The sequence below is a fragment of the Lissotriton helveticus genome, chromosome 9 (assembly GCF_964261635.1).
Source record: "Lissotriton helveticus chromosome 9, aLisHel1.1, whole genome shotgun sequence".
In the NCBI taxonomy this organism is placed as follows: domain Eukaryota; kingdom Metazoa; phylum Chordata; class Amphibia; order Caudata; family Salamandridae; genus Lissotriton; species Lissotriton helveticus.
In genome coordinates, this window is record NC_136070.1 from 856,178,777 (window position 1) to 856,250,865 (window position 72,089).

Here is a 72,089-nt window from a genome sequence, read left to right on the forward strand (position 1 = left end):
ACCCATTCACACACATTCCACACCACATTTCCACACACATTCCACACACATTCCACACACATTCCACACACACATTCCACACATTCCACACACCACATTCCACACACCAAATTCCCACACACATTCCTCACACATTCCAAACACACACCACATTCCACACACCATTCCACACACACCACACACCACATTCCACACACCACATTCCACACACCACATTCCACACACACCACATTCCACCACATTCCACACACAATCCACACACATTCCACACACCACCTTCCACACACCACATTCCACACACATTCCACACACACCTCCACACACCACCATTCCACACACATTCCACACACCATATTCCACACACCACATTCCACACACCACCATTCCACACACATTCCACACGCCACACACATTCCAAATTCCACACACATTCCACACACATTCCACACACCACATTCCTCACACCACATTCCTCACACATTCCACACACACCACAAGTCCACACACATTCCACACACATTCCACACACATTCCACACACCACATTCCTCACACATTCCACACACATTCCACACATCACACACCACACACACCACATTACACAAACCACACACACCACATTCCCACACACACACCACACATACCACATTCCACACACCACACACACCACATTCACACACACACCACACACACCACATTCCACACACACCACATTCCACACACACCACATTCCACACACCACATTCCGCACACCACATTCCACCCACATTCCCACACACCACATTCCACACACCACACACCACACACCACACACCACATCCACATTCCACACACATTCCACACACCACATTCCACACACATTCCACACACAACATTCCACACACATTCCACACACATTCCATACACCACATTCCACACACCACATTCCACACACCACATTCCACACACATTCACACACCACATTCCACACACATTCACACACCACACACCACATTCCACATACCACACACCACATTCCACACACATCCACACACATTCCACACACCACATTCCACACACCAAATTCCACACACATTCCACACACACACCACATTCCACACACATTCCACACACACCACACACCACATTCCACACACCACATTCCACACACCCACATTCCCACCACATTCCACACATATTCCACACACCACATTCCACACACCACATTCCACACACCACATTCCAAACACATTCCACACACACCACATTCCACACACATTCCACACACCATATTCCACACACCACATTCCACACACCACATTCACACACATTCCACACGCCAAACACATTCCAAATTCCACACACATTCCACACACATTCCACACACATTCCACACACCACATTCCTCACACCACATTCCTCACACATTCCACACACACCACATTCCACACACATTCTACACACCACATTCCTCACACATTCCACACACATTCCACACATCACACGCCACACACACCACATTCCACACACACACACACATTCACACACACACCACACACACCACATTCCACATACACCACATTCCACACACACCACATTCCACACACCACATTCCGCACACCACATTCCACCCCACATTCCACACACCACATTCCTCACACCACACACCACACACCACATTCCACATTCCTCACACATTCCACACACCACATTCCACACACATTCCACACACATTCCACACACATTCCACACACATTCCACACACATTCCATACACCACATTCCACACACCACATTCCACACACACACATTCCACACACCACATTCCACACACATTCCACACACCACACACCACATTCCACATACCACACACCACATTGCACACACATTCCACACACATTCCACACCACATTCCACACACATTCCCACACACATTCCACACACATTCCACACACCACATTCCACACACATTCCACACACACATTCCACACACCAAATTCCACACACATTCCACACACATTCCAAACACACACACATTCCACACACATTCCACACACACCACACACCACATTCCCACACACCACATTCCACACACCACATTCCACACACACCACATTCCACACACCACATTCACACACATTCCACACACATTCCACACACCACATTCCACACACCACATTCCACACACACCACATTCCACACACATTCCACACACATTCCACACACACCACATTCCACACACAATCCACACACCATATTCCACACACCACATTCCACACACCACATTCCACACACATTCCACACGCCACACACATTCCAAATTCCACACACATTCACACACATTCCACACACCACATTCCTCACACCACATTCCTCACACATTCCACACACCACATCCACACATTCCACACACATTCCACACACATTCCACACACTACACACACATTCCTCACACATTCCACAACACATTCCACACATCACACACACACACACCACATTCCACAAACCACACACACCACATTCCACACACACACCACACATACCACATTCCACACACCACACACACCACATTCCACACACACACCACACACACCACATTCCACACACACCACATTCCACACACACCACATTCCACACACCACATTCCGCACACCACATTCCACCCACATTCCACACACCACATTCCACACACCACACACCACACACCACATTCCACATTCCACACACATTCCACACACCACATTCCACACACATTCCACACACAACATTCCACACACATTCCACACACATTCCATACACCACATTCCACACACCACATTCCACACACCACATTCCACACACATTCCACACACCACATTCCACACACCACACACCACATTCCACATACCACACACCACATTCCACACACATTCCACACACATTCCACACACCACATTCCACACACCAAATTCCACACACATTCCACACACACACCACATTCCACACACACCACACACCACATTCCACACACCACATTCCACACACCACATTCCACACACATTCCACACACATTCCACACACCACATTCCACACACCACATTCCACACACCACATTCCAAACACATTCCACACACACCACATTCCACACACATTCCACACACCATATTCCACACACCACATTCCACACACCACATTCCACACACATTCCACACGCCACACACATTCCAAATTCCACACACATTCCACACACATTCCACACACATTCCACACACCACATTCCTCACACCACATTCCTCACACATTCCACACACACCACATTCCACACACATTCTACACACCACATTCCTCACACATTCCACACACATTCCACACATCACACGCCACACACACCACATTCCACACACCACACACACCACATTCCACACACACACCACACACACCACATTCCACATACACCACATTCCACACACACCACATTCCACACACCACATTCCGCACACCACATTCCACCCACATTCCACACACCACATTCCACACACCACACACCACACACCACATTCCACATTCCTCACACATTCCACACACCACATTCCACACACATTCCACACACATTCCACACACATTCCACACACATTCCACACACATTCCATACACCACATTCCACACACCACATTCCACACACCACATTCCACACACCACATTCCACACACATTCCACACACCACTCACACACATTCCACATACCACACACCACATTGCACACACATTCCACACACATTCCACACCACATTCCACACACATTCCACACACATTCCACACACATTCCACACACCACATTCCACACACATTCCACACACCACATTCCACACACCAAATTCCACACACATTCCACACACATTCCACACACACACCACATTCCACACACATTACACACACACCACACACCACATTCCACACACCACATTCCACACACCACATTCCACACACACCACATTCCACACACCACATTCCACACACATTCCACACACATTCCACACACCACATTCCACACACCACATTCCACACACACCACATTCCACACACATTCCACACACATTCCACACACACCACATTCCACACACAATCCACACACCATATTCCACACACCACATTCCACACACCACATTCCACACACATTCCACACGCCACACACATTCCAAATTCCACACACATTCCACACACATTCCACACACCACATTCCTCACACCACATTCCTCACACATTCCACACACACCACATTCCACACACATTCCACACACATTCCACACACATTCCACACACCACATTCCACACACATTCCACACACATTCCACACACATTCCACACACATTCACACACCACACACACCACATTCCACACACCACACACACCACATTCCACACACCACATTCCACCCACATTCCACACACATTCCACACACCACATTCCACACACCACATATCACACACCACATTCCACGCACCACATTCCACACACCACATGAAAAGATTGAGAGGGACGTGTATCAATATCTTGATATCTGTCAGGTTTTCTCAAATTGTCCCTATTTCTAAGGTTGTATCTTTTTTCAGAGGGGAGACTTGCCTCCTTGTTCTGGAGATTTATCTCTTCGTTGAAGAGACCTTCCTCTGGACTGAAATTGTTTTTCTCTGGGAGTGGTTTGTTTATTACCCCCCCCCACCTTTTTTTTGGAGTATTGAGATTATTCTTGATAAAGGTTTTTTCAGGATTTTCAGTTAGTTGTAGTTTTAGTGGTTTCCCACCCAAACTATCTCTACCTAGTTCTTCACAGGATTTTTCAATTATTTTGGCAAGTTCAAAAGGTTTGCTGCTCGCAGCCTTTTGCACGCAGTAATTGGATCGCTTTTGACACTTGGGAAAGCAACTCTTCATTTTTAAAACCCGGATTGCTGCTGACACTTGGGAAACCTGCTTTTTGTTCTACAACCAGCGTGAACACCGGGGAGAGACCGAAGTCTGTCCGGTTCATGAGTGTGGGACTGCGAGTCCCAGCAGGAGTAGCGCTCGAAGCACACCAGCGCACCTGTGACTCTTCCCGCCCCTCTCCTCCTCTCTATTTAATCCCAACAATTAGCGCGGACGCGGGACGCGCGCGGGGCGGAGCCCGGGGCGAAGCCCGGGCAAAGGGCGGGCCCTCGGAGGCTCGAGGAGTGCTCCTGCTGATCTCAGGCCTTTGAATTGTTTTCAAATCCCCCTTTATAATCATTATGAAGGCTTAAGAGATCTAGAAGGCGTGGACTGACTGAGTTGTAAACCTGTTGTACCAGTCCTTCCGACAGTTCCCACTCCTACAGTTTGCAATGTTAGTGACCCAACTACTGTTCCCAGGCTGCACCGCGCTCCTGCCTCTGTTCCTATCCACAGCTTAGGCCTTGATCATCTTGAAGTTCCTGAATCTAGTAGTGCACGGCTGAACTGTGATCTTCTTGATGGATCAAGTAACAGGGTATCAGCCGTTGAGCACAGGACCCATGGGAAGATTGAGTTTTTATTCTGGAATATCTCAGGGATTAAGGATAGGGTGCTAGACCCCTCTTGGTTGGAGTTTGTAAGCCCCTTTGGTTTCTTGTGTTTTCAAGAGACTTGGTCTGTTGAGCCTATTCATCTAAATGGGTATAAAACCTTTCATGCTGCAGCCCTTCACTCTAAACGTTGGAGGAATATGGGTGGACTTTGTATCTATGTCTCGAATTTGATGGGTGTGGATAACATTAAGGTAATCAAGATGGGAAACTGTCATCAGATTTTACTAATCCGGTTGGTCTCCAAGGTTGATATCATCTTGATTAATATCTATAACAATCTACCTAAGTGCCTTGTATCAGACCTGGTCTCTACCATAATTGATGACATTCACGGGATTAAAACCTCGAAGGGGAGGGACTGTATAATCGTTTGCGGGGGGGATTTTAACCACAATTTGTGTGGACAAGATCGGGGGGGTTGTGGACCCATAGGGGCGGATGCGGATGTTGTGTCCCCACACTTTTCCCATTTGGATGGGGGTGAATCTCTGAATGACATGCTGGCATCTTTTAATTTGGATTTTGTTAATAGGATGTGCACCCCTTGCGTGGAGTTCAGTGCAACCTTTGTGGGGCGAGGGCTTGGTACCATCATTGATTTTATTGTTGCCTCTGTTAGTCATGCCACCTGGTTTTCAGACTTTACCACTCATTCTGTAGGTTTTAGTGACCATCTTCCCCTCTCCTTTGCTATTGTTTTACCACACATGAAACACGGCTCATTGATTGAAAGACTGTCTTGGCTAAAAATATGCGATATGCCCAGACAAAATGGTTATGCGATTAAGTGGAATCGGATAGATCCGGAGGCTATGCATACCAAGATAGTCAAGGGATCCCTCGCCTCAATTGAAATGTGTCTTGAAGTAGAGACTTCTAATGAAGATATCTTGTCAGCCTTCGAGGTAATTTCACGGACCATTCGTGACAACCTGTCCCGGTCAGGAAGAGGTCGTAATCCCAGGCCGTCTACTAATTCCTGGTTTGATGCTGCCTGTTCCAGGGCGCATTCTCGCCTTAAAGCTGCGCTACATAACATGGTTAGGGACCCGGCCGAGGTGACTATGTGTAGGAAAGCATATCGCCTAGCACGGAACAACTGTAAGAACAACATCAAAGCCGCGGCTTGGAATGATCTGGCCAATGCCGCACAATCCAAGGATAGTGCCCTATTTTGGCATGCAGTTAATGCACCATTTTTTAATGAAGCTAATAATGCAAGGGTGGAGGTTGCTATCAACGAAAACTCCTGGATCGACTTCTTTTGAGAAGTCTACAACCCGGAGGGGACTTCAAAGCTAGCCGATATAGAGGACATGGACAAGGAGGTATCACGGACTTTTTGCCAAATTGATCTGGGTATTTCAGTTGGGGAAGTATCCGCTGCAATTGCGCAGAGCAAGGGGGGTAAAGCTCCAGGTATTGATGGGGTTCCTATTGACATTTTTAAATATTCGGTCGACTTATGGTCCCCAATTTTGCACAGAGTACTGGAGGCAATCTGTGAACGGGGGTTTCCCAAGACCTGGTCCGATTCGGTTATTGTCCCCATCTTCAAGAAGGGAGATAGGGAGAGCCCCTCCTGTTATCGCCCTATCTCCCTTCTTGATTCTTTTATGAAGATAACAGGGAGGGTTGTCTTGAACCGGCTATTATCTTGGGTAGATAAAGCAGGAGTGTTGTCCCCGGTCCAGTACGGCTTCTGTGAGGGGAAGGGCACCGTCGAACAGGTCCTGAACTTCACACTTTTACAAGGGAAATATGTTCAGGCCAAGGCGGGCAAACTTTATGCAGCATTCATAGATTTGAGTGCTGCTTTTGATTGCGTTAAGCACGAGTGCCTGTGGAGGGTTTTAGAAGATCTTAATGTGGAGGAGGCCATTATTTCGTTCCTAAGGCAACTCTATGCGGGGCAAGGGCCAGGGTGAGATTCGGAACCGGGGGTGAGTGCACCAAGCCCTTCCACGTGAAGCGTGGAGTGAGGCAAGGGTGCGTTCTTGCGCCTCTTCTCTTTAATTTATACACCAACGACCTAGAGGATGCTTTGGTGTCCAAAGTTATCGATTCACCTAGAATTAATTCTAAACAAGTGGTTTCCCTGTTATATGCGGATGATGCCGTCATCATGGCCAGGACAGAGAGAGGTCTGCAGACAGCCCTAGATGTCTATATTAATTTCATGGACTCTAGGGGTCTGAAACTGAATGTAAAAAAAACCTACGTGATGACGTGCGCCAGGGGCAAAACTAAAACCTGCAAGCTATTTGCATGCAGGGAGAAAGTGCAGGTAACCAAATCTTTTTCCTACTTAGGTGTTGTTCTTGAGGGTGGGGGACATTGGGGTCCGGCTATTAGGAGCAGGACCTTGTCCTTTAAAAAAGCGATTGCAGCACTCATGTCTTTTTCATGCAAGATGGGCAGAAGACCCCCCGAAATTTTACTTAAAATGTATTCGGCCAAATGTGTTAGTACGGCCATATACGGTGCTGGTGTCTGGGGCATCCAAAATACCAGGGAAATTCAAAAAGTAGAAAATGCTTTTCTTAGGTTCATTTTAGCGGTACCTTCTAGTCAGTCTGTATATAACTGTCACGCTGAGTTGGGTGTTCGCCATATTAGCGATCTGATAGCGATGCAACCTCTGTTACTCTGGCACAGGGTTTGGACTGCAGCAGAACTGGAGTTGAACAGAGAGATTATTTGCGACGTTATGGCACTGGATAAATCAAATAAAATAGCTTGGCTAAACTACATTCAAAAGTTTTGCCAAGACATGGGGTACCCCGAGTTCTTCACTGTACCAGAGGGTTTATGTAAGGTCACGAGGAAAGATTTAAAGAACACCTGTTGGTTCCATCTGGAATCCCTGCGGCTTGGGGTTGAGTTCAACAAGGGCTCGGTCGTGCGGCATCATTTGTCGCTAGTATCTGTTAACATGCAACCCTATTTGAATTGGTGTACAAAGGGATTTGACAGGTTTTTACTTACAAGGTTTAGATTTGACATTTTTTTTCACCTTGTCTCATTTCCCAAAATTAATGACTGGGCAATAAAGCTTTGTAAGTGCCCCTGTGATGGGGAGGCCGAACAATCAACCCTCCATGTGATTTGCTTTTGTAAATTTTATTGTAAAGAGAGAGCCCGTTGGATTAAACCTCTTTTGAATAATAGCGGGACATGGTACCAGTGCCGCCCAGCCTTACTGTACCTTCAGTCGTTACATGATGAACTGAGTGTGGCCACCATGGTTGGCTTTTTAAAGAGTATTTTTAGAAAAAGGAAAAGCTTAATGTGCCCTACAATTACTGTACCTACAGTTTTCTAATTGTAATGATTTATATGTGTCAGTTACTGTTTTATTATGCACAACATGTATTAATTTCTTGCTGTGTTGCTTTTATGATTTTAAAATTTTGCTAAAATCGAATAAAGCTTTTCTACTACTACTACCCCCCCCACCTTTTTTTTGGAGTATTGAGATTATTCTTGATAAAGGTTTTTTCAGGATTTTCAGTTAGTTGTAGTTTTAGTGGTTTCCCACCCAAACTATCTCTACCTAGTTCTTCACAGGATTTTTCAATTATTTTGGCAAGTTCAAAAGGTTGTTCTGCTATATCTCTTTCTTTCAATTTTTGGTGGTAGGTTGTACCGTCAATTGTCAATTGAACTAATTCTCTATATGCTTTTGTCAATTCTTTTAGCTGAACTAAAAGTTCTTGGTCTGACATTTTTTCAATGTCGGGATGTGGTGTGTAGCTGGCTAAAACCGGCCATGTGGCTCCTGGTATACCTAGTGGACCGAGCCTGGTAATGTGATTTTGATGTTTTAGGGCGCCTTTAAACCAGAGCTGGTGCTCTTGGTATGTTAGTGGAATTTCAACGTCCTCGAAAGGGGCGTATTCCTCTGGAGATTCATCTATTTTGTAGTAGTGAAACTCGCGTCTCACGGCATTTGCTGCCGGAAAATGTATCCAGGAATAGAATACCTCTGTCTGCCGATATTCATGGGCCTCTACCACAAATATGACTGTACCACCTCTTGATGATACTCCATTATTTCTAAGTTTGTAAGTTACACTCTTCCTTACATTGACTGGGATGATTATAGCCTCCGGGTTATCATTTTGGAGAGTTGTGTCATCTGCTAAAAGTTGAGCTGCTATCCTATCTCTCTCCCTTTCGTCGTCACTTTCTGGCATGTTTTCTGACAGAAAGTTTGCAGAGCAAGTTACAAGGAAACAAAGATTAGGTGCACAATATTTTGGAACACTGTATCCTTCAACGTTGACTAAACTAAAAACTAATACATAGGATTCTCATCCTACTAAGTTCTGGCGGATGTTAACCTTTTACCCACTCCAGCCGTCTATTGGAGTTTTTACGGGAAAAAGGGGTCTGTGTGAAAAGCACGACTGAGTTACTCTAGTATCTAGCGTTAGATTATCGCCTTACCAAACGTTGGGCGCCATGTAGTAGAGTTCCTATATTCCCAATAGGCTCAGCGCATTGGAATAACATAAACGATAGTTTAGACGTAGGACTGAGGTCGACTAGGTCTCTACTGAATATGTTAGACTTAATTATGAATGCCAGCTAGCTCAGAGGTCACTAGAAACTTTCTCGAGTAAACAGGAAGGTGTTAACTTTCCTGAATAGACAAGAAGGGATTCGTTTCTGACAACCGCATAAACATGACAACTTTGCTCCCCCCAGAATAAGGAGTATATCTCCAGAGTTGCGGAAACAATAGACAGCTATTTCACTCAGTCAATCGTGCATGCTTAGTTTCACCAGGAGTGCAGAGAAATAGAGAGACGGGCGTTATTCAATAAAAGTGGTTATTTATTGAGCAGTCTTCTTTCTCATGCAAGAGAAGTGAATTGCCACAATTGCAATACTTGTCAAAAAGTAAAGTGCGTACCGTAAAAGGAGTATTATGAAATAATACTGTAAAAGCATTTATATGGTTTCTAAGCCATAAGATACTTAAAACGGATACAATACATACAATGATAAAAGTTGACTAAACGTGCTCAACTGGTGTTTCTAAAATACACCTACCCCGGTGTACCTAACCTAAGCCTAGTACGTGGGAAGGAGTAAGTGAGATATAGTTTTAGTTAAGATAGTTTTGCCAAGAATCTGAATCAAGAATTCTCTAAGGGACTAATCAGCTCCGTACCTTGGTTATAGAATGAAGGAGGTCTTGTATCTCTCTCTCAGGACTCGATCTCTCAGCAACCCGCAAGGGTGACTGGAAAAACTGGAGCTGGATTTCTCGACCGGGAGAAAAGACAGCGTCTCTCTCAGTGCGTCAATGGGAGGGTCGGATTCCTTCAGCACTCGTTTCAGCAGGGCGTCGGGTAAGTAGATAGCCGATCTGCTCCAAACCACCGTGTTTTTGCTAAGGCAGATGCTGGTATATTTATACCTGGAAGGTGCCAAGTTTGACGTAAGGGTGGACATAAGACGTCACTAAGAACTCACAGTTCTTTCAGGACTCCAAGAGTTCTTGGACAAATCAAAACAAAAGCAGGGGGAATTCCCGGGCTGCTGCAGGCTTGGTTTGTTTAAAGAACGCGTTGTACTTTCTAGTAGTCTATGGGAGTAGCCTTGCCGTATTTGGACTGCATTGGCTATGACTAAATATGGATATGATTCTTATGCCTTTATAAGGATATGATTTGTTATAACCACATAAGGGCATGAATCGGGAATATTTAACTAGGGTCCTAGATACGTTCACAACAGCGGAAAAAGGGTGACCACTCAATCTGTCACCCACTGGTGAATCGTCAGCTCGATTGGCTTACTCCCCAGGTATGACAAGGTCCAATTGGAAGAGATGGGGGACCTGTTCCAACAGCGCCCCTGATCAGTATAGACGGCGGGCACAAGAATTTTTCTTTTTAAAGCTCTTTGTATTAAACAAGAGAATCGATACCATGCGTACATACAGGAGGAAGAAAGCATCTTATCAGTATAATTACATCTGAACATTGAATCATACAAGTGGTGGCGACTGAATTAAGGACTCACGGCATTATAGGATCCTCCAGGGAGGGGATTATTGGTGGAGCACAAATGTCACCTCGGTATGCGTTCCATTTAGTCCAAATTGTAGACCCCTTCTTGGGGCACCCACGCGCTGCATACACTATCTTCTCCCTATACATGCACCAGTCCATGTCTGCCCTCCATTTCACGAGTTGAGGTGGCACCCCAGGACCCCAAAGCTGGGCTATATTCCTTTTAACCAGCATCAGGCCCAACATGGCTCATATTTTGTCTTTGCTATTTAGGTCCAATACATTTAGGAGACAGCGCTTGGCTTCAGGTCGAAGACTTACCCCTAGAACCTCTTTCATGCACTCGTGTATTTCCTGCCAGTAACTTTGGATGCAACCACATTCCCATAAGATGTGTCTCCTGCACCTCCCGTCATTTACCCTTCCCATGTTGACAAGTCGAGACCCAGACACATACACCCTATGAAGAATCTTTCGCTGTACCAGACGCAGCCTAGAGGAAATTGCAACCTCTCGAGAAGAGGAAATTGCTTCCTGCCATTCCTCGTCATCCAGCTCGTCATCCACCCACCGTTCCCTAATCGGCGTGAGGGGATCAGGTGTATTGTTAATCAATTTCATGTATGTAAGGAAGATCGCTTTCATACTCATATAACCATCAAGCAACCCGTCTTCCAGTGGCGAGTACTCTGGGGTAAAGGCACCCTTGGGAAGTTGCGCAAGCAGGGCATGTCGTATCTGTAAGTAACAGAAATACTCTGTATCCGATAGTTCGTACTCTTTCTTCAGGGAGGCAAATGATCCCCGCTTCCCTAGGTCTCCTATCTTTGAGATCCCGATCATATCCCATTTGTCGAAACCCATTGAAGTCTCCCAGGTACCTAGTTGGTCAGCAACCCAGAAGGGAGTGGCGAGTGTGAGCTTCTGTTCCCAACCCAGGCTTCGATTCTCTGCCCGCCAGATTTGCACGGAGGGTTTGGTTGGCCCAGTTAATGGGAACTTGCGCGTTCTAGAGTAAAGGGCCCTATTATAGTTACCCCCAGGAAGCAGCTATTTGTCCATTCTATACCCCGGGTCCTCCGAGCATCGATATGTGCAGTGGTCACTTGCAGCCAAGTGGGCAGCCCAGTAGTATTTTCTTATATCTGGAAGGCCAATTTCCCCCCAATCGTACCAACCGAGAGCCAGCTTCTGTAGAGCTATTCGGGGTCTACCATCCCAAAGGAGTTCCCTCTGGAGACACTCTACTTCCTTAACATAGCACGCAAGGATCAAGTCTGGGTAGTTCTGCACTGCATAAAGAAAGTGCAGCAATGCCATCATTTTAAAGAGAGCTGCCCTGCCCAGCAGGGAAAGGGGGAGCACCCCCTAATGTGCAACATCACATTTGAGTTCCCGAAGGGGGGGGGAGCAGGTTTCGGTCGTATCGAGTCTTCGGGTCCGCCGAAATGAAAATTCCTAAATACAGGAAACCCCCACCAGCAATCTGAATCAGACAGTTGTTAGGCAGACACGGAGGATCATCGCTGAGGACATACAGCAAGGACTTGGCCCAGTTTATTGTGTAGCCAGAGTATCTCCCAAAGATGGCAAATATATCTGGGACTGTGTTAAGAGACAACCTGGGGGAAGCTAGATACAGTAGGATATCATCCGCATAGAGAGAAATGCGGTCCTCCCAGGCCTCAGACCACTTGAGACCCTGTATTACCGGGTCTCTACGGATCCATGCTGCTAAGGGCTCGAGGGAAAGAGCAAACAGAAGTGGTGACAACGGACACCCCTGACGTGTTTTGCGACTCAGTACAAACACCTCAGATTTTTATTGTTTACCACTACTTGTGTCAAGGGTTTGGTGTATAAGAGCTGTATCCAGCCTAGGAACCTGGGCCCGAAACCCAACTTTGCCAAGACTGCGAACAGGTATGGCCACTCAATGGTATCGAACGCCATGGTAGCGTCCAACTTGACCACTCCTGTGTCTTCATGGATATTTCCGATTCTCCCCAACACCCTATGCAATCTCCTCGGGTCAGTGCAGTGTGCCGGTGGGGCATAAAGCCCCACCGGAACACTGCACTGGGTGTACCAGTTTGCTGATAACCTGGGTCAAGCGGCTTGCCAGTAGCTTGGACAGGATATTGGGTTCAGCTTTCAAGAAAGAGCTGGGCCTGTAGGATAAACACCTGTCTCTGGGTTTGCCATCTTTGTATATTGTGACTAGAGTTGCTATCTTTTGATCCCAGGGAAGCAGTTCTGCAGTTCTGCATTTCTGCTTTCTTCAAACATCTGCATATGCTGCGCCAAGGCATCCGGGTTGAGCTTGTACAGTTCAATCAGCAGGCCATTACGATCCAGCGCCTTCCCAGGTTGGAGATTTCTAGCGGACACAATAATTAATTTCAGAGGCTCCGAATATTTCCAACACCACCATCCAGTGTGCTATGGACATGGCTGACACTGTGGCCAAAGGTATTAAGTCAAGCATCCTCATTTGCCGTTATGCCTGGCTCTGTGTCTCTGGCTTTAATCCAGAAGTCCAGCAGCTTCTGATCAACTTACCCTTTGTTGGGAACACCGCCTAGGGCCTCATGCTAATCAGATGCTAGAACAAATCAAGAAGGACATGCCTAAGGCAGTGAGGGCTCTTCAGTCCCCATCGCCACGTGGGTTATTTTCTAAATCCCAGTTTTGTAGCTGCACCAAATTCCCCTCTCCAAACTCTTCCACCTCCTGTCAGATGCAGCAACAGAAACCTTTCTGAGGTTACTCCAAGGATGCCTATAGAGGCAATAACTACAAAGGTATGGATAGTGGGTTGCGGCAAAGGTAGCTGCGCCTGCCAAACAGTGACGCTGTCCCTCACCTCCCCCACCCAACCACACAACGCCTGTTTGGGTTAGACTGCAGGGGTTCCTTGCACTTTAACAAACCATCACCTGAGACCAATTGGTCCTTTCCATCACAGGGCAGGGTTATTGCCTGGATCTAATTTCTCCCTTCACTCCTGCAAACATCCCTGTGCAGAACTTCAACACCTCCTCCAAGAGTAAGTACATACACCTGACTAAAGGGGGCTGCAGACCCTGTGCCACCACACCAACACGTCAGAGTTGTACTCTGCACTTTCTGATCCTCAAGAAAGACAGGTCCCTCAGGCTGATACTCAACCTCAGGCCCCTCAACAAATACATCCTGTAGCAGCACTTACACATGATCATGCTCCAGGATGAAATTCCTGTGCTGCAGCACAGCGACTCTATGGCCTCCCTCGACCTGACGGAGGCCTATTTTCACTTTACGATCCATATTGTGCAACATCGCTACCTCAAGCTCGGGGTAATTGGACAGCACACCCAGTTCAAAAATGCCTTGCAGTGGTAACTGATCATCTCTGGAGGAGCTGCATCCACGTCTTTCTATACCTCAACGACTGGCTGATACAGAGCACAAGCAGATAGCAGTGCTTAGCGCACCCTGTTTACCTTAGATCTTTTAAACAATCTCTGTTTCAGTATCAATGTGGGCAAGTTCCACCTCCAACCCTTTGAGATACTGCCCTTTCTAGGGGCAGTTCTCAATGTAGTCACTAGGAAGGTTTATCCCAGTCCCGCACTGGTTCAAGCCTTTCAGCTTCTGCTGCCTCTTTCTCAGGCAAATCGCCGACTAACAGTCAGGACAGTAATGCGCCTCCTTGACATGATGGATTCCTAAATACCCATAATTCGCCACCCTCAATTACATATGCGTTCACTTAATGCCTTACGACACAATGGTCTAGTGTTGATTTGGGCCACCACTCGTTGCTGTTCCACCACTGGAGAGAGCAATATATCTAGACCTTGTTCTCCAAGTGACCATTACCACTGACTCCTTTCTCGTGGACTGGGGTGAGTTCTTGCAGGTATAACCGTTCATGGCCTCTTGACTTCCCTTCGGCCGAGCTTCCACATCAGTTTACTAGAGTTTACTTGCTGTCTAATTTGCTCTATAGGTTTTCTTCTGCCACATGCTTCACAAAACAATCCTTGTTAAAACAGACAACATGACAGCCATGTACTACCTTCGGAAACTAGGAGGCACTCATTCTCCCCAGTTATCGGCGTTAGCACAGAGCACTTGCTGTACAGAGTACACCAGTTAGTGGAGTACCTTCCGGGAGTTGACGACAACTTTGCAGATCTGCGCAGCAGGAGGTGACAAAAACCCCACAAGTGGGAACTCCACCCCAAAGTCCATCTCCTGTACTTCCAACGTTTGGGTTTCCCAGCGTGAATCTATTTGCTGAAAACACCAAATGACCAACCTTCACTCTTGGTTTCCGTAACCACAGTCCATAGGTAATGCACTATGAATGAATTTGTCAGGGATATTTTCCTACGCTGTTCCTCCTCTCTCACTACTCCTGTATGTGGTTCAGATACTACGGCAAACCACCCTCACCCTCGTCCTGGTGGGCCAGATAACTGTAGTTCGCAACCCTTCTCTAGTCATCTGTAGTACCTCATGAGAGCTGCATAACCAGCCAGATCTTCTCACTCAACACGAGGGCACAGTCGGGTACCCCAACCATTTAAACCTTGTGATTTGGCTCCTGAGGTCGTAGAGATTGGTTACCTCAATTTATCTATGGAATGCCCATCCTCGAGGAGGATCGCCGTCCCACTAATCTGAAAGAGACACGTTAGTGAAAGATTCCTTACCTTAGAATATCCCCAGGCGTCAGACTGGATCCGGAAATTTTTTGCGTGGCAGTACCCATGTGCGTCGGTAGGCGTCGTCCGCGTCCGTCGTCTGCGTTGTGGGCGCTGTGATGACGTCGTTGGAGTACTTAGACGCTGCCTCCGCGTGCTGACGTCAGTTCTTCTTTTTTCCGTGCCAGCAAGCGCCGATCCGGAAAAAGTGGTACCCTTAGTCTATTTTTGACTAAACTTTTTCGATCATTTTTGATCTACTTCGAAGTCTATACGACTCCGACGGTGCTGGTAGGGATGCCCGGGTTCAAACCCTTTGCCGACTGCGACCCACTGATGTCGGTTACCGACCCCCATCGCCGGTGTCTTCATTGCCTAGGCCTCGACCACGACGACAAGGCCTGCTCCGACTGTCGAGCCCTGACGTCTAAGGCTAGGCGGGAGCGGTCCCGCAAGCGACTCGAGCTCCGGCAGTCGGCCCCGCGCCGCTCGAGGTCCCGGTCCGCGAGGAGGTCGAGGGGCAGGTCGCGGGGGTCGGAGCCACCATGGCTCCGGGAGTCGTCCACGTTCTTCGGGCTCTTCAGGTAAGCACAAGAAGTCGAAGCAATGTCATCACTCTTCTGACTCCCCCGACGCTCGTGTGATGCGGCTGGGGGTTCGGGCGACACCGCCCACCCGGCTCCGCCGGAGCCGCAGGTGTCGCGGCCTGCTCCATACCAGCCGGTCCCTGGGCAGAACGCGACGCCGGGGGAGATTGATGACTTCCTCATGGCCATGAGGTCGCTTGCTCCTCCGTCGGGTTCCGCGGCGCCTTCGGGCCAAGCGGTCCCGACTGGGTCCCCACGCGGGCCGGGTGCTTCGGCCCCGGCGGGTGCTTCGGCCCTGGTGCCGTCGGCAACTTTGGTCCCGACGCCGCAGGGCCCCACGGGATCCGGCTCCGGATCCGGGTCACCGCCGGTCGACCTCACAACCTCACTGGCGCCGGCCCCAAGGGTGTCACCCCCGACGCCGTCCCTGGTCCTGCCCTCGATTCGGATCCGGCGTTGGAGCGGCGCCGCTCTCGACGCCGATGGGAGATTTCTATTTCTATGACCCGGCCCCATCCTTTGAGCCCGAGTACCAGGCAATGGGTGACGAGGGGGACTGGAAGGGGTCTGAGGACCCTCTGGCACGTGAGTGTCAGTCTTATCAGGACTGAACAGGTGAGCTTGGGGAGGCCAGTGGCCTGGACACTTAGCCCGACACTGGTTTTGTCTCCCCTCCTAGCGTGACTACGGAGGAGGGGGCTGCCTATAGCGTGGTGCTGATGAGGGCGGCCAAGGCCGTGGGCCTTGAGCTCTCCGTTGTGGCAGTGAGGACTAACCTCCTCACTGAGGTCTTTAAACCGCAAGCAAGCTAGGCCGAGCCTCTGCTGCCGTTTAATGAGGCCCTATCAGACGTTCTTCTGGGCAATTGGTCCAAACCCGCCACAGGTCAGCCTGTGGATAGGAACGTGGCCGGTGCCACCGCCCGGCTCCGGGCGACCCTTGCTTTCTAACTACCCACCCCACTCCCAAGAGCCTGGTCATCCAGGCCTCTAATTCCCAGACCGCATTCCCGTCGGCTCCCCCCGACCGGGAATCCAAGAGGTACGAGCAATACGGAAAGAAAGTATTCTCCTCCCTGAGTTTAGGATTGCGGTCAGTCAATACCGCATGCTTCTTGGGCCGCTACACCCACTCTCTGTGGGACACGGTCTGCCAGAATGCCCGGTGGAGGTCCGGGCTAAACTCGGCCAAGCCCTTGTGGAGGGTCGAGATGCGGCGCGTTTTTCGATCCGGTGTGGGCTGGACACTACTGACTCACTAGGCAGAGCGATGGCAACGACGCGTGGTTGAGGTCTGTCAACTTCTCGGCTGATGTCCGAAACACACTTATGGACATGCCGTTCGATGGCCGTCGCCTCTTTGGCGACAAGGCAGACCATGCGCTTGAGCGCTTTAAGGACTCCAGGGCTACGGCCAAGTCCTTGGGCCTCTCGGCCCAGCGCCAGCAAACGGCTGCCTTTCGCCCCTTTCAAGGCCAAGGAAGGGGCGCCCCCACACGTCCTGCCAGCCACGGGCCGCAGCCTACCGTCCAGCGTGGTGGTGGACGTGGAAACCGCCGTGGCGTCGGTCGGGGACAACGGCGAGGCCAGTCCACACCTACCCCTGCAGCATCCACCTCAAAACCCTCCTAGTCCGTGCTTTCAGGCCCTTGTGACGCCAGTGGGGGGCATGGTTCGCCATCACCACCACAGGCGCACTGTCACATCGGACAGATGGGTGCTGCAAATCGTCCGAAGGGGCTACTCTCTCCCCTTCGAGGCGTCCCCTCCAGCCATGCCACCGCAGTGCCACCGCGTGTCGGAAGATCACTTGAAACTTCTGCAAGAGGAAGGTATGGCCCACCTGGCCAAGGGGGCCCTCGAGCGCGTTCCTGGGTCAGAAGTAGGGTGTGGTTGTTACTCCCACTACTTTCAGGTACCCAAGAAGGGCAAAGGGGGCCTCCGCCCTATCTTGGACCTACGGAACGTCACCGGCTTCCTCTGGAAGGAGAAGTTCAAGATGCTGACATTGGCTCAGGTCTTAGCTGCCCTAGACCCTGGAGACTGGATGGTAGCATTGGACTTGCAGGACGCTTATTTTCACATCCCCGTCCTGCCGGCCCACCGGCGTCACGTGCGGTTCATGGTAGGCCACGAGCACTTTCAGTTCGGCCATACCAGCGCCCCACGGATGTTCACGAAAGTGATGGCGGTGGTCGCAGCTCATCTGCGCAGGTTAGGGGTTTCAGTCTTCCCCTACCTCGACGACTGGTTGTTGAAGGCGGGCTCGCCCCAGGCAGTCGTCAGCCACCTCCAGACTACGGCCGACCTCCTGCACCTGCTGGGGTTCTCCATCAATGTGCCGAAGTTCCACCTGTGTCCCTCTCAGAAGCTCCTCTTCATCGGAGCAGTTCTGGACTCGGCGCAGTATCGGGTATATTCTCCCGAACAGCGGGTTTGGGATATTCTGGCTCTGATTCCGATCTTTCAGCCTTTATCCCGAGTCTCGGTCAGGTTGACGCTGTGGCTCCTGGGTCTGATGGCCTCCAGCATCCTTCTGGTGCATCACGCCCGGTGGCGGATGCGGGCTCTGCAGTGGGACCTGAAGTTTCAGTGGGCCCAGCATCAGTGCAACTTGTCCGACCATGTCTTGATCTCGGAGGGCACTGCAAGACAGTTGCAGTGGTGGCTCACGGACCGCAATTGGGTCAGCGGCAGAACCTCTCCCTACCACAACCAGAGCACATAGTTGTGACGGACGCGTCCCTCCAGGGCTGGGGGTGGCACATGGGAGAGGCGGAGATCAGAGGCCTCTGGTCTCCGGCGGAGTCCCGGCTCCACATCAACCTTCTGGAGCTGTGGGCGATCCGGCTTGCTCAGAAGGCATTCCTCCCCTCTGTCCGGGGGAGTGTAGTGCAGGTGTTCACGGACAACACCACCGCCATGTGGTACTGCAACAAACAGGGCGGGGTGGGGTCGTGGACCCTATGCCAGGAGGCTCTGCACCTCTGGCAGTGGCTGGAACATCAGGGTGTGACCGTGGTGGTTCAACACCTGGCAGGTTCCCTGAACACCAGGGTGGACGAACTCACCCATCGGTGCATGATGGATCACGAATGGCGTCTGAACTCGGATGTGGCGCAAGGCCTCTTTCAGCAGTGGGGAGAGCCTTGGTTAGATCTATTCGCCACAGAAGAGAACGCGCATCTGTGGCGCATCTGTCATCAGTTCTGCGAGTTGGAATTTCCAAGGTGGCACTCGCTCGGAGACGCTCTTCGTTGCGAGTGGAGTTGTGGTCTATTGTATAGCTTTCCGCCTATACCACTTCTGCCCAGAGTGCTTGTTGGACCCGGCCTCGTGGCGTGGTCCCACTCCTCCCACATGGCGGGCCCTGGACAGAATCGACCCCTATCTTCCCCGCCGCAACTACCTCTCCAATCTTCAACGAGAGCCGCCACTCCTGGCGACCCCCGGCTCTCCCCCTCAGGAACACGGTGACCCCTACTTGCCCCACTCTGCTGGTCCGACCCTTAACCCGGGCCGCCATCTCATGCCTCGACTCCATCTTGGACCCTCCACGCCCAGACCACGTGGCCTCGGCTGCGGCCCCAGCGAAGCCCCGACATCGAGGCACCAAGATCCGACCAGGTGGTAAAGCGGCCACTTGACGGATCAAGGAGGAGGAGAGTTTCGATGGCCCTTCAGCCGTCCCTGGACGCCTGGTTTCGATCGCCCTCCGGCCTCCCTGGGCGCTGGCTCCACCCCCATGCTGGGTGTCTGGACACTCTCATCCCGGCCCCTCTGACCCCCAGGCGCGAGGGTCCGAACATCAAAGGACTCCAAACCTATATCTGGGGCAGCTCTGGAATGGGTCAGTAGTTGTATCCTGGAGTCGAGAGCCCTGCAGATTGAATCGCGGCTGACCCTGAGAAGAACTCGCTACTCTGAACCCTGAAACCTCGGAGCCCTGCTGACGCTGTCGCGGCTCGACCTCGCTGAACCATCCTCGGAGCCCTCAAATAGGTCAGGAGAGCACAATCCTATAAAGTAGCTGCGTATAAACTGATAAAATATACAGTCAAGGTCACATGTAGTTGTGAATGAGGTCAGAAACTTCTCAGGCGTAATGACACAAAAGGAAGAATAAAGTCCAGATCCATAATGGAAGTGCCATTATCATGTGGTGCCTGCTTCTTCATTACGTCTGATCCAGCTCACGGGTTATTGTTTAGCACGCCGGTGATACCTATCTAAGTTTGAGAGACACGTTTAATCCGATCCTGAAAAACCATTAACAGATGTGGTTTCTCATAATGACTTAACCTAGGACGTGTGGGGCAGCACAGTTTCTACTATTGACAATTCTTTTGACCAGGTGTGATTTCATTGGTCTGGTCAGGGAAATACTTTATTTGCTCCCTTCGCTTTTCACTGAATTATTGTGTATAGCTGGACTGCATGGACATTTCCACGTTTCTCCGCACTAGAAACCTTGGAAGATTAACCTCATACCGGTACCTACCTTGCTGCCCAACTATTCGGTCCACATAGACGGACACTGCGGATTGGGGTTCTTTTCGGGTTTTTTTGCTGGATCACGTAATTTATTGTTCCCTTCAGACTGACTGACACTATTTGTGTCGAACTACGCTACCTTATATTGCCTTGAAAAAGTCTTTGTACTTACTCTGAGTACAGACGAAACACGTGTCTGCTGTTGTTTTATGAACTTGAGAGTCACGTTGATAATTAATAAAGGATAAGAAGATCCAAAAAATCTGGACTTTATTCTTCCTTTTGTGTCATTACGCCTGAGAAGTTTCTGACCTCATTCACAACTACATGTGACCTTGACTGTATATTTTATCAGTTTATACGCAGCTACTTTATAGGATTGTGCTCTCCTGACCTATTTGTTTGCTTCTGTAGATACTCGTTAATTCTCTTGGATTACGAGTTTTTGATCCTTCCTGGTAGTGGGGGATACAGGTCCTTGCAGCACTCCGTCTCTAAATACTTGGAGAGATTCTTTTGACTATTTAATCCAGTATTGTTTTCTCATATATTTTAAGTAGTGTATGTGCGGTTTATTCCAATCCTTTGGAACACCACTACCAACCCGTTTGTATACAAACATCCTCGGAGCCCTGCTGACGCTGTCGCGGCTCGACCTCGCTGAAACCATCCTCGGAGCCCTGCTGACGCTGTCGCGGCCCGACCTCGCTGAAACCATCCTCGGAGCCCTGCTGACGCTGTCGTGGCCCGACCTCGCTGAACCATCTTCGGAGCCCTGCTGACGACGTCGCGGCTCGACCTTGCGGAACCCCCCAGCTCGAGGATTGAGAGCTGAGCGTAGGGTATCCCCGTGCCAGGCTGGTACTAAGACTGTCCGCTACCCTATTCCCACAGTTACCGAGACATTAAGGATCCCTCGATCCGTTTGTATATATATTACTGAGAGAACCTGCCTTGATTGCTGATAAAGACTCTAAGAATCTATCCTCTTGTGTGGTGTCCATTTGTAGTGGTGTGATTGCTCGGCTGTTACGATTCTAGGAGAGGAACCTCGCCCCGGAGGCCTCTCGACGGCACTCGGCCAACTCCAGAAGGAGAGGTGGGTCTCGGGGTGGTCAGTCAGACAGCTTCTGCCTCCCCCTGGGATCGCCTTTCTAACATTGGTGGCAGGCGGTGCGATCCGAGCCGACGCAAATCGTACAGAGAGTGACTCACCCACTACTGACAGAAACACACCACAACCATGACTACCAAAGAAACCAGACCGACCGCAGAGTTCCAGAAGGAACGGTTGGAAGAATATAACCAAAAAGAATTGAAACAATTCTGCAAGGACCTGGGCATCGCTACCACTGGACTAAGCACCGAGGACGATTTCAAGCAGGCCCTACAAACAGGGGTGGAGGCAGGAGCAACGCCACCCCAGATCGAAGATGACACGGTCCCAGACATGCACCCGGAAACCCTCGCAACACCAGCGGAGGAAAGACATACCAACGTAGACACGGGCCTCTCCCACGAAGACGCCCGAGAGCGAGAAAGGAGCCGGCTCCACAAATTGGAGCTCGTCCGACTCCGTCTGGACGGAGAACTACAGCTGGCCGAGAAAAAGATAGCCCTTGAGCAACTACGGCTGCAAGGAGACCTGGAGGAGAAACGAAGGCAGGGGGACTTAGAGGAGAAGAAGCTCACGTTTGAGCACGAGCGTGGCTTAAAAGAACTTGAGATCAAGGCCAAAAATGGTGAGGCCAGCGCCTCCGGGAACCGGAGCCCACCTCCTCCTGCGGACATGAAGGTCCTCATCCCCAAAGATGTCGTCAAAGAATACTATAAAAACGACGACATCCAACAATGGTTTAAGGCCTACAAGGTAGCCAAGGCCTCTCATTGAGTACCCCAAAAAGACTGGGGTGCCGGCTTGTGGGGGAAGTTCGTCAGCGAAGGGAGAGACGCCCTGCTAGAGCTCCCAGACGCCGAGATGACCTCTTACGAACTTATGAAAGCCGCCCTCCTTACTCGCTATGGACTCACCCCCGAGATGTACCAGCAGCGATTCCGAGACTGTAAGAAAATCCCCGGTACTACATGGGTGGAGTACGTGAACTTCTATAGTAGAGCCCTAGAGGGGTGGATCAAAGGCAGCCAGGTCACCACCTACTAGCAGCTGTTCAACCTCATTGTTTGGGAGCACCTCTCCAACAACTGTTTTGTCGAACTCAGGCAGCATCTCCTCGACAGCAAGCTGACCGAGCCACGTAAACTCGCCGTCGAGGCCGATCGATGGGTGAGCACCCGGGTCCCCCGGAACTCGATGGGCGACTACGGCCGAGCTCCCCAGGGGCCCCACCGCCAGCGAGGCGGCGGAGGAGGCCAGAACAGGAACCGAGACTCCCCCGCGGTGCCGCCCCCGACCCACACTTCGCCATCCCTGGCCAGAAGAGGGGCCCCCCAGCACGGCCGGGGCCCCGCTCGAACGTTATCTGCCACAAATGCCAGCGGCCCGGTCACTATGCCAGTGACTCCCACTGCCCGATGAACCAACGGCCCGGCACCACTGGTCCTCCAAACCGCCAGATCACGGCCGCCTCCCTGGGAGAAGAAAGGTGCGAAGAAGAGAACTATGATGAAGACCAGACCGAGTGGGAGCCCGCCGCCATGTCCCTGGTATGTCTAGGCGAAAGAGACATGGTCCCCCGGGTCCCGATTCCGGGCAACACTCAGAAGTACCGCCAGTGGGTCAACATTATTGGGCACCGGGCCGAAGCCCTCCGCGACACCGGAGCCAGCGTGACGGCCGTCCGTTGCCACTTGGTGACCCCTGACCAGATGCTGCCCAATGTGCTGTGCCCAGTACGGTCGGCGGACAATTCAGAGAGCCTGTGCCAGATGGCCCGAATCCCCTTCGAATGGGGGGGGGAGTGTCGGGCATGCTGAAAGTGACCGTCCGGGACAATGCCCCCATGGACTGCCTCCTCGGGAACGACCTAGAAAGTTCCCCCTGGGCCTGCGTCGAGCGGAGGGAGCATCTGGGGATGCTAGACCTTCCTGAGTGGGTCTGTGCGACCACCCGATCCATGACCGCCCGGGCCACCAACCCGACTGAATCCACCCCGACCAAAGAACCGGAGTGGCCTGCGCCGCCGCCGCCCTCCGACCCCAAAGACGACGACCCTGAGCCCGGTCCACTGGGGCCCAACCGTGAAGCAATTGCCGAGCTCGGCGACCTCCCGGAACTAGCCCAATGGCGCCAAGAAGGTGGCCCCACACAAGAGCAGTTCCGTCAAGAACAGAAAGCGTGTCCCTCCCTCGAGGTGACCCGACAGCAAGCCGCCGGAGACATATCGGAGTCCCACTGGGTCTATTGGGACAACGATCTCCTCTACAGCGAACAGAAGGTTGCCTAACTGGGGGCTGGTGGTTCCCCTCCGGTTCAGAGACTTCCTCCTGAACCTGGCACACGATGTGCCCCTCGCCAGGCACCTGGGGCAGGACAAAACCTACAGCCGCCTGGTGACCCATTTCTACTGGCCAAAAATGAGGAATGATGTGAACAATCACTGCCGGACTTGCCCAACGTGCCAAGCCAACGGGAAGAGCGGAGGGAAGCACAAGGCCCCCCTTCAACCCTTCCCAGTCGTCAACACCCCATTCGAGCGGGTGGGGATCGACATTGTGGGGCCTCTGGAGCCCGAACCTCTCAAGGGCACCGTTTTATTCTTCCTGGTGGACCATGCCACCCGCTATCCCAAAGCCATCCCTCTCCGGACCGTGACAGCTCCTGTGGTGGGCCGGGCGCTGATGGGGATCTTCTCCCGGGTGGGATTCCCCCGAGAGGTCGTCAGTGACCGGGGTACGAAATTCATTTCCCGATACATGAAGTCCCTGTGGCAACAGTGCGGGGTCACGTACAAGTTTACGACCCCCTACCACCCCCAAGGGAATGGACTAGTGGAACGTTTCAATCGAACCCTCAAGGGGATGATCATGGGCCTGGAAGAGCCCTTGCGACGCCAATGGGACGTGTTGCTGCCCTGCCTCCTCTTCGCCTATCGGGAGGTCCCTCAGAAGTCTCTGGGGTTCAGCCCCTTCGAACTATTGTACGGACACCCCGTCCGGGGTCCCCTCAGCCTGGTCAAAGAAGGCTGGGAGGCTGCAGTCCAAGGTGCTCCCCCCGACGTCTACTGGTACCTCCTGACCCTCCGAAACCAGACTCGGCGGTTCCGGGAACTTGCCAAAGACAACCTCGTACATCCATCTAGCGTGGCCTTCAGAAAAACTACTGTACACATATGTATATATTGATTGTATAGATTTATTGTACATATTTCCATTTCACTTGTATATATTTGTCACTATTTGATAACCAGTCACTATTGTCACTATTTTGCACAAAAATTTATCTGGACAGTCTTTTCTCTGAAAAATAAAAAAAATTTGTATTAATAAAAAGTCAAGTAAAAGACTTTAAAGTAATACATTAGACCTCGAGTCATTAGTTGTGAGGTCTTCAATTGTGTTGTCAATGGAGGGGGCTCCTCAACTGCATGTATAGCATGCTTTGAATCACTCATGTTTCGCACCCGACAGAACCACTCGTTACATTCACCAAAGACAACCTCGAGGCCAGCCAAGAGGAGATGAAATGCTGGTATGACCAAAACGCCTCTTCCATTGAGTTCGAGCCGGGCCAACAGGTCTGGGTCATGTCCCCGGTCGAACCATGTGCCCTCCAGGACAAGTGGACTGGGCCCTTCAAAGTGGTGGAGCGCAAGAGCCCTGTCACCTACCTGGTGGACATGGAGTCCCCCAGGGAACCCCCTCCGGGTCCTCCACACAAACAGGCTCAAGCCTCACTTTGTCCGAACGGAACTTAGCCTGCTGATGGCTACTGATGGCGGGCCGAAGACGACTCCGAGCCCCTACCGGACCTCCTGAGCACCTCCGAGAAAGACGGCTCCGTAGAGGGGGTCACCCTCTCCTCCGCCCTGACCCCAGAACAACGCCAAGACTGCCAAAAGCTGTTGGGTCAATTCACAGACTTGTTTTCTCTCACCCCCGGAGTCACCCAGTGGTGCGTCCACGATGTCGACACCGGGGACAGCCCGCCTGTGCGACACCGGGCCTACCGAGTTCCCGACCGAGTTCGGACCTGCATTCAATCGGAGGTCTCCAAGATGCTGGCCCTGGGGGTAGTCGAACCCTCTGACAGTCCATGGGCCAGTCCCATCGTCCTGGTCCCAAAAGCCGCCGCCCCTGGCTCCACTCCCGAACTGCGTTTTTGTGTAGACTACCGGGGGTTGAACGCCGTCACCCGGACCGATGCCCACCCCATTCCCTGGGCCAATGAACTGATCGACTGCCTGGGGCGGCCCGCTACCTGAGCACATTCGACCTAACCTCCGGCTACTGGCTGATCGGACTCACCCCGGGCGCCCAGGAGCGCTCCGCTTTCTCAACCCCCGATGGCCACTACCACTTCAGGGTGATGCCCTTCGGGATGAAAAACGCCCCCGCAACGTTCCAGAGGCTGGTGAATAAGGTGCTGGCGGGGCTAGAAGAGTTCAGCGCCGCCTATCTGGACGATATTGCGGTGTACAGCCTCCACTGGGCCGAGCACCTCAAGCACCTCTGGGAGGTCCTGGCGGCCCTCAGACGGGCCGGACTGACCATCAAAGCGAGCAAATACCAGATAGGCCAAGGTTCCGTGACCTATCTGGGACACCAAGTGGGGAGCGGCCATGTGGCTCCCCTCCAACCCAAGATCGACGCCATCATGGCCTGGGAGCCCCCGGTCACCGAGACAGCAGTCAGAGCCTTCCTGGGTCTCACTGGGTATTACCGGCGCTTCGTGAAGAATTATGGGAGCATTGTGGGCCCCCTCACCGAACTCACTTCCAAGAAGCAGCCACAGAAGGTGCACTGGACACCCGAGTGTCAGGCCGCCTTTGAGACTCTTCAGGCAGCGATGTGTACCGCCCCGTGCTCCAAGCCCCCGACTACAGCCGGGAATTCGTAGTCCAAACTGATGCCTCGGAGCACGGTGTCGGGGCGGTCCTTTCCCAAATCATAGGCCCACCGGCAGCCATATTCCCTTCCCGAGGTCCCTGACTCCCTGGGCTTAGCATGACCCCAGCCCCAGCGAAACTTAGACTCCAGACACGCCAGCCCCCGTTGGGAGGGTGAGGACTCCCATAGGGAGGAAAGATAGGGAGTTTCGATGGCACCTCCGGCCTCCCCTGAGAGACTGGTTTCTGTCACACCTCTGGCCTTCCCCCGGGGGCCAGTTTCGATTGCACCTCTGGCCTCCCCGAGTGCTGGCTCCAGACCTGCTGGGTGTCTGGGAAATCCCGGACGCATCCTCCAAGAGATCAAAGAGCCAACCGCCGGACCTCACCAACGGGCCACCCCCAAGGCCTCAGACCTCCGCCTGCGAGAGTCCGGACATCAAAGGGCCACTGGACTATATCAAGGCCCGCCCCAGAACTAGCGGGCAGTTGTATCCTGGACAAGAAAGCCCTGCTGATCTGATCGCGGCTGCCCTTGGGAGAACTGAACTATGTAACTCTACGAGCCCTGCTGACGCCGTCGCGGCTCATCCTTGGAACTAGAACATCGGAGCCCTGCTGACCCCGTCGCGGCTCGAGCTTGAACCCTAAAGATCTTCAACGAACATTCTGAGCCCTGCTGACGTGGTCGCGGCTCCTCAAGAACTACCCTCCGGGTCGAGCCCTGCTGACCTCGTGGCGGCTCGAGCAGTACTCTGGTCCGGCTGGACCATCGACGCTACCATCACGAACTGAGTCATCCTCAAGTGAGTAGGACAACCGGTACGATCACCATCTTCCGTACCTTCCGGCTCGAGGATTGAGAGCCGTGCGCAGGGTACGCTACGTACTGGTCTAAAGACTGAGACTGTCCCGCTTCCCACTTCCGGAAGCGTTGAGACTTTGGCGATCTCTCGATCCTGTGTACATAAGAGTGCTAATTCCTTTACCTGTTTATAAAGAACTTGATATCGAAAACCTATGTTGTAGTGTCTGTTCCTAAGGGTGGTGTGGTCCTCGTGTGTACGATTCAATACTTGAGGTCCTCCCCGGAGGGGATCCCTAGTTAAGGCTCGGCATTATTGGTGGGAGAGGTGGGTCACGGAGCAGTCGGGTAGACATAACCTGGCCTCTGGGATCGCCCCTTCTAACATGGTGTGTGTAATGTGGTGTGTGGAATGTGTGTGGAATGAGTGTGGAATGTGGTGTGTGGAATGTGGTGTGTGGGAGAGTCACGTACCGCCGCCACTGCCGAGAGTCACTAGCGGGCACTAGAAGCGCCAGACGTTCCAGCCGCCACCGCCAAGAGTCACGAAGGCATCAGACTCCGCGCCGCCGCTCCGGGGGACCACAACACCCGGCAGGCCTTGCGGGGGCGCATGCGAGGTGACGACACACGCGCCAGAGAGCGCCACCAGGCCCCATAAAGCCAGAAGAATCCCGGCAGAGCGGGGGAGAGTCACGTACCGCCGCCACTGCCGAGAGTCACTAGCGGGCATTAGAAGCGCCAGATGTTCCAGCCGCCACCGCCAAGAGTCACGAAGGCATCAGACTCCGCGCCGCCGCTCCGGGGGACCACAACACCCGGCAGGCCTTGCGGCGGCGCGTGCGAGGTGACGACACACGCGCCAGAGAGCGCCACCAGGCCCCATAAAGCCAGAAGAATCCCCGCGTCGCGGGACGCCCGGGGCTAAGCCCGGGCAAAGGGCGGGCCCTCTACGGCCCTCATCGGCAAGAGGAGGCAGGGGCAGGGCCAGAAACGCTGCAGGACTCATTTTTGCAAGTAAGACTCAAAGTTCACTTAGTTTTTTATCAGTTATTGTGTCAATTCAAAACTCAAGGCTGTGAGTATATCGTAAATATGTCTATGAAATCGAAGGAAGCCCCACAAAATACTCTTGACAACTATCTTGTCCAGACTGTGAAAAAAATAAACACGCAGAGGAGAAATTCTCTTGGGTTAAGCCAATCCCCAGACCTTCGTTGTTTGTCCCCGACTGCATCTATCTTGATTGATGACACAATTTTGCAGAAAGTCAATCAGGACAGCATAATCAGAGGCCCTATTTTCCAAGGGTTAAGCAGCGCACCTGACAATGTAGTCCCGGCCTCTGAGATTTCCAACATACAGGCCGAAAGTGACACTGACATTGACTCTGACCAGGAGAAACACGCACGAGCTACATCTGATGAGCAGACACCTAAAGGGCGCACAACAAGGCCAAGACGATTATGTACTAAAAATCCACCTAAGTTGGGTGGACTACGTCCAGGGACAAGAAGGAAGAAGGCTATTACCCCAAAGACAAAGCAAGTAAATAAAATGGAGGATAAACAAAATCACACCTTTGAGGACGCATTTTTTGAAAGGATTGCTGACTTTCTTGAGCTAAAAATTAATGCCATTGTAAAGCCTTTAATATCTAAAATCGATAAATTGCAAGCGGAGATCAAAAGATTGGGTGGTCTCCACACCACGGTCGCAGGAGGGGTAGAAAACATTACCACGATAGTTACAAACTTGAGCAATAATACAGAGGGAAATGTGGTTAGTGAGACTGTAAGTGATGGTGTAGGATTCAGCTGTCTGTTGAGAATCTACTGCCCCAACCTTCAACATCATCAACCACTATTATCGAGGGCCCCCTTTTAGTTAACATCCCAACAGATAATAATCCCCCTGTCAACTTACCCCCAGTAATTGCTCATCCTACGGACCCCTTACAATTTTTAGTCGAGGCCACACCAATGGTTCTTGTGCTAGCGAATGTTCCTCCTTTGGAAGGGGGAACAGTGGAAAGCCCTACCTCCCTTACAAGTAAGGCTCTGCACTGGCTAACCAGTAATATGCGGTTAGCCCCAGGGGGAAAACACCAATTGGCAAATGTAATCAAGTCAGCAACCAGGGTCCCCTGGCTGGGAAACCGGCCGAAAAAGTTTAAAGGGGACTGCGTGGCAGTGAGCCTCTCAAATCAAGATGTCCTTCCTAACATACTTGCTAACTTATTCCCTCCTCAACGCAGACAGGGCACTGTTGTTCCTCTGACTCTGAAGTTTTTCTATGGGGAGCAACAGAACGTCACTCATCCAAGGACTCCTGCGCCAGGGTGGGATAGATTCTGGGACTCAAATCCTAGAAGGGTTCAAGATGTAAGACATAATGCAATGGTTCATTATCCCCTTCTACCACAGCAACATTCTTTCGTAGAACCCCTTCAATTATTCAATCGCTATGCCCCATTATCCTTTATGGATCAAAACAATTGACTCTCTCTTAGAAAAGATACAAATGATGAGGGTCCTTTGCATGTCTCCGGGCATTCAGATCCAAAACTCACAGGTACCAGGGCCTGCAGAATTATGAGCTGGAATGTCGCTGGAATCAGATCTAAATTCGACGATAAGAACTGGTTGGGGATAGTCAGATCCAATGACATTCTTGCCTTCCAAGAAACTTGGGAAACGTCAGACAGACTTGTTCTAGACGGCTTTTCCCATTTCTTTGTATCTGCAGTACCTAGTAATTCCGGAAGGGCAAAGGGGGGCTTGGCCATATATATTTCCTTAGATATTCAAGGAAAGCCAAGACAGATTAAAACCAACTCAACAAATATCTTAGCGGTTGAATTAACCACACAAAACTCACAGCCTATATTATTTGTTAATTTTTATAATTCTCCCGTCAGTCAAATTTTGAACGAGCATTTGGTAACTCTAGAGGATTTCCTGTCCACCCACAGTGAGAATAGTGTTCATGGTTTTGATATGATTCTCATGGGAGACTACAATATCCACCCATGTAACATGGATTGCCGCGTGGAACATGAGGATTTTCCCCCCTACCTCTCTACCCCGCATTTTGAACACTCATCACGCGGAGAGGCTCTGGAATCACTCTTAGCAACTTTTAATCTTTATGAATCTTATAGTAGTAACACATGTCTGAAACTACCAACATATGTGGGTAACAACACCGGCACAATTGTGGATTATATTTTTTTATCGTCCGGTATTTTGTCTGAAGTGTTTAATTACAAGGTAGAAACTTCAGTTTTTAGTGACCATAACCCAGTAATTTTAGAGATTGTATCTCAGGGAGTTTTGGGGAAAAGAGAAAGTGAAGTTTTATGTGTGACAGATCTAGTGCTGGGAGATCAAAACCGTAGATTGAAATGGGATCAAGTAACCCCAATTACCTTTATACAGGATTCCCTGGCTAAAGTTGAGGAGGAGGTTGCAATCTGCTTGGATAATAATAACTCTGTTACCACTTTGATAGAAGCGTTTAACGTTATTTGCCGCCAGGTCAATTTAGACCTGACTGTAAAGAAAAAGCCCCATATATATAGGGGCCCAAAATGGTTCGATTCAAATTGTTCCAAGGCTCACTCAATCCTCTTGAAGGCTCTAAAAAACAAACCGAGAGATAAAGAACAGATAGCATCATTGAGAAAAATATATAATAATGCTATCAGGACGAGGAAGTCTGAGATTAAAAACGAGGCCTGGAACGACTTATTGTCGCCCGATACACAGAGGGATAGTTCTAGATTTTGGGCGATAATAAACCATCCTTTTTTTGTGAGTTTAGAGAAAAAGAGAGCAGATTGCACCATACCCGATGAACAGTGGGTTACACATTTCAGTAACATCTATAGCTGCCCTGATAACACTCCAGGCTGTGAAATACAATCTACACAAGTAGTAGCTATTATCCCCCCGTTTAGCACTGAGGAGGTAAAAAAAGCGATCAGTGACACACATTCTAAAAAGGCACCGGGCCCCGATGGGGTTCCCGCAGATTTCTTTAAGAGTGCCCCCGAATTAAGTACCAAAATTCTCACTAATATTTTTAACGCTACAAGAAATTTTATTTTTCCTATTAGCTGGTCTAAGTCTACCATAATACCGATTTTTAAAAAGGGACAAAGAACAGACCCGGCCTGTTATAGGCCAATCTCCCTTATTGATTCTAGTGTCAAAATCCTGGGGAGAGTCCTTCTAGGAAGACTGACTCAGCTCTTAGAAGGGAAGGGTGCCCTATCAAATGCACAATATGGTTTTAGAGCCAAAAGAGGAACTTTAGATCAGTGTCTAAACCTAGAACTGATCATAAATAAATACGTAATTGCCAAGGGGGGCTCTCTGTACATGGCCTTTATGGACCTCTCCTCAGCTTTTGACCTGGTCAACAGGGCTAAGCTGTGGGGGGTTCTTTTGTCCATGGGCATTGACGCTCCCTTGGTGAGGTATCTGGCGGAGCTACATAGAGACCTTAAAACCTCAGTCAGAGTGACCAGTGAAGGAAGATGTACTTGTCATTTTAAGTCAGAGAGGGGGGTTAGGCAAGGATGTATCCTTGCCCCCTCCTCTTTACTCTTTATATAAATGACCTCGAGGCAGTCCTGGCAGACTCCCATACTGATATTCCGCGTGCAGGAGAGATAAAGATACCTGTCCTCTTGTACGCGGATGATGCTGTCCTCTTAGCATGCTCTGGAGTGGCATTAAATAAACTCCTTTTATCCTTTGGGGATTTCATGTCCTCTCTGGACATGAAAACTAATGTAGAAAAATCCCATGTAATGATAGCAGGAGCCGCAGGCAGGAAAAGAAAGACTAAAACTTTTTTCTGTGCTGGGAAAGAGGTTAGGAGAGTTTCATCCTTTCCCTACCTAGGAGTGACCTTTGATGAAAAGGGCACGTGGGGGCCCCAGCTCTTGGCCAAAAGCAACGCTGTAGCAAGAGCGGCTGCTGGGTTGCTTGGTTTTGCCAGAAAACTTGGAGCCCGTCCCATGGAAAGCATTATAAAGGTCTACAAAGCTAAATGTCTGTCGGTTGCTCAATACGGCTCTGTTATTTGGGGGTACACAAATCATGAATTTGATCAAATCCAGAAAGTAGAAAATACATGCTTTCTGTCCCTCAATCGACTTCTACATACATAATACATTCAGAGCTTGGACTGGGCTATATCACCGACATTTTAAAATCAGTCCCAGTTATTGGATGGTTGAAAGTTTGGCTAAACCAGGAGCTTACTCTAAACCATTACATTCTTAAAGACTGTTTAGCCCTGGACAGAGCACACAATATCCCATGGTTAAAATACGTTCAGACGCAGTTAACTTTAGTTGGTCGACCTGAACTTTTTTCTTCTCCTCACTTGATAATTCAGGAAGACATAAAAATAGTTAAAAATCTCCTGACAAATTATTATGTTTTGGAGAGGGAAGCCACAGAGTTAAATAAATCTACGGTCAGGAAACATTGTATGTTAACATCTGTTCCAGGTATGGAACCATACATTTTTTTGGTAAATAAACCATACCATCGTTTCCTTTTAACGAGATTTCGTCTGGACTTGATCCCCTTCATTCTGGGCAATTTTAAAAAGTGGATTAGACCTGAAAATGCCGAACCATGCGATTGTGACTATTTCTCCACTCAGGACACGACTCACTTTATTTTCTTCTGCGGCCATTGTGAAGTCATTAGGAAAAAACATCTGCTGCCAATACTGCGCAATTTGGGTTTTACACAGGTAAAACCAGCTCTGATGTTCCTGCAACTTCTTCCGAACTTAAAAGTAGCATTTCATGTTGCTAGTTTTTTGGTTGCAGGTGTACGTACAAATAAGCATCGTTCTAGAATCAGGCACCTTGTCCCAGATTAATGTTTACCTCTTATATCTTATCGATTTTACTCTTTTTAACATTAATGTATAACTTATTTCGTATAATGTGATTTTAGGGTTTTTTAACAAAATATTGATCTATATTATTATGTGTCTTGATGAAATGTTGTTATGTATTATTGCTCGCTCTTTTATGATTTTTAATAATCGAATAAAGATAATTGACTGACTGTGTGTGAATGTGGTGTGTGAATGTGTGTGGAATGTGGTGTGTGGTGTGTGGAATGTGTGTGGAATGTGGTGTGTGTGCTGTGTGGTGTGTGGAATGTGTGTGGAATGTGGTGTGTGGAATGCGTGGAATGTGTGTGGAATGTGGTGTGTGGAATGTGTGTGGAATGTGGAATGTGGAATGTGGTGTATGGAATGTGTGTGGAATGTGTGTGGAATGTGTGTGGAATGTGGTGTGTGTGGTGTGTGGTGTGTGGAATGTGTGTGGAATGTGGTGTGTGGAATGTGTGAAATGTGGTGTGTGGAATGTGTGTGGAATGTGGAATGTGGTGTATGGAATGTGTGTGGAATGTGTGTGGAATGTGGTGTGTGGAATGTGGTGTGTGGAATGTGTGTGGAATGTGGTGAGTGGAATATGATGTGTGGAATGTGTGTGGAATGTGGTGTGTGGAATGTGTGTGGAATGTGGTGTGTGTGGAATGTGGTGTGTGGAATGTTTGTGGAATCTTGTGTGTGGAATGTGGTGTGTGAGGAATGTGGTGTGTGGAATGTGTTGTGTGGAATGTGGTGTGTGGAATGTGGTGTGTGGAATGTGGTGTGTGGAATGTGGTGTGTGGTGTGTGGAATGTGTGTGGAATGTGGTGTGTGGAATGTGTGTGGAATGTGGTGTGTGGAATGTGTGTAGAATATGGTGTGTGGAATGTGTGTGGAATGTGTGTGGAATGTGGTGTGTGGAATGTGTGTGGAATGTGGTGTGTGGAATGTGTGTGGAATGTGGTGTGTGGAATGTGTGTGGTGTGTGGAATGTGGTGTGTGGAATGTGTGTGGAATGTGGTGTGTGGAATGTGGTGTGTGGAATGTGGTGTGTGGTGTGTGGAATGTGTGTGGAATGGTGGTGGAATGTGGTGTGTGGAATGTGTGTGGAATGTGGTGTGTGGAATGTGTGTGGAATGTTTGTTGAATGTGTATGGAATGTGGAATGTGGAGTGTGTGTGGGTGGAATGTGTGTGGAATGTGGTGTGTGGAATGTGTTGTGTGGAATGTGTGTGGAATGTGAGGTGTGGAATGTGGTGTGTGGAATGTGTGTGGAATGTGTGTGGAATGTGTGTGGAATGTGGTGTGTGGAATGTGTGTGGAATATGGTGTGTGGAATGTGTGTGGAATGTGTGTTGAATGTGTATGGAATGTGGAATGTGGAGTGTGTGTGGGTGGAATGTGTGTGGAATGTGTGTGGAATGTGTGTGGAATGTGGTGTGTGGAATGTGGTGTGTGGAATGTGTGGAATGTGTTGTGTGGAATGTGTGTGGAATGTGGTGTGTGGGATGTGGTGTGTGGAATGTGGTGTGTGGAATGTGTGTGGAATGTGGTGTGTGGAATGTGGTGTGTGGAATGTGTGTGGAATGTGTGTGGAATGTGGTGTGGAATGTATGTGGAATGTGGTGTGTGGAATGTGTACGATTCAATACTTGAGGTCCTCCCCGGAGGGGATCCCTAGTTAAGGCTCGGCATTATTGGTGGGAGAGGTGGGTCACGGAGCAGTCGGGTAGACATAACCTGGCCTCTGGGATCGCCCCTTCTAACATGGTATGCGGAATGTGGTGTGTGGAATGTGTGTGGAATGAGTGTGGAATGTGGAATGTGGTGTGTGGAATGTGGTGTGTGGAATGTGGTGTGTGGAATGTGTGTGGAATGTGTGTGGAATGTGGAGTGTGTGTGTGGAATGTGGAGTGTGGAATGTGTGTGGAATGTGGTGTGTGGAATGTGGTGTGTAGAATATGTGTGGAATGTGTGTGGAATGTGTGTGGAATAAGTGTGGAATGTGTGTGGAATGTGTGTGGAATGCGGAGTGTGTGAATGTGGAATGTGGAGTGTGTGTGTGTGGAATGTGTGTGGAATGTGTGTGGAATGTGTGCGGAATGTGGAGTGTGTGTGTGTGGAATGTGTGTGGAATGTGGTGTGTGGAATGTGGTGTGTGAAATGTGTGTGGAATGTGTGTGGAATGTGGAATGTGGTGTGTGGAATGTGGTGTGTGGAATGTGGTGTGTGGAATGTGGTGTGCAGAATGTGTGTGGAATGTGTGTGGAATGTGTGTGAAATGTGTGTGAAATGTGTGTGGAATGTGGAGTGTGTGAATGTGGAATGTGGAGTGTGTGTGGAATGTGTGTGGAATGTGTGTGGAATGTGGAATGTGGAGTGTGTGTGGGTGGAATGTGTGTGGAATGTGTGTGGAAGGTGTGTGGAATGTGTGTGGAATGTGGTGTGTGGAATGTGGTGTGTGGAATGTGTTTGGAATGTGGTGTGTGGAATGTGTGTAGAATGTATGTGGTGTGTGGAATGTGGTGTGTGGAATGTGGTGTGTGGAATGTGTGTGGAATGTGGTGTGTGGAATGTGTGTGGAATGTGTGTGGAATGTGGTGTGTGGAATGTGTGTGGAATGTGTGTGGAATGTGGTGTGTGGAATGTGGTGTGTGGACTGTGTGTGGAATGTGTGTGGAATGTGGTGTGTGGAATGTGTGTGGAATGTGGTGTGTGGAATGGAGTGTGTGGAATGTGTGTGGAATGTGGTGTGTGTGGTGTGTAAAACATGTGTGGAATGTGGAATGTGTGGAATGTGTGTGGAATGTGTGTGGAATGTGGTGTGTGGAATGTGTGTGTGGAATGTGGTGTGTGGAATGTGTGTGGAATGTGGTGTGAAATGTGTGTGGAATGTGTGTGGAATGTGGTGTGTGGAATGTGGTGTGTGGAATGTGTGTGGAATGTGTGTGGAATGTATGTGGAATGTGGTGTGTGGAATGTGTGTGGATTGTGGTGCATGGAATGTGGTGTGTGGAATGTGGTGTGTGGAATGTGTGTGGAATGTGGTGTGTGGAATGTGGTGTGTGGAATGTGTGTAGAATGTGTGTGGAATGTGGTGTGTGGAATGTGTGTGGAATGTGGTGTGTGGAATGTGTGTTGAATGTGGTGTGTGGAATGTGTGTGGAATGTGGTGTGTGGAATGTGTGTGGAATGTGGTGTGTGGAATGTGGTGTGTGGAATGTGTGTGGAATGTGGTGTGTGGTGTGTGGAATGTGTGTGGAATGTGGTGTGTGGAATGTGTGTGGAATGTGTGTGGAATGTGGTGTGTGGAATGTGGTGTGTGGAATGTGATGTGTGGAATGTGTGTGGAATGTGGGTGGAATGTGTGTGGAATGTGGTGTGTGGAATGTGGTGTGTGGAATGTGGTGTGTGGTATGTGTGTGGAATCTGTGTGGAATGTGGTGTGTGGAATGTGTGTGGAATGTGGTGTGTGGAATGTGGTGTGTGGAATGTGGTGTGTGGAATGTGGTGTGTGGAATGTGATGTGTGGAATGTGTGTGGAATGTGTGTGAAATGTGGAGTGTGTGAATGTGGAATGGAGTGTGTGTGGAATGTGTGTTGAATGTGTATGGAATGTAAAATGTGGAGTGTGTGTGGGTGGAATGTGTGTGGAATGTGTGTGGAATGTGGTGTGTAGAATGCGTGTGGAATGTGTGTGGAATGTGGTGCGTGGAATGTGTGTGGAATGTGGTGTGTGGAATATGTGTGAAATGTGGTGTGTGGAATGTGTGGAATGTGTGTGGAATGTGGTTTGTGGAATGTGTGTGGAATGTGGTGTGTGGAATGTGTGTGGAATGTGGAATGTGGTGTATGGAATGTGTGTGGAATGTGTGTGGCATGTGGTGTGTGGAATGTGGTGTGTGGAATGTGTGTGGAATGTGGTGAGTGGAATGTGATGTGTGGAATGTGTGTTGAATGTGGTGTGTGGAATGTGTGTGTGTGTGTGTGGAATGTGGTGTGTGTGGAATGTGGTGTGTGGAATGTTGTGTGTGGAATGTGGTGTGTGTGGAATGTGGTGTGTGGAATGTGGTGTGTGGAATATGGTGTGTGGAATGTGGTGTGTGGAATGTGGTGTGTGGAATGTGTGTGGAATGTGGTGTGTGGTGTGTGGAATGTGTGTGGAATGTGGTATGTGGAATGTGTGTGGAATGTGGTGTGTGGAATGTGGTGTGTGCTGTGTGGAATGTGGTGTGTGGAATGTGTGTGGAATGTGGTGTGTGGAATGTGTGTGGAATGTGTGTGGGATGTGGTGTGTGGAATGTGGTGTGTGGAATGTGTGTGGAATGTGGTGTGTGGTATGTAGAATGTGGTGTGTGGAATGTGTGTGGAATGTGTGTGGAATCTGGTGTGTGGAATGTGGTGTGTGGTGTGTGGAATGTGTGTGGAATGCGGTGTGTGGAATGTGTGTGGAATGTGGTGTGGGTAATGTGGTGTGTGGAATGTGGTGTGTGGAATGTGATGTGTGGAATGTGTGTGGAATGTGTTTGGAATGTGTGTGGAATGTGTGTGAAATGTGGAGTGTGTGAATGTGGAATGTGGAGTGTGTGTTGAATGTGTGTTGAATGTGTATGGAATGTGGAATGTGGAGTGTGTGTGGGTGGAATGTGTGTGGAATGTGTGTGGAATGTGTGTGGAATGTGGTGTGTGGAATGTGTGTGGAATGTGGTGTGTGGAATGTGTGTGGAATGTGTGTGGAATGTGGTGTGTGGAATGTGGTGTGTGGAATGTGGTGTGTGGAATGTGTGTGGAATGTGGTGTGTGGAATTTGGTGTGTGGAATGTGGTGTGTGGAATGTGTGTGGAATGTGGTGAGTGGAATGTGATGTGTGGAATGTGTGTTGAATGTGGTGTGTGGAATGTGTGTGTGTGTGGAATGTGGTGTGTGTGGAATGTGGTGTGTGGAATGTTGTGTGTGGAATGTGGTGTGTGTGGAATGTGGTGTGTGGAATGTGGTGTGTGGAATGTGGTGTGTGGAATGTGTGTGGAATGTGGTTTGTGGAATGTGTGTGGAATGTGGTGTGTGGTGTGTGGAATGTGTGTGGAATGTGGTATGTGGAATGTGTGTGGAATGTGGTGTGTGGAATGTGTGTGGAATGTGGTGTGTGGTGTGTGGAATGTGGTGTGTGGAATGTGTGTGGAATGTGGTGTGTGGAATGTGTGTGGAATGTGGTGTGTGGAATGTGTGTGGAATGTGGTGTGTAGTATGTAGAATGTGGTGTGTGGAATGTGTGTGGAATGTGTGTGGAATCTGGTGTGTGGAATGTGGTGTGTGGTGTGTGGAATGTGTGTGGAATGTGTGTGGAATGTGGTGTGTGGAATGTGTGTGGAATGTGGTGTGGGGAATGTGGTGTGTGGAATGTGGTGTGTGGAATGTGATGTGTGGAATGTGTGTGGAATGTGTTTGGAATGTGTGTGGAATGTGTGTGAAATGTGGAGTGTGTGAATGTGGAATGTGGAGTGTGTGTTGAATGTGTGTTGAATGTGTATGGAATGTGGAATGTGGAGTGTGTGTGGGTGGAATGTGTGTGGAATGTGTGTGGAATGTGGTGTGTGGAATGTGGTGTGTGGAATGTGGTGTGTGGAATGTGTGTTGAATCTGGTGTGTGGAATTTGGTGTGTGGAATGTGTGTGGAATGTGTGTGGAATGTGGTGTGTGGAATGTGGTGTGTGGAATGTGTGTGGAATGTGGTATGTGGAATGTGTGTGGAATGTGGTGTGTAGAATGTGGTGCGTGGAATGTGTGTGGAATGTTTGGCTAAACCAGGAGCTTACTCTAAACCATTACATTCTTAAAGACTGTTTAGCCCTGGACAGAGCACACAATATCCCATGGTTAAAATATGTTCAGACGCAGTTAACTTTAGTTGGTCGACCTGAACTTTTTTCTTCTCCTCACTTGATAATTCAGGAAGACATAAAAATAGTTAAAAATCTCCTGACAAATTATTATGTTTTGGAGAGGGAAGCCACAGAGTTAAATAAATCTACGGTCAGGAAACATTGTATGTTAACATCTGTTCCAGGTATGGAACCATACATTTTTTTGGTAAATAAACCATACCATCGTTTCCTTTTAACGAGATTTCGTCTGGACTTGATCCCCTTCATTCTGGGCAATTTTAAAAAGTGGATTAGACCTGAAAATGCCGAACCATGCGATTGTGACTATTTCTCCACTCAGGACACGACTCACTTTATTTTCTTCTGCGGCCATTGTGAAGTCATTAGGAAAAAACATCTGCTGCCAATACTGCGCAATTTGGGTTTTACACAGGTAAAACCAGCTCTGATGTTCCTGCAACTTCTTCCGAACTTAAAAGTAGCATTTCATGTTGCTAGTTTTTTGGTTGCAGGTGTACGTACAAATAAGCATCGTTCTAGAATCAGGCACCTTGTCCCAGATTAATGTTTACCTCTTATATCTTATCGATTTTACTCTTTTTAACATTAATGTATAACTTATTTCGTATAATGTGATTTTAGGGTTTTTTAACAAAATATTGATCTATATTATTATGTGTCTTGATGAAATGTTGTTATGTATTATTGCTCGCTCTTTTATGATTTTTAATAATCGAATAAAGATAATTGACTGACTGTGTGTGAATGTGGTGTGTGAATGTGTGTGGAATGTGGTGTGTGGTGTGTGGAATGTGTGTGGAATGTGGTGTGTGTGCTGTGTGGTGTGTGGAATGTGTGTGGAATGTGGTGTGAGGAATGTGTGGAATGTGTGTGGAATGTGGTGTGTGGAATGTGTGTGGAATGTGGAATGTGGAATGTGGTGTATGGAATGTGTGTGGAATGTGTGTGGAATGTGTGTGGAATGTGGTGTGTGTGGTGTGTGGTGTGTGGAATGTGTGTGGAATGTGGTGTGTGGAATGTGTGGAATGTGGTGTGTGGAATGTGGAATGTGGTGTATGGAATGTGTGTGGAATGTGTGTGGAATGTGTGTGGAATGTGGTGTGTGGAATGTGGTGTGTGGAATGTGTGTGGAATGTGGTGAGTGGAATATGATGTGTGGAATGTGTGTGGAATGTGGTGTGTGGAATGTGTGTGGAATGTGGTGTGTGTGGAATGTGGTGTGTGGAATGTTTGTGGAATGTTGTGTGTGGAATGTGGTGTGTGAATGTGTGTGGAATGTGGTGTGTGGTGTGTGGAATGTGTGTGGAATGTGGTGTGTGTGCTGTGTGGTGTGTGGAATGTGTGTGGAATGTGGTGTGTGGAATGTGTGGAATGTGTGTGGAATGTGGTGTGTGGAATGTGTGTGGAATGTGGAATGTGGAATGTGGTGTATGGAATGTGTGTGGAATGTGTGTGGAATGTGTGTGGAATGTGGTGTGTGTGTGGTGTGTGGTGTGTGGAATGTGTGTGGAATGTGGTGTGTGGAATGTGTGGAATGTGGTGTGTGGAATGTGGAATGTGGTGTATGGAATGTGTGTGGAATGTGTGTGGAATGTGTGTGGAATGTGGTGTGTGGAATGTGGTGTGTGGAATGTGTGTGGAATGTGGTGAGTGGAATATGATGTGTGGAATGTGTGTGGAATGTGGTGTGTGTGGAATGTGGTGTGTGGAATGTTTGTGGAATGTTGTGTGTGGAATGTGGTGTGTGAGGAATGTGGTGTGTGGAATGTGGTGTGTGGAATGTGGTGTGTGGAATGTGGTGTGTGGAATGTGGTGTGTGGAATGTGGTGTGTGGTGTGTGGAATGTGTGTGGAATGTGGTGTGTGGAATGTGTGTGGAATGTGGTGTGTGGAATGTGTGTAGAATGTGGTGTGTGGAATGTGTGTGGAATGTGTGTGGAATGTGGTGTGTGGAATGTGTGTGGAATGTGGTGTGTGGAATGTGTGTGGAATGTGTGTGGAATGTGGTGTGTGGAATGTGGTGTGTGGTGTGTGGAATGTGTGTGGTGTGTGGAATGTGGTGTGTGGAATGTGTGTGGAATGTGTGTGGAATGTGGTGTGTGGAATGTGGTGTGTGGTGTGTGGAATGTGTGTGGAATGGTGGTGGAATGGGGTGTGTGGAATGTGTGTGGAATGTGGTGTGTGGAATGTGTGTGGAATGTTTGTTGAATGTGTATGGAATGTGGAATGTGGAGTGTGTGTGGGTGGAATGTGTGTGGAATGTGGTGTGTGGAATGTGTTGTGTGGAATGTGTGTGGAATGTGAGGTGTGGAATGTGGTGTGTGGAATGTGTGTGGAATGTGTGTGGAATGTGTGTGGAATGTGGTGTGTGGAATGTGTGTGGAATATGGTGTGTGGAATGTGTGTGGAATGTGTGTTGAATGTGTATGGAATGTGGAATGTGGAGTGTGTGTGGGTGGAATGTGTGTGGAATGTGTGTGGAATGTGTGTGGAATGTGGTGTGTGGAATGTGGTGTGTGGAATGTGTGGAATGTGTTGTGTGGAATGTGTGTGGAATGTGGTGTGTGGGATGTGGTGTGTGGAATGTGGTGTGTGGAATGTGTGTGGAATGTGGTGTGTGGAATGTGGTGTGTGGAATGTGTGTGGAATGTGTGTGGAATGTGGTGTGGAATGTATGTGGAATGTGGTGTGTGGAATGTGTACGATTCAATACTTGAGGTCCTCCCCGGAGGGGATCCCTAGTTAAGGCTCGGCATTATTGGTGGGAGAGGTGGGTCACGGAGCAGTCGGGTAGACATAACCTGGCCTCTGGGATCGCCCCTTCTAACATGGTATGCGGAATGTGGTGTGTGGAATGTGTGTGGAATGAGTGTGGAATGTGGAATGTGGTGTGTGGAATGTGGTGTGTGGAATGTGGTGTGTGGAATGTGTGTGGAATGTGTGTGGAATGTGGAGTGTGTGTGTGGAATGTGGAGTGTGGAATGTGTGTGGAATGTGGTGTGTGGAATGTGGTGTGTAGAATATGTGTGGAATGTGTGTGGAATGTGTGTGGAATAAGTGTGGAATGTGTGTGGAATGTGTGTGGAATGCGGAGTGTGTGAATGTGGAATGTGGAGTGTGTGTGTGTGGAATGTGTGTGGAATGTGTGTGGAATGTGTGCGGAATGTGGAGTGTGTGTGTGTGTGGAATGTGTGTGGAATGTGGTGTGTGGAATGTGGTGTGTGAAATGTGTGTGGAATGTGTGTGGAATGTGGAATGTGGTGTGTGGAATGTGGTGTGTGGAATGTGGTGTGTGGAATGTGGTGTGCAGAATGTGTGTGGAATGTGTGTGGAATGTGTGTGAAATGTGTGTGAAATGTGTGTGGAATGTGGAGTGTGTGAATGTGGAATGTGGAGTGTGTGTGGAATGTGTGTGGAATGTGTGTGGAATGTGGAATGTGGAGTGTGTGTGGGTGGAATGTGTGTGGAATGTGTGTGGAAGGTGTGTGGAATGTGTGTGGAATGTGGTGTGTGGAATGTGGTGTGTGGAATGTGTTTGGAATGTGGTGTGTGGAATGTGTGTAGAATGTATGTGGTGTGTGGAATGTGTGTGGAATGTGGTGTGTGGAATGTGTGTGGAATGTGGTGTGTGGAATGTGTGTGGAATGTGTGTGGAATGTGGTGTGTGGAATGTGTGTGGAATGTGTGTGGAATGTGGTGTGTGGAATGTGGTGTGTGGACTGTGTGTGGAATGTGTGTGGAATGTGGTGTGTGGAATGTGTGTGGAATGTGGTGTGTGGAATGGAGTGTGTGGAATGTGTGTGGAATGTGGTGTGTGTGGTGTGTAAAACATGTGTGGAATGTGGAATGTGTGGAATGTGTGTGGAATGTGTGTGGAATGTGGTGTGTGGAATGTGTGTGTGGAATGTGGTGTGTGGAATGTGTGTGGAATGTGGTGTGAAATGTGTGTGGAATGTGTGTGGAATGTGGTGTGTGGAATGTGGTGTGTGGAATGTGTGTGGAATGTGTGTGGAATGTATGTGGAATGTGGTGTGTGGAATGTGTGTGGATTGTGGTGCGTGGAATGTGGTGTGTGGAATGTGGTGTGTGGAATGTGTGTGGAATGTGGTGTGTGGAATGTGGTGTGTGGAATGTGTGTAGAATGTGTGTGGAATGTGGTGTGTGGAATGTGTGTGGAATGTGGTGTGTGGAATGTGTGTTGAATGTGGTGTGTGGAATGTGTGTGGAATGTGGTGTGTGGAATGTGTGTGGAATGTGGTGTGTGGAATGTGGTGTGTGGAATGTGTGTGGAATGTGGTGTGTGGTGTGTGGAATGTGTGTGGAATGTGGTGTGTGGAATGTGTGTGGAATGTGTGTGGAATGTGGTGTGTGGAATGTGGTGTGTGGAATGTGATGTGTGGAATGTGTGTGGAATGTGGGTGGAATGTGTGTGGAATGTGGTGTGTGGAATGTGGTGTGTGGAATGTGGTGTGTGGTATGTGTGTGGAATCTGTGTGGAATGTGGTGTGTGGAATGTGTGTGGAATGTGGTGTGTGGAATGTGGTGTGTGGAATGTGGTGTGTGGAATGTGGTGTGTGGAATGTGATGTGTGGAATGTGTGTGGAATGTGTGTGAAATGTGGAGTGTGTGAATGTGGAATGGAGTGTGTGTGGAATGTGTGTTGAATGTGTATGGAATGTGAAATGTGGAGTGTGTGTGGGTGGAATGTGTGTGGAATGTGTGTGGAATGTGGTGTGTAGAATGCGTGTGGAATGTGTGTGGAATGTGGTGCGTGGAATGTGTGTGGAATGTGGTGTGTGGAATATGTGTGAAATGTGGTGTGTGGAATGTGTGGAATGTGTGTGGAATGTGTGTGGAATGTGGTTTGTGGAATGTGTGTGGAATGTGGTGTGTGGAATGTGTGTGGAATGTGGAATGTGGTGTATGGAATGTGTGTGGAATGTGTGTGGCATGTGGTGTGTGGAATGTGGTGTGTGGAATGTGTGTGGAATGTGGTGAGTGGAATGTGATGTGTGGAATGTGTGTTGAATGTGGTGTGTGGAATGTGTGTGTGTGTGTGTGTGTGGAATGTGGTGTGTGTGGAATGTGGTGTGTGGAATGTTGTGTGTGGAATGTGGTGTGTGTGGAATGTGGTGTGTGGAATGTGGTGTGTGGAATATGGTGTGTGGAATGTGGTGTGTGGAATGTGGTGTGTGGAATGTGTGTGGAATGTGGTGTGTGGTGTGTGGAATGTGTGTGGAATGTGGTATGTGGAATGTGTGTGGAATGTGGTGTGTGGAATGTGGTGTGTGGTGTGTGGAATGTGGTGTGTGGAATGTGTGTGGAATGTGGTGTGTGGAATGTGTGTGGAATGTGTGTGGGATGTGGTGTGTGGAATGTGGTGTGTGGAATGTGTGTGGAATGTGGTGTGTGGTATGTAGAATGTGGTGTGTGGAATGTGTGTGGAATGTGTGTGGAATCTGGTGTGTGGAATGTGGTGTGTGGTGTGTGGAATGTGTGTGGAATGTGGTGTGTGGAATGTGTGTGGAATGTGGTGTGGGTAATGTGGTGTGTGGAATGTGGTGTGTGGAATGTGAATTGTGGAATGTGTGTGGAATGTGTTTGGAATGTGTGTGGAATGTGTGTGAAATGTGGAGTGTGTGAATGTGGAATGTGGAGTGTGTGTTGAATGTGTGTTGAATGTGTATGGAATGTGGAATGTGGAGTGTGTGTGGGTGGAATGTGTGTGGAATGTGTGTGGAATGTGTGTGGAATGTGGTGTGTGGAATGTGTGTGGAATGTGGTGTGTGGAATGTGTGTGGAATGTGTGTGGAATGTGGTGTGTGGAATGTGGTGTGTGGAATGTGGTGTGTGGAATGTGTGTGGAATGTGGTGTGTGGAATTTGGTGTGTGGAATGTGGTGTGTGGAATGTGTGTGGAATGTGGTGAGTGGAATGTGATGTGTGGAATGTGTGTTGAATGTGGTGTGTGGAATGTGTGTGTGTGTGGAATGTGGTGTGTGTGGAATGTGGTGTGTGGAATGTTGTGTGTGGAATGTGGTGTGTGTGGAATGTGGTGTGTGGAATGTGGTGTGTGGAATGTGGTGTGTGGAATGTGTGTGGAATGTGGTGTGTGGAATGTGTGTGGAATGTGGTGTGTGGTGTGTGGAATGTGTGTGGAATGTGGTATGTGGAATGTGTGTGGAATGTGTGTGGAATGTGGTGTGTGGTGTGTGGAATGTGGTGTGTGGAATGTGTGTGGAATGTGGTGTGTGGAATGTGTGTGGAATGTGGTGTGTGGAATGTGTGTGGAATGTGGTGTGTGGTATGTAGAATGTGGTGTGTGGAATGTGTGTGGAATGTGTGTGGAATCTGGTGTGTGGAATGTGGTGTGTGGTGTGTGGAATGTGTGTGGAATGTGTGTGGAATGTGGTGTGTGGAATGTGTGTGGAATGTGGTGTGGGGAATGTGGTGTGTGGAATGTGGTGTGTGGAATGTGATGTGTGGAATGTGTGTGGAATGTGTTTGGAATGTGTGTGGAATGTGTGTGAAATGTGGAGTGTGTGAATGTGGAATGTGGAGTGTGTGTTGAATGTGTGTTGAATGTGTATGGAATGTGGAATGTGGAGTGTGTGTGGGTGGAATGTGTGTGGAATGTGTGTGGAATGTGGTGTGTGGAATGTGGTGTGTGGAATGTGGTGTGTGGAATGTGTGTTGAATCTGGTGTGTGGAATTTGGTGTGTGGAATGTGTGTGGAATGTGTGTGGAATGTGGTGTGTGGAATGTGGTGTGTGGAATGTGTGTGGAATGTGGTATGTGGAATGTGTGTGGAATGTGGTGTGTAGAATGTGGTGCGTGGAATGTGTGTGGAATGTGTGTGGAATGTGGTGTGTGGTGTGTGGAATGTGTGTGGAATTTGGTGTGTGGAATGTGTGTGGAATGTGGTGTGTGGAATGCGTGTGGAATGTGTGTGGAATGTGGTGTGTGTGGTGTGTGGAATGTGGTGTCTGGAATGTGTGGAATGTGTGTGGAATGTGGTGTGTGGAATGTGTTGTGTGGAATGTGTGTGGAATGTGGTGTGTGGAATGTGTGTGGAATGTGTGTGGAATGTGGTGTATGGAATGTGGTGTGTGGAATGTGGTGTGTGGAATGTGTGTGGAATGTGGTATGTGGAATGTGTGTGGAATGTGGTGTGTAGAATGTGGTGCGTGGAATGTGTGTGGAATGTGTCTGGAATGTGGTGCGTGGTGTGTGGAATGTGTGTGGAATTTGGTGTGTGGAATGTGTGTGGAATGTGGTGTGTGGAATGCGTGTGGAATGTGTGTGGAATGTGGTGTGTGTGGTGTGTGGAATGTGGTGTCTGGAATGTGTGGAATGTGTGTGGAATGTGGTGTGTGGAATGTGGTGTGTGGAATGTGTGTGGAATGTGTGTTGAATGTGTATGGAATGTGGAATGCGAAGTGTGTGTGGGTGGAATGTGTGTGGAATGTGTGTGGAATGTGTGAGGAATGTGGTGTGTGGAATGTGTTGTGTGGAATGTGTGTGGAATGTGGTGTGTGGAATGTGTGTGGAATGTGTGTGGAATGTGGTGTATGGAATGTGGTGTGTGGAATGTGGTGTGTGGAATGTGTGTGGAATGTGGTGTGTGGAATGTGTGTGGAATGTGGTGTGTGTGGAATGTGTGTGGAATGTGTGTGGAATGTGGTGTGTGGAATGTGTGTGGAATGTGGTGTGTGGAATGTGTGTGGAATGTGTGTGAAATGTGTGTGGAATGTGGTGTGTGGAATGTGGAATGTGGAGTGTGTGTGGAATGTGTGTGGAATATGTGTGGAATGTGTGTGGAATATGTGTGGAATGTGGTGTGTGGAATGTGTGTGGAATGTGGTGTGTGGAATGTGGTGTGTGGAATGTGTGTGGAATGTGTGTGGAATGTGTGTGGAATGTGGAGTGTGTGAATGTGGAATGTGGAGTGTGTGTGTGGAATGTGTGTGGAATGTATGTGGAATGTGGAGTGTGTGTGGAATGTGTGTGGAATGTGTGTGGAATGTGGTGTGTGGAATGTGTGTGGAATGTGTGTGGAATGTGGTGTGTGGAATGTGTGTGGACGGGATAAGAGCCTACATCTGGGAATCGTACAGTAACGCGACTGGCACACCACCTGAACAAGAACAACCATGAGTCTCATCGGAGCAAGCGAAAAGACTGCATTTCAGAAAGACCGCCTGGAAGAATATACCCACAGAGAATTAAAACAATTCTGCAAAGATTTCCACATCGCTACCACTGGGTTAAGTACCAAAGACGACTTCCAGAAAGCCCTGACGGCCTGGGTAGAGGCCGGGGCCCACCTCCCCACGACAGAAAGGAATGATGGGGAGGAGGAGCCGCCGACCGAAACTGACGGCCAAAGAGAGGAGGGACCCGACACCCTACCACGGAATACCGGCACGGAGAGAGGTCTGTTGATCGAAGAAATGACAGACCGAGAACGCAACCGAAACCATGAGCTAGAACTGGCACAACTTAAAATTGAAGGAGAGATAAAGCTGGCTGAAAAGAAACTGGCCGTAGAACAATTACGGCTGCAAGGGGAACTAGAAGAAAAGAAGCTCCAGCGGGAGCATGAAGGGAAAAAACTCCAACTCGAACTCGAGCGCAGCTTGAAAGAACTAGAGATTAAAGCCCGAAACGAAGAAACCCGACCCCTGGGGCACCGAGACACGGGTCCCCTAGTAGAATCGAAAGTCCACATCCCCAAGGATGTGGTGAAGGAATACTATAAAAATGACGACATCCAGCAATAGTTCAAAGCGTAGGAGGTCGCCATGGCCGCCCACCGAGTACCTGAGAAGGATTGGGGGGCCGGATTATGGGGCGGCTTCCTCAGCGAGGGGAGAGACACCATGCTGGATCTGCCCTCCTCCGTCATGACCTCCTACCCCCATATGAAGGACGCCCTCATGGCTCGATATGGGCTCACCCCGGAAATGTACCGGCAACGATTTAGAGACTGCAAGAAGATCCCCGGCACCACATGGGTAGAGTACGTGAATTTTTACAGCCGGGCCTTGGGAGGGTGGGTCAAGGGCAGCAAGGTGACCACCTTTGAAGGACTCATTGACCTCATAGCCTATGAGCACCTATCGAACAACTGCTTTGTGGAACTAAGACAGCACCTTCTGGACAGCAAGTTAGCAGACCCCCGGAAGCTGGCTGTCGAGGCTGATCATTGGGTGAGCACAAGAGTCCCCCGGGGTCCCGGGGGAGACTATGGCCGAAACGAACAAGGATCTCCACGTCAAAGGCGCGCAGGGGGTCAGAGTAGACAAAAGGGTCCCCAGACAGGGCCTCCCCGCAGCCCCCCTAGAAACCAGACCGGGACATCCCCGCCAGCCGCAAGGACCGGATTCCCTCCAGTTAGGCAAGGACCCAGAATAAGCACCACCTGCTACCGATGTCAACAGACAGGAAATTATGCCAGTGACCCCAACTGCCCCATGCTCAAGAAGCGCACTGCTGCGAGTCCCCCTGCGCGCCACTTCGCCAATGTAGCCCTAGAAGAGGAAGAGATAGAGGACCCGGAAGGGTGGGAACCAGCCGCCATGATCTTAGTCTCCCTGGGGAATAGGGAGATGGTTCCCGGAACCTTCTTGCCAGATAACACCGAGAAATACCGACAGCAGGTGACCGTCAAGGGCACCGCATAGGGGCTCTCCAAGATACAGGGGCCAGTATCACTGCTGTAAAGGAGCACCTAGTCACGAAGGACCAGATAGTACCCAACGCCTCCTGCAGAGTGATCTCCGCGGACAACTCCGTCCGCACTTGCAGAATTGCTCAGGTCCCATTCGAATGGGAGGGCGTCTCCGGGGAGTTACGAGTAGCAGTCCGCACTGACATGCCCGTGGACTGTCTCCTCGGTAACGACCTAGAGAGCTCCCCGTGGAAGCAAGTAGAGCGAAGGACTCACCTCGAGATGGTGGGCCTACCCGAGTGGGCCTGCGTGACCACCCGATCCATGGCAGCCCGGGCGTCCACCCCCGAGGGGGTGGAACCCGAAAACACTCGCCCCGTCCCCGCCGAGCCGGAGGACAGCGGGCAGACAGAAGGCCTCGACCATTTTCCCGGCGAAAGCAGTGACCCCGACCCGGGTCCCCTGGACCCCGCTGGTGAACCAGCCCCGAGCATGGACGATCTCCCCGAGTTAGCCCAGCGGCGCCAGGAAGGGGGGCCCTCCCGAGATGAGTTCTGCCTGGAACAGACCTCCTGTCCCTCTCTAGTGGGGCCACGGCAGCAGGCCGCCGCCCAGGCCGCCGGTGACCAGTCCGGCTCCCACCACGTCTATTGGGAAAATGGCCTGCTATATAGCGAGCAAACGTCCGCCGAACTAGGTTCAGCCCGAGTGCAGGTGGTCCCCCTACGTTTCCGCAGCTTCCTCCTGAACCTGGCCCATGATGTGCCCTTGGCGGGACACTTGGGCCAAGACAAAACGTACCACCATTTGGTCACCCATTTCTACTGGCCCCACATGCGAGCTGATGTGGAGGCCCACTGCAGATCCTGCCCCACGTGTCAGGCCAGCGGGAAGAGCGGAGGGCGACGCAAGGCTCCCCTCCAACCCTTCCCAGTGGTCAGTACCCCCTTTGAACGGGTGGGAATCGATATCGTGGGGCCTCTTGACCCCCGAACGTCCCTAGGACACCAGTTCATTCTTGTCCTAGTGGACCACGCCACCCGATATCCCGAGGCCATCCCCCTCCGAACGGTGACGGCCCCCGTAGTGGGGCGGGCCCTCATGGGGATCTTCTCCCGGGTGGGATTCCCGCGAGAAGTAGTGAGCGACAGAGGAACGAACTTAAGCATGGGCGTAAAATCTGCTCCGCTCGCGGATTTTTCGGATTTTCGGCAAATTCGCAATCCGCGAACTCTCGCGAATTTGTCGAAAATCCGTGAATCCGCTCGCGGCGGATTTTTTGCTTGGTTGCGGCGCGCGGCGTGGTGCACGGCGTTCACTTTCCGTCATTAAGCGTTTGCCGAGTTGTTTTTCTCGATCATATTTTTCTAGTGCCGCGCCATTTTAGATCTTGCTGCGTGATCCCGCGGGAGTTTGGCGCCCGCGAATACGTAATCGCGGCTTGCCACCTTGCACAGCACACCTCGCGAGAGTTCGCAATTGCGAACACGTAGTTGCGGCGGAAAGAAACAATCTCGCACTCGCGAAATAGAGATTTTGCAATTCTGCACAAGAAAATCACCAGCAAACAGGATAAACCTTCAGAAAATTATGGTTTTTATCAGAATCACTCCTCAGGTTGACATTTGCATGGCCTTTTTTTTTGCAAGGAGTCCATTTTTGGGGGGGGGGAGGAAGGAAGTGCCCCACAGTCTCCAACTTCCTGTTCCTGTCCAGCAGGCTCCTCCCAGTGCTTTGTCCATCTCCTGGTCACTTTCATTTGGATCTGGAGCTGGAAGGATTACTTTTTGTGGGTGCTGCTGGATATTTGGATTTGAGGCCTTTTTGACTGTCTTTGGATCACTTTTGGATTAGAAATCAACTTTCACAAGTAAGTTTGTTTGGGGCATTACAGTTGCTGCAAGTACAATTTTGGAACTTTTTCAGAGCATTAAATAAATTATATTGTGGGTAGCCACAGTATCCAGTAGGACCAGGGTTGGTTAGGGGTGCATGATACAACTGTTTTGTTGAATTTAAACACCATTGAGGCCATGGATGGGCTGGGATTGTGCTGATTTTTGTCGTTTTTTTGGGCCTGCTGGTGTGGCCCTTTGCCCAGGGGTGGTGAGTGTTGCATGGGCCTAGTCTTTCTGTGGGGTGTCTTCTTGAATTTAAACACCATTGAGGCCATGGATGGGCTGGGATTGTGCTGATTTTATTGTTTTTTGTCGTTTTTTTGGGGCTGCTGGTGTGGCCTTTTGCCCAGGGGTGGTGGTGCATGGACTGAGTGTGCCTGTGGTGTGGTCTCACTCCCTTTAATGTAAACATCATGGATGGCATTGGATTGTGGTGATTTCTGGCTGGTTTTCTGTTTTTTGGGGGTGTACTGTTGATGTGGACTGGCCATGTGGGTGGTGGTGGTGGCCATCTTGAGTGCTGGCTGGTACAGGCAACATGTGCTTGGGGTGTAAGGGGCCATTTTGAAGAGAGGCAGTGTCTGAGGCCTGCACTTATTTTGCCTACTTTTCATCCATTATGCCCAGGGGTAGTGAGTGTTGCATGGGCCTAGTGTTTCTGAGGGGTGTCTTCTTGAATTTAAACACCATTGAGGCCATGGATGGGCTGGGATTGTGCTGATTTTATTGTTTTTTGTCGTTTTTTTGGGGCTGCTGGTGGGGCCCTTTGCCCAGGGGTGGTGACTTGCATGGGCCTAGTCTTTCTGTGGGGTATCCTCTTGAATTTAAACACCATTGAGGCCATGGATGGGCTGGGATTGTGCTGTTTTTTGTTGTTTTTGTCGTTTTTTTGGGGCTGCTGGTGTGGCCTTTTGCCCAGGGGCAGTGGTGCATGGACTGAGTGTGCCTGTAGTGTGGTCTCACTCTCTTTAATGTAAACATCCTGGATGGCATTGGATTGTGGTGATTTTTGGCTGTTTTTCTGTTTTTTTGGGGTGTACTGTTGATGTGGACTGGCTTGGGGTGTAAGGGGCCATTTTGAAGAGAGGCAGTGTCTGAGGCCTGCACTTATTTTGCCTACTTTTCATCCATTATGCCCAGGGGTAGTGAGTGTTGCATGGGCCTAGTGTTTCTGAGGGGTGTCTTCTTGAATTTAAACACCATTGAGGCCATGGATGGGCTGGGATTGTGCTGATGTTATTGTTTTTTGTCGTTTTTTTGGGGCTGCTGGTGGGGCCTTTTGCCCAGGGGTAGTGGTGCATGGACTGAGTGTGCATGTAGTGTGGTCTCACTCTCTTTAATGTAAACATCCTGGATGGCATTGGATTGTGGTGATTTTTGGCTGTTTTTCTGTTTTTTTGGGGTGTACTGTTGATGTGGACTGACTTGGGGTGTAAGGGGCCATTTTGAAGAGAGGCAGTGTCTGAGGCCTGCACTTATTTTGCCTAATTTTCATCCATTATGCCCAGGGTTAGTGAGTGTTGCATGGGCCTAGTCTTTCTGAGGGGTGTCTTCTTGAATTTAAACACCATTGAGGCCATGGATGGGCTGGGATTGTGCTGAATGTTGTGTTTTTGTCGTTTTTTTGGGGCTGCTGTTGGGGCCTTTTGCCAAGGGGTAGTGGTGCATGGACTGAGTGTGCCTGTGGTGTGGTCTCACTCTCTTTAATGTAAACATCATGGATGGCATTGGATTGTGGTGATTTCTGGCTGGTTTTCTGTTTTTTGGGGGTGTACTGTTGATGTGGACTGGCCATATGGGTGGTGGTGGTGGCCATCTTGAGTGCTGGCTGGTACAGGCAACATGTGCTTGGGGTGTAAGGGGCCATTTTGAAGAGAGGCAGTGTCTGAGGCCTGCACTTCTTTTGCCCACTTTTCATCCATTATGCCCAGGGGTAGTGAGTGTTGCATGGGCCTAGTGTTTCTGAGGGGTGTCTTCTTGAATTTAAACACCATTGAGGCCACGGATGGGCTGGGATTGTGCTGATTTTATTGTTTTTTGTCGTTTTTTTGGGGCTGCTGGTGGGGCCTTTTGCCCAGAGGTAGTGGTGCATGGACTGAGTGTGCATGTAGTGTGGTCTCACTCTCTTTAATGTAAACATCCTGGATGGCATTGGATTGTGGTGATTTTTGGCTGTTTTTCAGTTTTTTTGGGGTGTACTGTTGATGTGGACTGGCTTGGGGTGTAAGGGGCCATTTTGAAGAGAGGCAGTGTCTGAGGCCTGCACTTATTTTGCCTACTTTTCATCCATTATGCCCAGGGGTAGTGAGTGTTGCATACTTGCATGGCCCTAGTCTTTCTGTGGGGTGTCTTCAATGTAAACATAATGGATGGCATGGGATTGTGCTGATTTTTCTGTGTTTTGTCGATTTTTTGGGGTGTATAACTAAACTGATGTTCCTCTGTCTTCCATTGCTTTTAGGTGCACAAGACTCAAGAGAACCACCAGTGCCAGGAAGAAGTCCTGCAGCGGTGTGTGTGTGCAGCATAACGTCACGCGACGTCACGTCTGGACACAGACAACTCTGCAACTCGTGCAACTGCTGCCTGCTGTTCTGACCTGCTCTGAAGAAGATGGCCCCAAAAAAAGTTACCCGTAGCTCCTCTAGCAAGAAAGGTGCCAGTAAGGAGCAGAAGAAGCAAGTTACCAAGGAGACTGGTGTGCCGCCCGCCCCTTTTTTTGGGAGTAAAAAAAAAAGTATGCCTGCAGCAGCAGCGGGATCTGCTGGGGACCAAGCTGGCAGCAGCACCCCCGCTCCATTGGGCTCAGTGCCACCACCACCACCACGCCAACTTAAGTCCAAGCCCTTGAGTGCTGCAGAGGCAGCCAATCTACTTGTTCAATCACCATCGACCAGTGATGTTGGCTCATCGCAAGAAAGCAGCAGCAATGTCCCTCAATCAACACAGGTTGTTGTAGCTCATCTGACGAGTGTTGAACAACCACAGCCGCAACAACAATCACATGTGGAAGTACAAGCCCAAGTACATGTGGAAGGAGAGGCAGCGCAAAGAGATGCGCAAGCAGAGGTGCATGGAGGGTCACAAGTGCCCACAATAGTTGTTCCTCCCGAAGTAGGGGCACATCAGGAAATCGACAATCAAGGCGAGGTATCATTTGAGGAAGCCACTCCTCCTGATGATCATTCATTGTCTTCCACACCCCTAGCAAGGAAGAGATCAAGGGTGGTGTCTACATCTTCTTCAAGCACACCTCCTTCTGATGATATGGATCAAACTTGGGAACCAGCCCCACTGCCGTCTGACAGTGAGGCACACCATGATCTGACAAAGGTAGTTAAGCGTAAAAGGAAGCTCGTCCAAAGTCTCAGAGTTATGGAGTGTGATGAGGCTCAACAAGAAGTGGCGGATACTGCTGCTGATGAAGACTCTGACAACGACGACCCAGTCATCATAAAGGTCACTGCAGCCCCAGCGGGCATGCAGCAAACAGACATTTTGACCCTAGCCCGAACAGCTGCTGAGCGTGATGATGATGATGTTGTCGATGAGGAGGCAGTGGAAACACCACAATCATTGGAGTTAAGTAGTACACCAACTCGTCCCGCTTCCATATTTCTTTCTGGCAAGAAGGGACCTCCATCCACCTCGACCTTAATTAGTGGCGGTGAAAGTGCACAACGTACAAAAGTTGGGCAATCCAGATCCTCCACTTCAACTGGCATTAGCTTCATGACCACCACCACCAGTATCGCCGCCTCCTCCAGGCCCCACAGACACTTCAAGTCCCCAGTTTGGGACTTCTTTACTGTTTGTCAAAAAAATCCAAAGTTTGCCATTTGTACCCTTTGTAAGCTTGCAGTTAGTCGTGGTAAGTCAGGTACCAACTATGGTACCGGAGGCCAGAGAGGTAATCTTAGGAGACAGCACACTGTCCAATGGTTTGCGCACCTAGATGCGATCAAGGAAGCCCGAATTCAAGAAAACGTTGATGTTGCATCTGATGATGACGAGGAGGAAGAAGACGTGTCAAACACTTCCCTTACACCCAGTACCCCTGTCAGCAGCACACCCAATGTGAGGCACACTAAGAGTGTTGGAGCGAGTGAGACACCAACGCACAAAAGTTCACCAGCGAGCAAAATTGGGTCAACAAAGTCATTATCAGCCCGTAAATGCTTGGTCCAGGGCAACATTAGAACCATGTTTTCTTCAGACGTGCCATATGAAAGCAACCAGCCACTGACGCGTCTGTATAACACTAAGCTGGCTAAAATGCTAGCTGTGGACCTTCTCCCTTTTTCTTTTGTAGAAGCGGTAGGTTTTCTAGAATTAGTGGCAACGCTCTGCCCTAAATGGAAGGTTCCTAGCCGGTTCTATTTTGCCAGAGTTGCAGTTCCAGCACTACATGAAGATGTGCTGGAGGCGATTGGGGCAGCTTTGCAGAAGAGTGCTGTTCACACAATACATCTGACAACAGACATGTGGACCAGTGGCGCAGGCGCTGATTACATGTGCATCACTGCACACTGGGTCTCTTTTTCAGGTGTTAAAGCAAAGCTAAACGCAGGTGTTGACCCGGACCAAGTCTTCAAAGCTGCTCGAAAACATGCAACACTAGCCATGTTTGGCTTGGAGAAAAGTCACACATCCGAAAACATTTTGGACGAGTTTAACAAAAAGGTCTCGAAAATGCTATCCCCAAAAAAACGCCAGATTGGTTATGTTTCCACGGATAATGGCGCCAATGTAGTTAAGGCCATGTCGCTGGGTGGCTATTTCAGAGTGCCGTGTTTGGCGCACTGTATCAACCTGGTAGTTCAAAAATTCTTGAGTGATAGAGACAGTGCGGCGTTCGCGGTAATGGCCACCTGCCGCAAAATGTGCAACCATTTCAGCCATTCTTTTAAGGCCCGGAAGCATCTGAGGAGGCTGCTACTTGAACGTCGAATGCCAGTGAAAGCACTCATCCAGGAGGTGGCAACACGTTAGAACTCAACCTTCTACATGCTTGAGCGTCTGTATGAGCAGTATACGGTACTCGATCACTATTTCTTAACAGAGGGTACATCTCAGAAGGAGGACCTGCGGATGGCTGCGGCGCAATGGGACATAGTTAAAAGCCTGACAGACATGCTTCGTCCTTTTGAGTTCTTCACGCGTGCAGTCAGCCAGGAGGACTGTAATTTGGGAAAAGCTATCCCATTGTTGTGCATGCTGGAGCACCAACTGATGGCGGTGTCTTCTGAGTTTGAAAAAGATGTAAAAAAAAAAGACCCTTTTATTTTGTCTGAGAAATTATTAGAGCGCCTACGTGGTGATGAACGTCTTCAAAAGATCAAGTCAGAACAGCATTACATTTGTGCTACTATTCTGGATCCACGCTACAAAAAGGCGCTGGCAGGCGAAGCATTCTTTCCTTTTACTGATGAAGATGTTCAAAAGTACAAACATTGGCTAGCCTGGTCAGCCAAGAGGTTTGAAAAAGAACGGCAGGTTATTGAAGGAGAAGGCAGTACATCAGCATCAGCATCAGCAGGCCATCCCCAGTCACAAGAATCCACTTCTGCACCTGTGGCTGGGGCACAAGAGACCTCTCATCCGTTAAAGACACCGGCAACTGGATCATCTGCACCACACACAACAGTAACAGTGGCTGCTGTAGAGGATTGGCTAAGTTTGCTTGGGTATGGTTCTTGAAAAAAAGTCACAGGCACAGCAAAAAGTAAGCAAAGTGGAGGAACCGCTGATGACCTTGAGTCGATGGTGCAGGACTATCTGAATGACTCAACAGAGGTCTTTCTTAATGATGAGCCATTGCAGTATTGGCATGGCAAAAAACAATTGTGGCCACAGCTCTCCAACCTGGCTATAAACTACTTGTCTTGCCCGATCGCAAGTGTGTCTTCTGAAAGTGTTTTCAGTGCTGCTGGTGGCATTGTAACTCCCAAACGGAGCGCCTCTCGCCCAAAAATGTGGAGAGGCTAACAATGATCAAGATGAATCAGCACCTCATACCACCAGATTACAAAGTACGAGAAAGCACGCCGCATGAAGACGAGGAGGACAGCAACGTAGATGAGGGAATTTGTTCTCTGTTCGGTGACGCTGACCTCATCCTGCCTGAATTCGCAGAGTATGATGACGAACTCTTATTCTTATTCCCTGACAGCGAGCCCTGAAAATGAGACAATGAATCAATAACTTTCTTTTTCGTCCTTATTCACTTTTATTCCTGTGTGTCTGTCTTTCTTTGTTTTGCACAGTTAATTTAATTCAAACTTTAATCACCTAACCACAAAAACAAGCCCATCAGCAGAACTGTCTTCACTTGTTTGCTTATTGATTCGAAGGTGCCGCAGTCTACATTCCTCAGGTTCACAAGTTCAGAAGAACATGCTCCTCTATCCTCCTCCTCCAGACTGCGATTTCCCTCAAAGCAGAGTGCTGGATTACGCCCAATGAAGAAAGACTCAGCACTTGTGGGGGTGTTCTACTTCTTTGCGGGTGAGTTGACGGCTTTGGGCCCATTGCTGTCAAGCTCTAATAATGGATAAAAGTGTTTTGGACCAAATATGAGGTAGAAATTTCTTGCCGTTTTTGCTGACTTGCTTGCCTTTGAGGTGCTCTTTGGCGGGGTTCCGGGTGTTTGTGGGTGAGTTTTGGGGTCTGGGAGCACTGCTGCGACAGTCTCATCTTGATTGCATTTGCTTTTCAGGAAATCCGTGGTGGGAAACAGGAGTTATGATTGGTGACCTAGCTGCACAGCGCATTTGGACGGAAGGCCGAGAGATATTGTAAGTATGAGATTTAGCTTTTTTGCTGTTTGGGGGTGTTGTCGCGTGCTTTTTTGCGGGTGGGTTGGCGGGTCTTGGCTGGGGCATTCCTGGGAAGGTCTAATACCGGATAGAAGTGTTTTGGACAAAAACCTTAAGGAAAAGCAGTTTTTTTGCTATTTCTTCTGACATCTTGCTCAATGTAGCGTTTTGGGGGGCTTCCTGCTGTTCGTGGGTGGGTTGCGGCCGGGGTCTCTGTCGAAGCACTGCTGCCAGTCTAATCTTGATTGCATTTGCTTTTCAGGAAATCCGTGGTGGAAAACAGGAGTTATGATGATGACCTAGCTGCACAGCGCGTTTGGACCGAAGGCCGAGAGATATAGTAAGTATGAGATTTATCTTTTTCGCTGTTTGGGGGTGTTGTCGCGTGCTTTTTTGCGGGTGGGTTGGCGGGTCTTGGCTGGGGCATTCCTGGGAAGGTCTAATAACGGATAGAAGTGTTTTGGACAAAATCCATAAGGAAACACCTTTTGGCACTTTTTGTAAGTTAGGGTTCGTTAGGGTTAGCCCTAGCAGCAGGATTGCATGTGTTTCGGGGTGTTCTATTGCAACGCAGTTCTGGGGTTTTAGAGCACTGTTGGAGCGATGCTGGCTATGGATACTTTTGCTTGCTTGCAACTTGCAAGTGGTTTGAATACAATCCACGGTCGGTAAGGGTGTATTTGGGCCTACTGTTACTTTCAAAGTACGTTTTGTCACCATTTTTCTGCTAGGCATCGTTTTTGGAGATCTGATTGGGGGTCTTCTACATTTTTGCGACTGGCTTTAGTAAGGGTCTTGGTGGGAGCATTGCTGGGAAGGTCAAATTGTGTTCTAAAACACAGTTTACAGTACACCTACCTTGAGGGGAAAGATCCGCTATAATATTTTGGCCATACTTATTTATCCTTAAAAAGGTGACTCAGACAGAGCACGCAATTTCAAAAATATTGTACTGTCTATTAGGGAAATCAAAGTGTGACTTTTTGCACCACACAGCGTACATACCTTTTATTTATTTATCAGTGGTATTGTAATAGCACTTCCTGTTTTCCGTTCAATAATTACAGGCCGGGTTTCAGTCAACATCCGCCAGGCAGGCAGTAGACAGGGTGTCTTCTGTCAGTGGTCACCAACATTGATGGACGAAGCGTCAGCTGGAATGGAGGAGTGCCGCTAATAAGAGGAATTGTTTGCTGCATGCAACTTACTTACCAAATTCAACAGGACAACTCCAACAACATACAGAATACAGATATAGTATCCATTGTTTTCTTCTATGAGTGTGACTGCATGTGCTTAGCTTTAGTTTGTACCAAAAGATTTCTTTATCTTCAATTATTGTTTGTCCAGGCTGTGCATTTTTTTTCTTCTCTCCACAAAACCTACCCAAAAAGAAACCCCCATTCCCATCCATTTTCCAAACCCTAACCCTCTTCCCCCGGGCTGTGTTGTTTTGCTTGATGTCTGACTAAAATGACATCAATAATTCCACACACTTGCTGGGGAGGATAAGGTCATAGCAACAGGCTGGCGAAGGAATACGAGGATATCTTCTAGACTTACTCAGCTTCAGTACTATTTCTTCTAGTAGTAGGAGCCAATGTCAAATAAATTCAACGCAAGTACAAGTTATACTTGCAAGCAAATACTTTACCATTTGTTAGGCTACATTATGGCACTGTTCTAGTGTACTGTCACCTGCTATATTCTCGATTGTACCGTAACTGTTGTAATGCTACAGTAAGGACAAACCAGGAAACGTTTTCTTTTTTTCCATAGGCATGCAACTGCCACTGTGTCACACCACTAGTACCACCGCAATGAGGAAATTTCACCCGCCCAGGATTGCCAACGTTAATCCCCATTTCACGTGGAGCCAGCCCTGGGCCTAGCCCTAATTTCTAACACAAATTACAGGTAAGATAAGCGTTTGGTGGGAGGTAGTATAATGGAGTATTAGGACTAGACGAGAGATTGACGGTAGTACTACTAAAGTCCTACGACTGTTCAGGAAAACAAACTTACTGTTACACCCCCGTCCCCCACCCACCAGACTGAAAAGCAGTAAAAAACAGGTATGGTCAGATAAAGTTCAAAAAAGTATATTTATGTAGCCCTAACAAAATAATCTCCCTCAAGACCCTCCCTAACCCCAACGATTGTCTTTGAAAAGTCCCAAAAAGAACCCAACTCCCAAATCCCACCCCCCAAAAGTCTCTAAAAAAAGGGCAAGGGACACTCCACTACTGGAGGGTGCTGGTGAATTTTGCGGCCAGGGCATCATACTCCTTGCGGAGGGTGGCAAGGTCGAAGCGGAGGCCCTCCACCAAGTTCTTGTACGTAAGGACCTCCTGCTCCAGGTAGGACATTCGGACTCCTAGGCGGCGCTGGCATGCCTTGCAGCTCCTGTGGGGGGCAGCTGGTCTTTCTGCTGCTTGGCGGTGGCGGTTGGCTTTCTTAGCCCGGCTCCGTACCGCTGGAGCACTGCGCATGCTGGCGGCCCGTGGGGTCACGGAGGAGGATGCAGCTGTCCCAGTCGAGGATGTTGTGGTGGTTGCACCGGTCGACTGCGTGTCCTCCTCCTCCTCCAGGGCCACCAGCCGCCGATATTCGGCGACAGTGGCATCCAGCCTCCGTTGCCGGGCCATTCGAGCCTGCTCCCTCCGTGATGTTGATTTGGAAGGAGCAACTATATGAAGAAAGAAAGACATAGTCTGTAACCAATGCTCCTTAGCATTAATAACACAAAGTGAATGAGCCGAAAGTTGGGTCACAGTACAAGTAGCAAATTGAAAGCACAGTACATAACTATTGAGGACAGTATCTATGTAACCTCCCACTTCTGCATCCTTGCTCTAACATTAGTGGTAGTTTAATGAACAAATTCTACGACCACTATGGACTTCCTTTACAGTCGACTATGACAGTACCCCAGTCTTATTCTTCTTCTTCTCTCTTGTTTAGGAAAATTGGTACGTTATCTTATGCAAGCCGGCAGAATGGCAGCACAGTGAACTTGCACCCGAGAAAAACAGTTGCACACCATGATGAGTGAGACACACTGGCGTTACTGTACCGGTCCAGTACATGCAGGTGGTGAAGCTATTACTTTTCTATTACGGGTGGCACTGAGAATACTCTGTTACAAGGGCTACTGCTTAATTAATTTACCTTTCACCCTACAGTGCAAATGAGTACTAGAAAAGGAAAATGAAGAAGCTAAATAATTTGATTATCTATCACTTCACATGGGACGTATTTGATGACATATGGGATGACTTTAGGTGCTTTGCTTAATATTGAGTGTACAGTGATACACCCACACATGAATGACGTACTACAACTAAACTAAAGTTATTAAGAGAGGTACGGAGTGTCCACCGTAATAACCGGATATATGCTGTGCTTGCAGTTGCAATACAAACTACTGCTACTATTCATGGTAGTATTGGACACATTTACAATTTCTTTTCCTTGCCTTCCCTACACTGGAACGGACGTGCGGGTGCAGTGGTACATGCTCTTCAAGGTAACACTTAGTTCATCCAGCGACCATCTACTCTCTCTAGATACACATGTGCTATCTAAGAGTCAGAGAATCCCATGCTCCAGGCATCCATTCATTCTAAGTATACGCACACATACAGTTTCTGTTTCACCCACCCAGGCTGCTGTCCTTCCACCCATCCTTGCTTCATCATTGACCCAGCCATGCACCATACCATATTCTTTCCTTCCCAGCCACCTCGGGGGCCAAGCAAACACATATCGTTCTTCTTTGCCAGCCATCATAAAATTTCGCGTCCCACTTACTTACACCCTTCTTTCGCTTTTCGTTCATCCCATCCATCACGTTCACTAAGATCTTATTGGGATTCTTCTCACCAAAAACTTCACAGCTAAGTCGGAGTACATTACGAGGAGGCTACTACCTGGTTGATTTGTAATACACCTGTGCAGAAAGCACACTATGCAGTCTTTAATCTCAATAAGTAAGGAATATATAGCTTACCTGTTCCCGCCACCACTGTGGGAACCCCCACAGGACCGACCGCCTGCTCTTGCACCGCTTCCTCCCCAGAGTCCTCCGAGTCCTCGCCCAACACCGCCACCTCCGCGCTGGCCCCGCCACCATATGTTCCACCTACAAAGTACATTTAAGAATGTTAAAATACACCACTCACTACTATATAATATTTGGTCTAGGAGTCATAAAGAAATGTTAAAAAAACAGAATACAATGTAATAATTTGTGACTGTCTACTCTAAAGTAAAAATGTCCCTTTTTCCAGGGAAGGCTGTTGTCTTGCTGCACTTTTATGCACAACTGATGAATGCTTGCTTTTTATTTTTAACACGCACCACTTTTTCTCCTAACAGACAGAAGCTTGACTTCTAAGAACACGAGTCCAGGATCAAGTTCAAACCAGGTGAGAGCTCGGCTCGACCACAAGAAATGTGTCCAATTAATCGTCAGCACTAAGCACTTTTCCGTTTTCAGTTAAATAGTTTTATGACAAAGTTGATTTTAATAAATGTGTTTACCTTTAATAAAGCTATTAAACTTAAATAGACTCTGTGGTTTTTGGTCCTCCAGACTAGAGTGGATGAGCTAAAGGTTTTGGAATTTTTGCAAGCATGAGTGCCTCTGACACTTCTTGACTGTGACTCCGTACTCTTGTCCTGCGTAGGATAATCTAAAGATCATTGGGGATCAATCATCGGTGACTTCGGGAGCTAAATGACTCTGCCACACTATCTAGTCAGTAAGGAGACAGTGCATAGAGCTATTGCTGAATAGAATGGGAGTACAATGGAATTGCCAAATGTCCAATCTTAGTTAGCTACACAGACAGACTAATAAGAATAATCTAGTAATACCACATGGAGTCATATTCGAGGCAGGATAAGAATTTATATCCAGTCTACAAGAAGATCAAAGACGATTTAGAAAAAATCGAATAAGGAACGCTAGGAAAAAATAGGTACTCTTTATTAAAATTTAAACTTACTGGGGCCAGCAAAGGAGCCCTCGCCTGCCCGATCCTGGCCTGCATCCTCCTGAACAGCACCCTCCTCCTGTGTCCTCTTGCCCTTGGGGGGAGCTGATGTACAACATGAAAGAAAGAAAGAAAGACCAGAAAACATGGATGAGATTTGTCAACCAAATCAAACATTTCAAAAGAACAATAACAAAATATTTTGGAGAAATAGCAAATAGATAGACAACTATTCCACGGGATCTATCTCATGTGGTATACTACGTTATTCGTATTGCCTGATTTGCGGACCGTTGACTTAGAAAGTTCCTATGTAACTCAATAAACAGACTACTAAAGAGGTTTGCCTAGGCCTGGCAGGCAGCAGTCCGCAGCACGTGAAGTGACAGACAAAGTCCATCCTGCTTGCAGATCAGTGAATACTCAAACTATCAATCCACCGACCACCGCCACTATTTCTTCTTATAGCCATGTGTCTAAAGGAAGGACTGGACTTCAGTCTGTTGGGGCTGATTTAGAAGTCCCTTGCGGCTCATTTTCCTCCATTGTTGCATGACTTTTGTGACGCAGCGGCAGAACAAAAGACTCGCCATGGTGTTGGTGCGGCGTATATATGCATCACGTTGTAAAGCCCTGCGCCATCAGGGGGCGTTCCGGCGCAAGGGAGGGCGTACCTGCGCAGGAACGAATCCTAAAAGTGGCTGAGGAAATCTACAAGATGTCAATCAGTCACTTTTAGGACAATGATGCATGACTCAAACCCTGCGCTCTTGAAGCCGACGTACGGCTTGATGCAGCATTGGGGAGATAGGGTACCCCAGAGCATTGCTGGAGCTGCGCCATCGTTAGCACGCAACTCCAGCAATGCGCCGCCTTTACGGCACAGATGCGTAAGGCTTCTGTGACATTTTGGGCCAATGGGTGGTGGTGGCATGGCACACAATTACTGCTGCACCCCTGCTACTTTGCAGGGATGCGCCGGTAATTGAAAATATGACCCTTAGTGTCTAGCATTACGCAGTTCTTATCTTTACACTCATACATAATTTCTCAGGCCAATGAAATGAACACAAAATACAAAACAAATAAGCATAGTAGCAAGCAAGGCTACTGAGAAGGAGAGCAGTGCACCTGAAATGCATAGAAGATTTTGAAATATAATTTACCTACAATGTAATCGGCAGCATTATTGCTCTTGGTAAAGAACAAAGATTTGCAAATGACAGAGCCGGATAAAACAGAGTAGTGATGAATAGCTACTACTACTCACCAAGCCCGGGGACCTCTACGCCGAGCGCGTCCAGCAAGTCCCGCTCCCGGTCCATGACATCTGTCCAGCGGTGGGTGGCCTGGTTATATGTGCGCCGGACCCCAGAGAGCTTAAACATGGCCCGGCACACCTTCTCCCACCGCTTCCGGCGCTCCCGGATGCCATAGCCGGTTGCGATCTTGCCGCCTCCCAGGATCGTCTTGGGGAGGCGGCGCTGGACGTGGAAGATGAGTGCGGCCACCTCCTCCGCGCTAAAGATCTCCCGTGGCACCACTTGCTCCCCCCTCAAACGCCCGCACGGGAGCCGGTCACGGGGTGCGGGACCCTTCCCCTTCTCAGGGTGCTTCCCGGCTCCCTTTACCATGGTCTGGGCAGAAATAAAGTTAAATGATAAAGAAGAAATAGAATAGTGAAGAAGAAAAGAAAAGAGTTTAAAAAAGTAGTTTAAAAGTAACTAAAAGCAGCAGAAAACACAAAAATATAGAGCTAGAAAAATAGAGGGATAGATTAATAAGTAAAATAGATCAAATAAACTTCAAACAATCAAAGGATGGCAGAGATTCAGAGAGGATACAGAAAGCATGCCCAGAACCATAGTAATGAATGAGAAACAAGATGGCCGCGCCCGTTCCCGACCGCGTGGGTAAGTTCGCGCGAGATTTTCCTCGCGAGCACGCGCAAAATTGTACTAGCGAGCAGCACAGTTTGCGAGATTACACATAGCGGCCGGAAACGGAATTACGTCACGCAAACAAGATGGCCGCGCCCGTGTACGACCGCTAGGGTAACTTGGCAAACGTATAGCTACAAGCGCCTCGCGAACACGCACAAAATCACGCGAACATACACGTCGCAAAGAAAAACTTAGTGTATTCGCAAGCATTCGCGGCTTCCGAAATCGATCTCGCACGGATTCGCGCCCCAAAAAACGCGCGAAATTGCAGAAAAAACGATTTTTGCTAAACTGAAAGCAATGAGCAGGTGCAAAAGTTCAAACTTAACATTAGTAACATTCACTCTAGTGCTTCCTGAGGGGCCCCTCCAGAGTTTGCAACTATTCTATGACCCTGCTATGACCCAAACAGCAGGCTCATAGAATAGCTACAAGTAGACCATAAAGGTCCTGGGAAAAAAAATTGCACTGCAACAGAAAGCAAATTACAGATAAGGAAGGAAGCAGGTGCCAGCCAGACTGGAACTTTCAAAATAACTGACACATTAATCAACCCCAAATTAATTCATGGCAGTTGAAGTAGGGGAGGTGTGCTTGCTTTTTTCAACCCCCATAAACTACAGTGATAAACAAACCTAATGGGTGGCAGTGAGGATGTACCAGAGGGTGGCATGGGTGTCCCAGAGGGTGGCAGTGGTGAAACAGAGGGTGCTGTGAACCTGTGATGATAAACCAGACGTAGAAACAACATAGTCGCGGCCGTTGCGAGCCGAAAAGTAAGTTCGCAATTGCGAAATTGTCCCAAAATCCGCGCGAACGCTCGCCAACACAAAAAACGGGAAAATCCGCAAATCCGCGAGAGTTCGCGTATTCTCGAGGATTGCGAATCCGTAAATACGCAAATTCGCGTACGCGAGATCCGCTAGATCCGCCCATGCTTAAACGAACTTCATCTCGAGATACATGACGTCTCTCTGGCAGCAGTGTGGGGTAACGTACAAGTTCACCACCCCATACCACCCCCAAGGTAACGGCCTGGGCGAGCGGTTCAACCGCACCCTCAAGGGGATGATCATGGGTCTCGAGGAGTCCCTGAGGCGCAAGTGGGACGTCCTCCTTCCCTGCCTCCTGTTCGCGTAACGCGAAGTTCCCCAGAAGTCCTTGGGGTTTAGCCCCTTCGAGCTGCTCTACGGGCACCCCGTACGGGGACCCCTCAGCCTGGTCAAGGAAGGGTGGGAGTCGGCGTCCCTAGAACCCCCCCAGATGTGTTTCGATACATTCTGGCCCTCCGAAACCAGACTCGGAAGTTCTGAGAACTGGCAGCAGCAAACCTCGAAGCCAGCCAAGAAGAGATGAAAAGGTGGAATGATCAGAATGCCACTCTGGTCGAGTTCCAGCCCGGACAACAGGTCTGGGTGATGGCCCCTGTGGAACCTTGTGCCCTGCAGGACAAATGGACCGGGCCCTTCAAGGTGGTGGAACGAAAGAACATAAAAGTAATACAGGGGGGGTCAGAAGGGAATGTTTAATGACCTAGCATTGCTATCATCCCTTAGCAATATGTAAACCAACAAATAGGATAGCAATGGGTCAGACTAACCTCAAATTTTGCTCTATATGTGACACACGGTACCACCGCAAAAACTACCTAAGGTAAATCGTGGTGATGTAAGTATTCCCATCAGAACACCAACCTGTACCGCCCTGCATCATTTGGGATTCTTCATCCTGAAGACAAGTGGTTTCACCCACAGTAGATTAGGCAGGTGGTAGCTTAATCTAACACAATGTCTCAAATGTGCGTGTGGTGTATTGTATAGTATCAGGAGGTGGGTAAACTAGCAGTGCAAAAAGTAATAAGAATGTGCTATGTGCAAAAAGGTTTAAAATTGGGTAGTTGAAATGGACATGAAACTTTATTGAGGTCCTATCCACTCTCAAAACTAAAAACAGTGCATAGTAGTGTAATCAAATAACTACTAGAGTTGTTGTTCGGTCGACATGTTTCTGCAGTGAATACAGAGCCTGGTGGTCTCCTACTGCTTCATCAGGACCATATTATATGCTACTGCATGAAATGAATAAGGTGAGAAGAAAAATAAACAGTATCACCTGAGATTCACCTAATTTTTAGGGAATGCAAGCCCCACCTCACCTGGCTACAGCTCAGGTAGAAAGGAGCACCGCTCTGTCCGTCAGTACTCCGGACATCCGTCTAGACGTCTAGACGGATGTCCGGAGTATCGACGGACAGAGCGGTGCTCCTTTCTACCTGAGCTGTAGCCAGGTGAGGTGGGGCTTGCATTCCCTAAAAATTAGGTGAATCTCAGGTTATACTGTTTATTTTTCTTCTCACCTTATTCATTTCATGCAGTAGCATATAATATGGTCCTGATGAAGCAGTAGGAGACCACCAGGCTCTGTATTCACTGCAGAAACATGTCGACCGAACAACAACTCTAGTAGTTATTTGATTACACTACTATGCACTGTTTTTAGTTTTGAGAGTGGATAGGACCTCAATAAAGTTTCATGTCCATTTCCACTACCCAATTTTAAACCTTTTTGCACATAGCACATTCTTATTACTTTTTGCACTGCTAGTTTACCCACCTCCTGATACTATACAATACACCACACGCACATTTGAGACATTGTGTTAGATTAAGCTACCACCTGCCTAATCTACTGTGGGTGAAACCACTTGTCTTCAGGATGAAGAATCCCAAATGATGCAGGGCGGTACAGGTTGGTGTTCTGATGGGAATACTTACATCACCACGATTTACCTTAGGTAGGTTTTGCGGTGGTACCGTGTGTCACATATAGAGCAAAATTTGAGGTTAGTCTGACCCATTGCTATCCTATTTGTTGGTGGAACGAAAGAGCCAGGTTACCTACCTCGCCGATGTACAGTCCCCCAGGAACCCCCTGAGGGTCCTCCACGTAAACCGTCTGAAACCCCACTTCGTACGGTCCGAGTTGAGCTTGCTCCTCGCCACCGACGACGGAACCGAAGAGGACACGGAGCCTCTCCCTGACCTCCTCTGTGCGAAAGAGAAAGATGACTCCGTAGAGGGAGTGAGTCTCTCCTCCTCCCTCACCCCCGAGCAGCGCGAGGACTGTCGCCAGTTACTGGGACAGTTCTTTGACCTTTTCTCCCTCGTCCCCGGCGTCACCAGTTGGTGCGTTCACGATGTGGACACCGGGGACAGCCCCCCGGTACGGCACGGAGCCCTACCGCGTTCCTGACCGAGTCCGAGCCTGCATCAAGGCCGAGGTCTCTAAGATGCTAGCCCTGGGGGTGGTCGAAGCCTCCGACAGCCCATGTGCCAGCCCGTGGTTCTGGTTCCGAAGGCAGCCGCCCCCAGCGCTATTCCCGAGCTGAGGTTCTGTGTGGACAACGGGGCCTCAACGCAGTCACCAGAACCAACGCACATCCCATTCCCTGAGCAGACGAGCTCATTGACCGCCTAGGGTCTGCTCGCTATCTCAGTACCTTCGACCTGACCAGCGGTTACTGGCAGATCGCCCTGACAGAAGGAGCCCGAGAGAGATCAGCCTTCTCCACCCCGGACGGTCCCTACCATTTCCGGGTGATGCCCTTTGGCATGAAAAACGCCCCTGCCACCTTCCAGAGACTGGTGAACCAGGTACTGTCCGGGTTGGAAGAATTCAGTGCCGCGTATCTGGACGATATCGCGGTATTCAGCTCCCACTGGCCCGAACACCTCCTCCACCCCCGGGAGGTCTTGGTAGCCCTGCAGGAGGCGGGTCTCACCATAAAAGCCAGCAAATGTCAAATCGGCCAAGGGTCCGTGGTCTACCTGGGACACCAGGTCGGCAGCGGCCTCGTGGCACCCCTTCAGCCCAAGATCGATGCGATCGTGGCCTGGGAAGCCCCCACCACCCAGACAGAGGTGCGGGCGTTCCTAGGGCTCACGGGATACTATCGACGATTTATAAAGGGGTATGGCAGCCTGGTAGTGCCCCTCACGGAGTTAACCTCCAAGAACCAGCCCAAAAGAGTTAACTGGACCCCCGCCTGCCAAGAAGCGTTCGAAGAATTGAAGGACGCCATGTGTACTGCCCCCATGCTACAGGCCCCAGGCTACTCCCGAGAGTTCGTGGTCCAAACGGACATGTCCGAGCATGGCATCGGAGCCGTCCTGTCCCAGATGAACAAGCAAGGCCTGGATCAGCCAGTGGCCTTCATTAGCCGGAGGTTACTCCCTCGAGAGCAAAGGTGGAGCACCATCGAGCGGGAGGCCTTCGCGGTGGTTTGGGCCCTGAAGAAGCTGAGGCCCTACCTGTTCGGTACTCACTTCCAGGTCCGAACCGATCACCGACCTCTCCGGTGGCTAATGCAAATGAGAGGGGAGAACCCCAAACTGTTACGATGGTCCATCTCCCTCCAGGGGATGGATTTCACTGTTGAGCACCGGCCTGGTGCTGACCACGCCAACGCAGACGGCCTGTCCCGATTCTTCCGCCTCAGTGAAGAGAACCCCCAAGGGGATGGGTAGTTCTCTCCGCCTTTCAGCTGGGGGGGGATGCGTGTTGGACCTGGCCTCGTGGCGTGGTTCCCCCCCTGTTCCTCAGTACCCCGTTAGCCAAGCCCTGCACCCAGAAACCCCTGGTTGCCCTGCCCATGTCCGTCCCAACGCTAACGACCAACCTCGGCCTGTCCCCGGCCGCCTTCCCAGCCCCGCGCGCCCCAAACCCGCGAGGCCCCATAGGCCCACCGGCAGCCATATTCCCTTCCCGAGGTCCCTTACTCCCTGGGCTTAGCATGACCCCAGCCCCAGCGAAACTTAGGCTCCAGACACGCCAGCCCCCGTTGGGAGGGTGAGGGCTCCCATAGGGAGGAAAGATAGGGAGTTTAGATTGCACCTCTGGCCTCCCCGAGTGCTGGCTCCAGACCTGCTGGGTGTCTGGGAAATCCCGGACGCATCCTCCAAGAGATCAAAGAGCCAACCGCCGGACCTCACCAACGGGCCGTCCCCAAGGCCTCAGACCTCCGCATGCGAGAGTCCGGACATCAAAGGGCCACTGGACTATTTTAAGGCCCGCCCCAGAACTAGCGGGCAGTTGTATCCTGGACAAGAAAGCTCTGCTGATCTGATCGCGGCTGCCCTTGGGAGAACTGAACTCTGTAACTCTACAAGCCCTGCTGACGCCGTTGCGGCTCATCCTTGGAACTAGAAAATCGGAGCCCTGCTGACCCCGTCGTGGCTCGATCTTGAACCCTAAAGATCTTCAACGAACATTCTGAGCCCTGCTGACGTGGTCGCGGCTCCTCAAGAACTACCCTCCGGATCGAGCCCTGCTGACCTCGACGCGGCTCGAGGAGTACTCTGGTCTGGCTGGACCATCGACGCTACCATCACGAACTGAGTCATCCTCAAGTGAATAGGACAACCGGTACGATCACCATCTTCCGTACCTCCCGGCTCGAGGATTGAGAGCCGTGCGCAGGGTACGCTACGTACTGGTCTAAAGACTGAGACTGTCCCGCTTCCCACTTCCGGGAGCCTTGAGACTTTGGCGATCTCTCGATCCTGTGTACATAAGAGTGCTAATTCCTTTACCTGTTTATAAAGAACTTGATATCGAAAACCTACGTTGTAGTGTCTGTTCCTAAGGGTGGTGTGGTCCTCGTGTGTACAATTCAATACTTGAGGTCCTCCCCGGAGGGGATCCCTAGTTAAGGCTCGGCATTATTGGTGGGAGAGGTGGGTCACGGAGCAGTCGGGTAGACATAACCTGGCCTCTGGGATCGCCCCTTCTAACATGGTGTGTGGATTGAGGTGTGTGGAATGTGTGTGGAATGTGTGTGGAATGTGGTGTGTGGAATGTGGTGTGTGGGATGTGTGTGGAATGTGTGTGGAATGTGGAGTGTGTGGAATGTGGAGTGTGTGTGTGGAATGTGGAGTGTGGAATGTGTGTGGAATGTGGAGTGTGGAATATGTGTGGAATGTGGAATGCGTGTGGAATGTGTGTGGAGTGTGTGTGGAATGTGTGTGGAATGTGGAGTGTATGTGTGTGTGTGGAATGTGTGTGGAATGTGTGTGGAATGTGGAGTGTGTGTGTGTGTGGAATGTGTGTGGAATGTGGTGTGTGGAATGTGGTGTGTGAAATGTGTGTGGAATGTGTGTGGAATGTGTGTGGAATGTGGTGTGTGGAATGTGGAGTGTGGAATGTGGTGTGTGGAATGTGGTATGTGGAATGTGGTGTGTGGAATGTGTGTGGAATGCGTGTGGAATGTGTGTGTAATGTGGTGTGTGGAATGTGTGTGGAATGTGTGTGAAATGTGTGTGGAATGTGGTGTATGGAATGTGGTGTGTGGAATGTGTGTGGAATGTGGTGTGTGGAGTGTGTGTGGAATGTGTGGAATGTGTGTGAAATGTGGTGTGTGGAATGTGTGTGGTGTGTGGAGTGTGGAATGTGGTGTGTGGTGTGTGGAATGTGTGTGGAATGTGGTGTGTGGAATGTGGTGTGTGGAATGTGGTGTGTGGAATGTGTGTGGAATATGTGTGGAATGTGGAGTTTGTGTGGAATGTGGAGTGTGTGGAATGTGTGTGGAATGTGGTGTGTGGAATGTGGTGTGTGTGGAATGTGGTGTGTGGAATGTGTGTGTGGAATGTGTGTGGAATGTGGTGTGTGTGGAATGTGGTGTGTGGAATGTGTATGGAATGTGGTGTGTGGAATGTGTGTGGAATGTGGAATGTGTGTGGAATGTGGTGTGTGGAATGTGTGTGGATTGTGGTGTGTGAATTTGGTGTGTCGG